This window comes from Quercus suber, unplaced genomic scaffold, assembly GCF_002906115.3.
Source record: "Quercus suber isolate HL8 unplaced genomic scaffold, Cork oak 2.0 scaffold_527, whole genome shotgun sequence".
Classification (NCBI taxonomy): Eukaryota; Viridiplantae; Streptophyta; class Magnoliopsida; order Fagales; family Fagaceae; genus Quercus; species Quercus suber.
In genome coordinates this window covers 1-72,089 of record NW_027069976.1, presented here as the reverse complement: position 1 = coordinate 72,089, position 72,089 = coordinate 1, and the positions used below count along the sequence as shown (strand labels likewise).

Here is a 72,089-nt window from a genome sequence, read left to right as displayed (position 1 = left end):
CATCATCAATTATGAAGATGGATTAGACGACGGAACAGATGAAGAAGAAAGAAATTCAAGTTGGCTTTCCAACATGTTTGAATATGGGTTTGTTAGGCTAATCAAGCTAACACGTCATGACCAAATCATCCAGTTCCCCCAGATCATACAACAAGTTGTCAGAAAGATCAGAAGTCCATTTGTATCCATTAGATGCTAGAGCACACTCCCACAATGGGATGGTAACAACTGGATGACTATCATTCCTTCAAGACACCTTGTACTCATTAATGGTTACACCTACCAAGGTCCTTGGTATGAAGGGGACTCTTATTTATCCTACAGAGAAACTTATAACCTTGCAGATTGTTGGTGTAACTACTTCAACAATGAAATCCTTACAGTTGCTTAAGAATTATGGGCAAATTATCATTTTGTTGGTAGCACTGGAAGAATTTCAGTATTCACCACCAAGCCATATTCCGAAGCAGCCGTGGATCTCCAGTGGATTAACTACAATAATGATCCAAGAAGATTCATCACTAAAGCACCAGAATATGAAGCCCTGAATTGGTGTGGGGTTTGTAATCAGTTCGCCACTTTTCATGAGCATGATTACCATCATAGTCCTCCTTCGGATTATTATGGTACAGATTAGCATCCATCCAACAATAAGGACTGCAAACCCAAAGGTTGATCCAGAGATTCTTCACCAGTTAAGGGTTTCACTCCTCCAGTCCAGAAAGCCATTGCTTATAGTACAAGATTCAGTCAAGCCTAGACTCCATCCAGATCGCCAAAAAATCTAGCAAGGAATTAAAAGATCTTGCCCAGCAATTGCAAATCCAAGCAGAAAAGCTAGAATCAGCAGAAAAGGCTTCTCCTGCCTCTTCAGCAGCTTCAGTCATCAAATATCCCTTTGACCCATTCCAGGATTCTTAAGATCCTTATGATGGCTACAATTTGGATGAAGACTAGATCCTCCAGATAGCACTAGTCACTATTTGGAATAGTGCTCAGACCCGGTTACTATTCAAGATTCCTGACATGAAGCACTCTCCGACAATTCACTATTCCTCCAATAGTACCAATGAACGGTGAATCAAAAAAGTAAGGGGACAAAGCACTATTCATGTACAGTGACCATTACTGTTCACTCTACAGTGTTCGACAAAAATCGTGGAGTTACTATTTGCTTTCGGCTGAAATAATTATTCACCAGAGTTAAAGCATTTTACTCCTCCGGATTTTTAGCAGTCTTCAGTAGGATCCGATGCTCCCTTCCTCTATAAAAGGCAGCCCCTCCTCCAGTTTGAAGCAGGTCCTAATTTTAGCTACCTCAAAAGTCTTTTAGCTTAGATCTGTAAAACACTTCACAGCCCTCTCCTTTACAATTTTGTAATCAGATGGCACTAGTTTATATCCCAGCTTACACTTGTATCTACAAGTTTAACCTGTATCTTTTATATTTCTGCAATCAGATGGCATCCCCCCATCACTTGTAACTTTCCCCCCTTTTTGGTATCAGAGCCAAGTTTTGGCCAATCGTAGTGTTGTAAGTTACATTTTATTTTGAATTAATCAAGTTGGCGGCATTGCCGCCATAGTTATCCATTATTTTCTGCATTATTATTATTATTTTGAATATGTTATCTCCTGACAGTATTATTTTGTTTCACATCTATTTTCTGATAGCACTTCCATTACCATATATTGCTTTCTACTTCTATTATCTCTTGTTCAGTATTATTCTTCTGTTGGAAGGCTGAGCCTCCTTCTTTACCTATCTGTTTATTACTCTGTGATTCTTTGTTCTTTTTTCTCAGTTATATCCCAGTTATCTGCTTCTTCTTCTTGTTTCTGTGTTTATCCATCCAGTTTGTTACAGATGTGTTCTGTTGAGACGCGTAAGACCAAGATCTGTGCCGTTGTCAACCCATTAAGACCAGTAAATCCCAGACTGAGTGTGTGTCCCGTACCAAACAATAAGTCCTGACAGTAGGGCGTGAGTGGAAGGGAGTTATCTCAGAGTAAGGATCGTGGCGGTAAGAGGTTGAGTTTGCACGAGATTAGGCAATAGTCTTGTTGTACCCCTGTTTCAGATCTAAGGATAGATTCAGAGGTTTGAGGTTAAAGATAATTAGGTTGTGATTGTTTAACTAGGCTTTTAATCTAGAACAATGAATAGGTTGTTTAGAAGTAACTCTTCTACCAGCATTAGGTCATCCAGTACATCCCTCCCAGAGATACCGCAATCAAGTGGAATTCTCAATTCTGAGAGTTATGAGTTATCAGATCTTGATCTAAAACTAGGAGATTGGGACATCCCTAAGGTTCCCACAAACAAGATTTACAAATCTTCATGGACCTTTAAGAATGCCTTTAAGACAAGTTACCATGTTCGAACCATAGAACAAGTCTACAGTATCAACAAGGAGTACGAGACGTGCTACTTGTTACCTGAAGCAGCCTTGTTAGCACATATGAATGAAGGACATAATTTCATCCACATAGGTTTTGTCCAGGTTGGAGTTAAACCATTGATCAGAGAAGGATTGAATGCTTCTGTCCTTATGGCCCTTAGAGACACCCATCATATAAGATTTAATGACAGCCTCTTAGGAACCATAGAAACTTAACTGGTTGGCCAAAAGGATGGGTAGTGATTCCTTCACTATTCGTGGTGAAAGGGTACAACAGACACATAAAGGGATTTCCTAATATCACTCTATCTGTCATGTTTTTAACAAGGACAAATGTGGTTTTGAAGCATGTGTTGTTAGACACACATGAGCTTTGGGTATTTTGAATTCAATCTGCATTTTACCACCACTTGCAGAAGTCAACCTTTCTCTGGTTTTTTTGAAGTACTTAGTGGGAATAATTCCTTCCTGAATGCAGTTGAGGTCAGCACCTGAATCCATTAAGGCTATGACCTTAAATTCAAAATCTTTGCTAATGACAATCCTGACTTTGGAGTGCCATTTCTGGAAGTTAATCCTACTAATGGTTACTAAGAACTTGTCATTGGATGGGACAGGGTCTTGTTCTTGAACCATATCAGTAGTTGGATTAACTATTTCTTCATCATTAGAAGGGTTCTGAAATGAGGTTCCTTCCTCATTGCCTTGACGAGAAGTACTTTCCAGATTTTTTTTTATCTTTGATCAAGGAAATCGTGATCAATTCTAAGGATGGTTAGTTCTTGCTTAAGGGTTCTAACCTCAGACTTGGTTTCCTTGATTTCCTTTTGAAGGTCATTGACTGTAACTTCCTTCTTGGATTTGGTAGATCTCTTGTAGATTTGTTCCAAATCAACTTTGGGTTCCTGAAGCTTAGGTTCGACCCTTCCTAGGTTACCAGTCGTGCTCTGATACCAAAAAGGGGGAAAGTTACAAGTGATAGGGGGATGCGATCTGATTGCGGAAATATAAAAGATACAGGTTAAACTTGTGGATACAAGTGTAAGCTAGGATATAAACTAGTGCCATATGACTAAAAAATTGTAAAGGAGAGGGCTGTGAAGTGTTTTGCTGATCTAAGCCAAAAGACTTCTGAGGTAGCTAAAATTAGGACCTGCTTCAGACTGGAGGAAAGGCTGCTTTTTATAGAAGAAGGGAGCATCGGATCCTGTTGAAGATTGCTGAAAATCTGGAGGAGTAAAATGCTTTAACCCGGGTGAATAATCATATCAGCCGAAAGCAAATAGTAACTCTATGATTTTTTTCGGGCACTGTAGAGTGAACAGTAACGGTTACTGTACATGAATAGTGCTTTGTCCCCTTACTTTTCTGATTCACTGTTCATCGGTACTGTTGGAGGAATAGTGAATTGTCGGAGAGTGCTGGTGCTGTTCATGTTAGGAATCTTGAATAGTAACTGGGTTTGAACACTGTTCCAAATAGTGACTGGTGCTATCTAGAGGATTTAGTCTTCATCCAAATTGTAGCCATCATAAGGATCTTGAGAATCTTGGAATGGGTCAAATGGATATCTGTTGACAGATGCTGCAGAGGAGGCAGGATAAACTCTTTCTACTGACTCTAGCTTTTCTACTTGAATTTGCAATTGCTGTGCAAGATCCTTTAATTCTATGCTAGATTTTTCGGCGATCTGGACAGAGTCTAGGCTGGACTGTGATCTTGTATTATAAGCAATGGCTTTCTGAACTGGAGGAGGGAAGTCTTTCTCAATCTATCTGATGACTTGTGAGAATCTGAATTTGTCCCACCATTTTACTAAAAATTCTCTGTTTAATAGATTGGAGTTAATTGCATAATTCCACATGCTAATCCAATGGATTCTGTATTTGACTGTTATATGCAGAATTGCTGGAAACTGGGGATCATGTGCTGTAACTTGATATTTAGAACTGAAATACCTGATGGCGCCTTGTAGGGGTTCTGGGAAGATCTGGGGAACTGGACCAACATTTCCCACCACTTTAAGAACCATGAGGGTATCTGGCTGGAGAATTTCTTATCAAACATTATGAACCAAGAGTGGTCATAATTTATGTTTTGGTAGAAAAGGACTTTCTTAAAGGCGTCCACATAGTCGTAATAACTGTAATGGAGTTCTGAACCTGTGAGACTTTTAAGATCCTTGAGAACTTTCAACAAAGAGGGATGCTGGCCCCAATCTTTGCAGCTAACAAAACTCGTGATAATGAATTTGTGGTAGAGAACCTGGGAAGGGTCTCCTTTGTTCATGATGTTTTCTATTCGAGCAAACTTTTCGTAAATAAGGATGCTCTTGTAGAATCTGATGTTTTTCTCTGGGTTTTTTTGGGAGGAAATGCCATCCATTGGGTAAAACTTCCATGGCCAGTGCTAGGGATTTGTTATATGGACTAAGTGAGGCTTAATATAAGAGATATGTTGGACAAACTGTTTTCTGAAATGGGGAGAGCTTGATTTTCTAGATTGGTAAGAAGGCTTTTGGGGTACTATGGGGCCAAAAGGGTCTTCTATAGTGTATGGGGTGACTGCCCTAGAAGGAGGGGATGCTAAGGCTGAACTATAACTGGGTTGGCCTTGGGTTGGTCTTTGGTAGTTGGGTCTTGGGATTGTTGAGATGACATATCTGTTAGCTATAGTAGAGGTAGGGATGGGAACTAACTGGCGACCAGGAGGGTTCTTTGCCTGACTGGTATTAGAGCTAGTTTTCTGTTTAGGGAGTCATGGGGGTTGGGGTTGTACGAGTTTTTTCTCGGACATCTTGGGTTGGAGTCTGCAAAAATTCACGGGTTAGGAAGTCAGGGATACTGTTTTGAGTTCCTTTGATGAATTCAATGTCAAAATCAAAAACTGAAAGGATGGCTTGCCATCTTGCAAAAATCTGTTTTGATGCAATGTTTTGAACATCTTTTTCTAAAACATGTTTTGCCGATTTACAATCAATCCTTAGCAAAAACTTTTGATTCAAAAGATCACTTTGAAATTTTGAAATGCATAGTACTATAGTTAAAATTTCTTTTTTAATAGTACTATAATTAAGTTGTGTGGGAGTTAAAATTCCTAAATGAAAACAGACAATCTGTTCAGGGGAAGTGGGACTAGCACGCTGGAGGAGAATGCCACCATAACCAATGTTAGAGGCATCAGTCTGGACAATCTTGAAGGAGTAATCTGATGGAATTCCTAAACAAGGGAGAGACTTGACATATTTTTTGGTTGCTTGGACAATTGCAGTATGATTTGGAGTCCAAGGGGGAGGATTTGCACGAAGTCTATCAAAAAGAGGTTTGCATTGCTTCATGAGGTTCTGATAGAAATCTGCTATGTAGTTAAGAGATCCTAGAAACCTTTGAAGCTGAGTTTTGTCTAGGATTTCATCTGGAAACTTATCAGCAAACTGAATAACTCTATCTATGGCTTTGATGACGCCATGGTGGATATCAAAGCCTAAGAATCGAACTTTAGTTTGAAAAAGTTTGATTTTTGGAGCTGAAACAACAAGACCATTGAACTTGATGGTATTAAGAAATGCTCTCAAGTATTTCCAGTGTTGGTTCAGGGATTCTGAGAAAATGAGTACATCATCAATGTACACAATAATGTGACTGGAGAATGGATTAAAAATCTCATTCATGATGTTTTGGAATTCAGAAGGTGCATTTTTTAGTCTGAAGGGCATTACATTCCATTCGTAATGGCCAAAGGGTGTGGTGAAGACTGTTTTGTATCTATCAGACTCTTTGATTTGGATTTGCCAAAAACCACTTTTCATGTCAAACTTACTGAAAACCATTGTTTTGCTAAGCCTGTTAACTAAGTCCTTTTTGTTTGGAATTGGATATCTTATCCATTCTAAGACCTTGTTAAGAGGTTTATAGTTTATGACTAACCTTGGAACACCTCTTTCTATTTTAACATTTTTCTGAACATAAAAGGTTGAACAGGACCAAGGGGACCTAGATTTTCTGATGATTCCCTTTTTAAGGAGATCCCCAATTTCTGCTTTACAAGTATCCATAAGTTCTTGGTTCATTTGGATAGGTCGAGCTTTGGTTGGGATGTCCTTTTCGTGGAAATCTTTGACATAAGGGAGAGCAACCTCGTGTCTCTTCCTATGCGAGAAGGCTGTTGGTTGATCAGAACAGACTTCCTGTCTAAGTTTTTCTTCAAACTTCCTGATCTCTTCTTGGGTATCTTTACAAGCTAGATGTTCCTCAATCTTTTTGTATTTCAAATCATTTTGGAGGTGACTAAGATGGTGAGTTTTGGCGTGGATAAGGTTAAGGGTCTTAGAGACAGCTACTTCCTGGAGAGTGCTAATATCTCTAGGTTCAGGGCTCCTGAGAAACTTAAACTTAACAGGTTCGCCAAAAGGATGGGTAGTGATTCCTTCACTATCCGTGGTGAAAGGGTACAACAGACACATAAAGGGATTTCCTAATATCACTCTATCTGTCATGTTTTTAACAAGGACAAATGTGGTTTTGAAGCATGTGTTGTCCTGACACACATGAGCTTTGGGTATTTTGAATTCAATCTACATTTTACCACCACTTGCAGAAGTCAACATTTCTTTGGTTTTTCTGAAGTACTTAGTAGAAATGATTCCTTCCTGAATGCAGTTGAGGTCAGCACCTGAATCCATTAAGGCTATGGCCTCGAATTCAAAATCTTTGCTAATGACAATCCTGACTTTGGAGTGCCATTTCTGGAAGTTAATCCTACTAATGGTTACTAAGAACTTGTCATTGGATGGGACAGGGTCTTGTTCTTGAACCATATCAGCAGTTGGATTAACTGTTTCTTTATCATCAAAAAGGTTCTGAAATGAGGTTCCTTCCTCATTGCCTTGATGAGAAGTACTTTCCAGATTTTTTAATCTTTGATCAAGGAAATTGTGATCAACTTTAAGGATGGTTAGTTCTTACTTAAGGGTTCTAACCTCAGACTTGGTTTCCTTGATTTCCTTTTGAAGATCGTTGACTGTAACTTCCTTCTTGGATTTGGTAAATCTCTTGTAAATTTGTTCCAAATCAACTTTAGGTTCCTGAAGCTTAGGTTCGAGTTTACTGGTTTCCTTAACTAAGGTTTTCTTGAATTCTGTAAGCTTCTGAGCTTTGATGACTGGGTCTTCGATCTGTTCTATGAGATCTAAGAGGAGCTCTTCTTGCTTAGAAAGAACATTGATAGTTTTGCTCCTACAACCATTATCCATGCAAGGTATGGGTTCATCTGGTCCACTAGAAGTGCTAGAAGAAACTCTAAAGGGTTTAGAGGATGACTGGTAAATCTGACGAATCTCACTGCTAGAGGGCTCACTTTCAGAGTGATTAAGTTCTAGGAGCTTAAAGATTTCATCTTTACTGGCTTGGTCAGTAATGAGGGTATTGATAAGGGATTTGGCCTTAGCTTTACACTCTTTCCTTAAATGACCTCTCTTTCCACAGTTAAAGCATTTTCCTGATGCTTTGGGTATGAACTTTCCTGTGAATTTGGATTTACCTTTCTTATAGAAATCGTCTTTGTTGTACTTCTGTTTTCTATAATACTTGGCTGAAGTTTTCTTCCTATGAGAATGCTCAGAGGATTCCTTGCCTCTGTATTTGGATTTTCTCTTAGGAATGATAGAGGGTAAGCCATACTGTGTACAAAAGTTTCCTACTTCGTACTTGACTTTTCCTTTGTTAGCTTTGCTCTGGATTTTGAGATCTCTGCACATCTTCATTCATTCACTTCGAATGGTGCTAGAGATGTCTCCATAGGTTAGGTTATCATAATCTATGACACCTAAGGGGTTACATAGGGTTTCTTTAACCTTTTCTCCAAAAAGGGTAGGTAAACTATTGATGAACTTCTCCTTCCAAAATGGAGAGTTGCAAACACTTTTGTGCATGACTCTGGTAGTAAACACATCTTCATACCACCTAAAGTCACCAAGGGTTTTACATCTAAGGTTACTCAACTAATCGTAAATCTTAGATGTGATGTTGCTGGGTTTTCCTATGAAGTGTTTCATGATCGTATATACCAGGGTATTGACTCCATCAGGGATACCTCTACCTATGTTGTCGTCAAAGATAGGGAGTCCTTCCTCATCTTTTTGAACAGCATGCTTGATGTCTTCCTTAGATTCTTCTGTAAGGCAATTGTTCCACCATTGGAGGAGTTTACCTGTGAATCCTAAGGATATGAGTTCTATGACCTCAGTATGGGGATGTCCTTCACTGATGTAGTTGTTGGCTACCATGGTCATATGCTGGAGTTTATTTAGGATTTCCTGTTCAGACAAACCATCTATGTTCTATTCATAGAGTTTACCTGAAGAGACTAAGAATTGGCTACTAACATTCCTTTCCTCGAACTGCAGGTCCAGGGGTGTAGGTCTGGGATACCAATTCCTGGTTAGGCCAGTAGGGGTTACCTTTTGATTGGTAAGCCTTTTTACCTCTAAGTTCCTGAACTGATTTTCCAGGTGTTCTATCTCCTTTTCATTGTCTGAGGAGGTTCTGCTAGAACTGCTAGAAGCTGTGTGGACGTCTAAAACCTGTAATCTAGTTTCTAGACGGGGATCAACACTGGTTGAAGTGCTAACTGGTGGAGGGGTAACTGGTTCCTTCTTCACTAGTTCTTCAAGCTTTTGGTTGACTATTTCTAAGGCTGTTTTATCCTTAGATCTAAGGTTGGGTTGCTTAGATGTGGGAATTTTGACTAAAGGTTTTTCTAGGGTCTTGACAGGTTTGCTAGGGTTTCCGGGTTGGGGAATGGCCTTGCTATCTATTCTGTCTTCTATTCTATCAAGCTATTTTCCTATGACACCTAAACACTGGTTGGTGTAGTTGTTTTGCTCTATGACCTTCTTTACTACCGTTTCTTCTTGAGTGGTAGGGGTTTTGAAGGGTAAGGCAATTAAATCACTTCCATGGTGGTTGAAGACTATGGCTTCCTGAGGTGGATGGTGAGATCTAACAACTTCTGGGGGTTTGGGTTTGCCACTAGCGTCTTTACTACGGGGTTTGGTCCAATTGGTTTTGGTGAGAACACAAGACTTCTTGTGCCACTCAAAGTGGTTCTCAAAATATTCAAAGAAAGGGACATTACTGGATATCTCTTTCATGAATGTTTTCCAACTTTCGAGAACTTCTTTCTTTTGTTCAAGGGTATGGTTGGCTTTATAGGCTTCTCTTTTGAGTCTGTTTTCTTCTGACTCAAACTCCTTGCCTAGGGCATCCATATCAGGGGTGAACTTTCTCCTGATAACCTTGAGTTCATAATCTATTTCAGGTTCTAGCTGAAAAGGATCTTGAGGTTCATGTTGATATGGATTCATCATATCACTAACTGATGGTGATAGAGGTTTCTGACTTTTTTGACTTTTGTTGTCTTCTTCCTCATCAACAACTGAATCTTGTTTGGCTGTGTAACAGGGTATGCTAACCTTGGATTTGGTCTAGACACCTTGGAGCTCTAGATCTAAGTCTCTCCTAGACTTAGGAAAGGGTGCTAGAGGTCTAGACATACTACACTGGGATGCAGGTCTATCTCTTAAGAGATTAGTTGGCTGCCTAAAGGATTGGTGTAGATCTACTGGGGATCTAAACCTAAGTTCATCATATCCTGATGGGGAATAGAAAGGTGAACCTATGGGTGGTCTAAGCCTAGAATGGTCAAAACTAAGTCTAACCGAACTGTCGGCTAGCTGTTGGACAAAATCTAAATCTGGATTCTGGGCTAGGTTTTGGATCTGATGAGTGAAATTTTCATTCTCAATAGTCCAATTTCTAGGAAACATAACCTTTGACCATTTCAGGGTTTTGGGTACCTGAATGTTAGATCTGGTGTCTGTGGTTTGGATGAGGGTCGTTTCTCCTTTTACTCTTTTGTCAAGTGCTTGAACATTGAAGTTTGTTCTCATGCACTTATAATAAACTCTGTATATCAAGGCCAACTGCTTAACTCTGGGCAACATGAGGGTGCCATGGGTCTTGATATTGAGGGTGAAGGTCTTCATAACATGTGGGTCATTAAGAGCCATTGAAAAATTGGGAAAGTAGTCAAAATGGACAGGTCCATTGCTAAGACTGGTTTCTATGGTTCCTAAGAGGCCGTCATCAAATCTTATATGACGGGTGTCTCTAAGGGCCATAAGGACAGAAACATTTAATCCTTCTCTGATCAACGGTTTAATTCCAACCTGGACTAAACCTATATGGATGAAATTATGTCTTCATTCATATGTGCTAACAAGGCTGCTTCAGGTAACAAGTAGCACGTCTCGTACTCCTTGTTGATACTGTAGACTTGTTCTATGGTTCGGACATGGTAACTTGTCTTAAAGGCATTCTTAAGGGTCCATTGCACATATATTTTCTTTCACGTTTTCACACATATTTTATAAGAGCCTGGTAAGGCACCTTAACTAATGGTTCATATGCACTATTTACCATGTTATAAGCTCATGAATGTTAAACACAATTTAATGTTTTATACATTATAAAATAAATTGAAACTAAATGAAATTCACTAGCATTTAATTTTTCACACTAAAAAATCACATCTACATCAGCAACTACAGTTGGCTTTAATTGCTCAAATAGCCTTAATAGCCACTTGGACATCATTCCAAAATGCACTACAAATGGCTAATTACTTACAAACGGGAAGAACAATATAATTAATTCATGTAGGTACTACTTTAAATATATCATAACACTATAACTTTGAATTCAGAAATATTTTTTGAGAGAAAAACCTTAGAAACCAAAAGTACACATCCTACTAATATTAAATCATGCACAATAAATATGCATATTGTGGTAAACTTATATAATCTCTCAAATAAACCCTCCAAAATATAGACATCTTGCTATTCCACAATTAAACTGCTCTCCAAATACCCAACAAACACCTACTGCTTGACAAAAGTAGCCACTCTTTGCATTCAAGATTCAATCTTTAACTTACATTTAGCTAGATCCTAGATTAATGTTCTTCTCAAAACTTGAACCTGATTGGTGGCAGAGTTTATAGTTGGTTTAGCATAGAGAAGAAAGATCGTGCCTTCTTCAAACATGAATTTATTTATTTATTATTTAATCAAAAAAAGAAGAAGAAACATATCATCATGATGTTATTTGGCGCAATGTCATACGATAAATCTGCACAAAACAATCACATTATGAATCAATCATTAATGGCCATATGTCTCCAATTTGTGTCACCAACAATAGAGCAAAACAATATACAGAACAACAAATCTAATGTTGACAAATAAGTTGTGCTAATTTGTTCCCTTTGCAATCACTTATCACATATCTCTTTAATTAAGCTTTTTATGTTTTTCATTTGCTAGAATAGTTTAAAAAGAGTAATTGTTGGAGTTTCACTGCAATTCTACTAAAAAAAAAAAAAAAACAACAGCTACAGCCCAACTGAGAACATAAAATTTCTTCCTACAATCAGAGATAGACCAAAACGAAAAAGACATGAACTTGTATAGAAGAGGTAGAAAGTTTAAAAAAAAGGGGGGGGGGGATTGAGTGGAGAAAAAGAAAGATGGTGTGAAAGAAGTACGGCCTCTCTCTCTCTCTCTCTCTCTCTCTCTCTCTCTCTCTCTATATATATATATATATTTGTTTTTTTAAACCAAAGTTTAGAGAAAATTTAATTAGAATCAAAATTAGATTTTGCTTTTTTAACTTTCCATACAAATTAAATTGTTTATATTTTTGTTGTTATTTTTTCTCTAAACTAATAAGCATATATATATTTTTTTTCTGTTTCTATTAAGATATTTTGTATGCCAGATATTTAATGTAACAAACTGTTATTGAATTGATCAATCCCATGCACCTATCCCTATTCAATTTAGGAGATACTATTTGTCCAATTTATTATTTTATTTTGTATTATATTTAGTAGAATTTCATGTAAAATAATTGTGAATTGATATTATATATGTAGTATCCAATAATGATTTTTAAAATTATATATGTAATAACAATGTAATGAGAAACTTAATGTAAATCAAAATTAAAAGAAAAAACTATTTTAGTACTTTTAAATGTCCTGATCGAACTCATGCATAAGCACAGATTATATACTAGTTTCTATAATATGAGGCAGTATAGATTTTACCATTTTAAAATGTACTTATTGAAGCAAAACTCTTAATTGAAAACATGCACTGTGTGAAAGAAACACGGCTCATTTCTATAACATGCAGCAGTATAAACTTTGCCATTTTGGAATGTGGACTTGTTGAGGTGAAGCTCTTAATTAAAAATGTGAATTTAACTTACGTTTTCAGTTACAAAAACACATTGTGTGAAAGAAGCACCGTTTATTGTTATAACAAGCGCCCTGCATTTGGAATGTGGACTTATTGAAGCGAGTTGCATGCAAGATTGAGCATATAGAAAAATGAAAAGGGAGTGATAATTAAAGGGGCATGGAGATAGGTTGTTTGAGCATGTTCATGTGATCGAGCAAACGGCGCCGAGGATGGAGTACTTGGAGGACTAAACTTAACTCCGACCTAGTTGGCAGTTGGTAATCCAAACCCACTCTCGTTTAAACAAATAAGTCAATGGGGGAAAAAAAAAAAAAAAGTCGGCAGCCGGGTTGGTCAAATAGTTAGTTCTTTCCTTTATGATGGCAACTGTAGAGCATGTTTTTCCCCCATATATTACTAAGGTGTAACGGTGCTAATAATAGTTCTATTTGTTGAGTAACTTTGGTCAAAGATTTGTTAATTACTTTGAGAACACTCCAAAAGCAAGTAAGATAAAGTCCAGACGCTCATGAAACTGCTTGAACAGCACCTAAACTGATCAAAACCACCTGTAAAATGGAGTAATCGCACACACTGTAAGTGGATGTGAAAAAAACCGCACCACACTACACAGTGCGGTGCAATTTGTGGTTCAATGTTAAGATCAAAACCACATTACATATATATGTGTGTGTTATTTTATATTAATTATATATTATATAAACAATGTGTTTCAGACAGATTAAAATATTTATTATATATGAAAACTGACTAAACCACATTGCATGGTGACCGATCTATTAAAGTGTGGTGTTAAATACGGCCCAAAACCGCACCAAACTATACCAAGAATCTTGCAACTTAACTGATTAGCACCTGCTAGTGTATTTAACGGAAACATTGAAGGTTCAAATAATCCCTCCCAATCATAGGTGCTCATGGAACTACTTGGACCGCACCTAAACCAATCAAAACCACTCGCAAAATGGAGTAATTGCACACACTATTGGAGGTGAAAAAAGAAAGAGAGAGACCATGTGTGGTGGGAGTGGGTAGGTGAAATAATAAAAGGGTCATGTTAATGGGTGCGTGCCCTTAAGGCAATTGTTAATAAATCATATTAGGAAAATTTTAACACAAATTTTATGGGGAAAAAAAAACTGTCAACAACATTAATTGCTTTATCATTTTTCCCTTAAAAACATTTTTAAAAATATTTCATAAACCAATGACCTTAGGACATTCGTTAACATTTCCCATAATAAAATACTAATAATAAAAAATGATTATTTTTTTTAAAAAATAGTGTATAATAGATGATCTGATATGGGTGTTTTTACAAATTGCTTGTGTATAATAAATAAAAAATATGTTCTTAGCATGGTTGTCAAAATCGCGATCTGGATCGTAGGATCGCATGATTTTACGATCCCACCCCACCAAAACGTTTAGAATCGCACTAGGATCATAAAAATGGTAGGATCGTATGTAGGATCGTATATGATCGTAGGATCGTATGGGATCCTACCGATTCTACCGATCCTACCAAAACATTAGTTTTTGGTTTTTTTTTTTTTTTTTAGAGGATAAATTTTTAGTTTTGATGAAGTTTTAAAGGTTTTTTTTTTTCTTATGTTGTGATGGGATGGCTTTTTATTTATTTTATTTTATAAAATTATGTTAACCTAAGCAAATAGTTTCTAGTTTTTAGTTCACTTGTAATAAAAATGAAGGAATGCTTCACTATTTCTAAATGAAGAATTTATATTGGCTTCACTACATTTTAAGCTATAATGTTGTTAAATTTGTTTGATCACTATACTAATTTGTGTTATAATATTACTAAAATGTTTTTCTTATATATAATTGTATTAGTATGCTCCTATTTGTATATTGATTAATTGATTTTTTTGAGCAGACTCTGTAATTGTTGCTAGTATAACTTGAATAGTTGAGTGTGAAGTTGTATTTTGATCTCTTTTGCAGCTCTAGTATACAAATATACAATGTCTACATAGATGATAAAATGGTTGATGATGATTAGGACGGTGGTCATAAGAACCCTATAATAAGAATAATTAAATGTTCACTTCACCTTAATATTAATCTTGCTTTTGGATGTCATATTTTAGTTAGCTAGTTTCCATTTGATAAGTTATTTTGGATTTTAAACTTGGAACTTAGAATTTGAAAAATATTTCCATATTGTTGATAAATATTTTGGTATTTGGTTGCTAATTAAACACTTATTGAACTTTTTAGATACATTGGGTCAAAACATAAATATATTTGTTTCGTTAGTATAGACGTAGTGATATCAGACATGCAAATTACATCATATAATGCAAATCTTTATTTTTTTAAGGATAAATTCACAACTTACGTGATTATTCAACATATAAAGTCATTATTAATGTGTTTTTTACTTTAAATATGAAAATATGTGGAATCTTACGATCTACAATTTGATCCTACGATCCATGATCTCACCTACCATTCTCAATTTTATGTAAGATCTCGATTTTGACAACCTTGGTTCTTAGTATAAAATAGATAAAAAATTTTAAACATACTGATGTGAATGCTCTTAAAATATTAGTTTAGTAGCTATTTTTAGAAATATTTTATTGGAAGAATGATAAAATAATAAATATTGTTGACAATTTTTATATTTCACATGAAAGTGGTGTCAAAATTTTTCTATATGATTTATTCACAATTGTCCTATAATACGACCCTTTACAATTGCATATTATACACTTAACTTCTTTGTAGTTCATAGAGAATTAGAATCTCCTCGTGGAAAGTCATTATAAAAGATTGGAAACATGGTGCGCTAGCTGCTGGTTCTTGGGCTTGATGACATTTGCGCTGTCGTAGAGTATCTGTCTTGGTAGTTAATTTAGACCTTAAACTTTAACTACTTCGACCTGAATCTAACTCATTGTTATTGACAAAAATCCAGCAAAACTCAACTTTAAGAAACCATTGTTTAATGCTTTCTGGTACAATATTTTAAATAATAATTTTTAATTTTTAAACAAAATTATACGTATTTTTATATAACTTTTTTATTTACACATATTTTTACACATATTTTTAAACAACAAAATACATATTTTAAGTACATACACCCAATGTCACATTAATTTTAATTTGAAATAGTCAACTGACCAAAACAAGAAAAATTTATTATTGGGTGAAGGGTATATTTTGTCCCTTTCTACCTCGGAAAAATGATTAGCTTTGACTGTGTTGTTCGATTATTGGCATGTGATTTACAGCTTTGCAAATGAACCACATATTACATTTTTTATTTTTTTATTTTAATTACACAGTACAATTTTTGTTGACAGTTCTTGGAATGTGGACTGGAGTAGGTTGATATGGATTATCTAATATTAATCCATGTCCATTAATCAGACATAGCCCACAAGTATGTATTGACTTTCTTATCACCCCAAATCCAAATTTACATTAAAAATGAATAGAAAATAGCGGTGGCCTGTGCTATATGCTTAAAATAAAATAAAACAAAATAAAAAAGTTCTTGGGGAATTTAAGTAAGGGTGATTCAAGGGAGTCTAAATTTTCTGTCTCATCAATTGTGCACCACTTTATACTCCACTAATAAAACTTGAACAACTAGTCTCTTTCATTGAATGAGATAACTCTGACTTTAATGAAAGAGGTTAGTTGTCTCATTTAATGAGATATCTCATTTAATGAAAAATGCTAGTTATCCAAATTTTATTCGTGAAGCACAATTGATGAGACAGAAGATTTGGACTCGGTCCAAGGAGCCTTCTTTCTGTTTTAAGTTTTGTGGTTTTGTTTTACATTCTTTATTCAATTATTTTTATTTTAAAGGCTGATAGTTCCTTTTATTTTTTATTTTTGGATAATTTGACAATTAGAAAATAAGGGATTTGAATTTTATATATATATATATATATATTAAAAATACCAAAAAGTGTGAGCACTAGCAAAATTACAAAGTTCTTAGCCACTCTTACTTATAATTGTTACTTCATGAACTTATTATTGGATAAAATAAATGATAATAATAATTTCATATAAGAGGTGGGGTTTCAGACCTTTTGGTGATTGTTAATTTAAATTTGCAAAGAGTATATTTATATTATGAGTTTACTCATATTGTTGGTAAATATTGATAAATAGATTAGTATGATGTGACTCTTTCTTGTTGATGATGGAGCATTGAGAAGTTTTGGCCTCCATCTTTGAACATTCTATTGGTGTCTCCACCTCTACAACCAATTATCCTTAATGGCTTGTTTGGAAGTTTAGAGAGGGAGGAGAGTAGAGGGGAGTAGAGGGGAGGGGAGTAGTGGGGAGGAGAGTAGAGGAAAATGATTCCCCTCTACCTTGTTTGGATGTTTTTAAAATTAGTAAGGGGGAAGGGAGTAATTAGCCCTTCCCCTTGTGTAATTTTGTTAATATAATAAGGGTAAATTAGGTAATTTACTTGGTCAATAGTTTATGTACTCTACTCTCCCTCCAAATCTCTCTAATTTTGGGGAATTAAAAATGGGGGGCTAGAGGGAGTTGAAACCCCTCCAAACCCCTCCCACTCCTTCCTTAAAAAACTTCCAAACAAGGTAATTAGATTACTCTCCCTCCCTCTACTCTACTCCCCCTCCTTTTTTAAACATCCAAACAGGCCATAAGGAGTCAATGGGATGCCCTTTATGAGGCTCTTGTTTTCATCTTCCTCACACTCTTCTTTCTTTCTCAAAGGGAGAAAACCCATCTGAGAGTGGAGGGTATAGTGTTTTGATTAGGTCAATTGATTGGGCTAGGGGATTTTTGAATGGCATGGGGTTCTAAACATTTTAGGACACCTCAAATACAAAATAAAATCATGGAAATAAGTTTCAGTGGAAATTTGACAAAATTCATCATTAACTTTGAATGACATAATCATATAAAAAACCATATTGGACAACAAGGATCCAAGCAAGTGGAATAGAGTCAAAGATTGAAACATATTGAAAATTTTAGCAAGGATGAAATAAGAGCTAAACATTGTAATTTGCTTACTAACACAAAATATTACTAGAATGGAACAAAATTAAAAACAGTACGTGTGAGTTTGGCATGATTATTTTTGCCAACTTATTTTAGTGTTTGTTTAAATATTACTTATTTTGTTGAAAATTGAAAACTTATTCTTGAAAATATTATAGCGAAATAATTTTTAAATCTGAAAACATTGTATATAACACTTGCTGTGTTTTCCCTAGGCTACTAGTCCATGAACAGTGCATGGGACTTAGGCTCCAAAATGCCAAACGCAGCATTTACTCTACAAACGCCTAATCCAAACGCCCACTTACTATTTAACTTATTTTTGTTACTATTCATTTTGCTACTATTCATAGGTCACATTATACTATTTTAGCTAATTTTTACCTTTATCTACAATACTTTTAGTAAAAGTTTTCAGTTTCAACAAAATAAGCGAATTTCAAACAAAACCTACCTGTCAATGTTTAGTTTTAGTAAGTAGTAAGTAACCATAATTATACAATATTGAGCTTTCGTTTGATTTTTATTTGTATTTAAAAAAAAAAAAAAGTCTGGGTCAAGCTAAAATGCATAAATAAATAAAAAGGTTAAATTTAATTTTAGTAAAAAATTAGAAACTACGGTAACCGTTAATATTGCCAGATGGTTTGCATTTGCAATATGTCACTGAGATGTGCAGTTATTCTCACGCTACGCGGACCTGACGCTTATTTGTACATTTTCGTGGTATTATTCTGTCACTGTAAAAAGAAGCTTCTGTCGCTGTAATAAAGCCGCTTTTTTTACTACCGAGTGCTTCAATTTCGCTACCATTTTAATCACAATGATTTAGCTGCATACGAGTACGACATCCCACCTGCTACCGGAGGCATTTAAGGATTAAAAAAGTAACAATTATCAGTTACACGCAATATTTTTACAGGTAAAAACTTGAATTCAGAGTGACCAGTAATAATATCTCATGTTCACTTTTAACTGCGTATCATCAACGTTTTTCAATATGTTCAATGTAACTAAGTCAAGTCTATGGTTATAATCCTCACCGTCCCAAACCAGTTGCCCAACAACTCACTTTTTTTTCTTATATGTATTTTCCTGGTGCTTCTACAGTTTCTTCCACTTGGCACTTGCAACAGGATAATAGTGCTTGCCTACTCGATCGTAGTCCTATCAAAGTCAAATAACATGACTCCCACTCTCTCACTTATCTCTTCTTTCTCTCTCTCATCAATGAATGCTGAGTAGGACCCGCTCTCCTCAAAAAGTCCTTCCCATAACTCATAACAAACGCACACCTCCACTCCGCATCACTCTCCCCTCCTCTCTCCTCTTTTCCAAAATAATAAAAAAATTTCCACTCTTTTTTGTCTCTCTCTCTCTCTCTCTCTCTACAATCAACCCATGGAAAACTACTCCTTCACTTCGTACCCTGACTCCGGCGACTCCTCGCCGCGCTCGCGCGAAATCGATTTCGAGAATCCGCCGCCGTGGGACGATCAGCCTCAGCAGAACTACAAAGCGAAGTTCATGTGTAGCTATGGCGGCAAGATCCACCCTCGTCCTCACGACAATCAGCTGTCTTACATCGGCGGCGAGACTAAGATTCTCGCCGTCGATCGTACCGTCAAGTTCAACTCCTTCATTTCCAAGCTCTCCGGTATCTGCGCCGGCGGCGCCGATTGCGAAGTGTCGTTCAAGTACCAGCTCCCCGGCGAAGACCTCGATGCTTTGATTTCTGTCACCAACGACGATGACCTGGAGCACATGATGCACGAGTACGACCGTCTCTACCGTGCTTCTGCTAAGCCCGCGCGAATGAGGCTCTTTCTGTTTCAGGGTCCGAGTCAATCGGGTTCCGGACCCGAAACTCCGAAATCGGACCGTGAACGCTTCGTGGATGCTTTGAATTCGGGTCCGACTGAGCCTCCGAAGGCTCCGACGCCTAACAACGTCGATTTCTTGTTCGGTTTGGACAAAGGAGTCCCTCCGCCGCCACAAGCGGCTGTGAAGTTCCAAGATTCTGTTCCGGAACCCGTGATCCCGCCGGTTCCTGAATTTCCCACCCGTGTCGTCGGGTCGGATCCGGTTATGAACCCGGTTGAGATCCACAGGCAATTGCAGGAATTCCAGAGGTTACAAATCAATGAACACGAAGCGGCTATGTATAGAAGAAAAAGCGACGAAAACGTCGTCGGGCCTTACGCCGGAGATTACTACGTTCACAAGGTACCGGAAAAAGCTCCTCCGGTAACCGGACCTCCTAACGCCGGGTTTTGGCCAGAAAAACAATTCGCCGGTGGCGGTTTCCAAACGAGTGCACCGGAACAACAGATGTACATGATTCCAACTCCTGGTACAGTTTACCACGCTGCACCAATGGTCCGACCGGCAACCGGACCAACCACTCAAGGGTACTACCACAACATGCAGCGTGTTCCCAACGACGTTTACCGGGAGCAGCCGGTTTACAATATGGTCCCACAACAACAACACTCCCAGCCGCCGCCGCCGCCGCAGCAGCAGCAGCAGCTGCCACCGATGTCAGCTTCGCCACAACCCGTTTTGCCGCCACAGCCGCCGAAAATGGTGGCTTACACGGAGGGGTTCGGAGTCATGCGACCGGGTGGCGGTGGTGGAATGGGGGCCGTGGAAGCGGGTGGAGGCTACGCGCCGATGGTGACGGCAGCATACGACGGTGCAGTGGGGAGGCAAGTTTATTATACGCCGTATCAGGGTGTCGGCACGGCGGTTAGTGGTGATATGAGGGCAGCTGGGGCGTTGGGTCAAGACGGTAATAAGGTAGTTAACAAGGTTTCACAAGCTTCCGTGTGAGTATGATAATAATATAGTTTACAATCAAAAATTGGAGTATATATAATTACTATAATTTCAATATTTAAGTTAATTCTGTGTTTATTTGTTTTGGGTATTTAATATATGATGATTTGTATACACTAATGGAGATGGGAATGAGTTTTTTAGTGTATTATTATTGGCCTCTTTCTTTCTCTTTGAATGATAATTAGTCATTATTTGTTGGGATAATAATGGCGAAACTAAGATTTGTTGAAAATTCGAAAGAATTAGCATTAGGTTGCATTTTTACAACTTAATATTAATTCCGGAATAAAAAATGGTTACAAAAACTATTTTCCACTAAGAATTGATATGGGTGTTTTAGTCTGACAATGAAGAACATAATTATCAAAAATTGATGTCATAGATTAAAATTCTGTTATTTAAACTTTCGAGTATAATGATTTTCTTGTGTATGTATATTCTATAATTTTGGTGCCCATTTTTCTGGTTTACTAATAGGTTTTGGAATTGCAAACCATGTGGACCTAAGAGTTTGTATGGTGGGTGCGGCCATGATTTTGGAATTGTATGTATATCTGCTAGTAATTATTTATAAATATAGGTTGCCAACAAAAAGAAAATTATAAATATGTATAAGAGACATTTCTGTAATTATCCGTCTAAAAAAAAAATAAAGAAAAAGAAGAAGAAGACATTTGTGTCATTATCCAATATATTCATTACAACCTACCCGGCTTTCTCTGGCCCGGTTCTTACTTATATTCTGTACTGAATCCGCCGTTCCACAGAATTTAGTATTAGATTAATATCTTTGGACTTGACTGCTAGAACCTTTTTAAAGTTTTAACTTTTAAGGCACTTATATCCTGAGTGGAATGCCTACTAATACTTGTGGAAAAAAAAAAAAAAAATTAATAAAAAGTTTGCTATTATTAACAACAATGGAGAATATATCGATATCGAGATCTAACTGTTGCTGCTTATTCTTTTGTTTGAATTCCATATTCATATTCTTCATCTTCCTTTTCAAATGAATGAATGTCTGTTAGAATTTTGTTAAGAATCTTTAACTTAATTGATATTTTAACGTGTTTTCAACAATATATCTATTCAACTATTAAATTACTAAGAAAATCAATATTATTAACAAAAAAATGGAGTTTGTCACCCTTTCTAGAAAGACCAAATAAGCTGTAAAGTCTATTAATAAAGCACAACAATGAAAAAGCTTTAAATTTATCCGATATATCACAAACTTCCAATTATTTTTTTCATCACTTACCTATCCCTTCTTAACAAAAATGGGGTTCCCAAACTTTTTTTGGTTTGTTTTTTTTTTTTTTTGGTTGTTTTCAGCTTGGAACGTGGTCATATAAATAAGTGCTTGTGTCAATAATAGTTGCAGAGCTTGAAATGTACGATGCCAAGCAATGAGTATTACGTTGCATGTTACATGTCCTCTAGTGTTCCTCTCTAGTATTTCGAGGAGATTGACTTGAAAAGAATCAGATGACTTTTCGCAGTGTATGAGAAAATTAAAAAAGTTTCAATCTTCTCACAATTTTGTGATGACCTAATGAATATAATTAATGGATTTTAACAAATTATTTTTTTTTTAGAAACAAGATTTCAATGATTTTTTTTTTAGAGGATTCAATCTATGACATTTGCTCTTGATGATATTTTTTTATCATTAAACTAACATATTAATTAGTTTTTGAGTTTCAATTACCTTAATTAGTAAAATCTCTGATGGTTGAGTAAGAGATTTAGGATTTAATGACTTATCAAATGAAAGTTTGTGTTTTTATTTATTTATATTTATTTATGATTTTTGTCACGTTTATTTATAAATTCTAGACAAAAATGCAAAATTTATCCTCTATGTTTCACCAAAATTCATTTAAGTCCTTTAATTTTCAAGTTTATTAAATTAAGGTTTTTTCATCAACTTTTTTCATATGTTGTGATTAATTTTTCAATTTTTTTAATTTTTTCTTCAAATTTTTCAATTAAAAAAAAAATTGAATTAATGATTGAAGAATATTTTTCAATTTTTTTTTTCAAATAATTTTAACAAAAATTGCCGGAAAGTCTTTAATTAAATAAATTTAAAATTTAGAGGACTAAAATGAATAAATCCAAAGTTAAAAGACTGAAATAAATTCTGAATAAACTTACCGTGTGAGTTTTGTATTTTAACTTAAATTTTATATAATAAAATTTGTAATATTCACAATATCATGCTACGATGTTATGTTGACTAAAGTGGCTTTATATAAAACAAAAGAAAAGTATACTAAGCTGGGTTCTTATTATCATATTTATTGTTTTCAGAAAAAAGAAAAAGAAAAAAAGACTAAAAAAAAAAAAAAAAAAAAATCGTATTTATTTTTCTGTTTATTGGAAAAGAGTTTCCAGCACTATTAGTATCTTTAAAAAAAAGTATTATCAATCCTATCTGTTTAAGATCCAACTCAAATGGAATCGAGGATAAATTAATTGAAAAGACGTGTGAATAAAATTCGAAGATTTACTAGAAATCTAGGGTATCAACTAACAATTTTTGTAAAACCTTTGGAGTAACAATTAATCTGCAGGATTCGACAGAACTTGGATGAAAAAAACACTCATTCATTAAAACTTACGAAATTAGTACAAAGTCACATGGTGGCCAAAAGTTTCTTCATTTCTTGTTTAGTTAATTTGTTAAAAATTGACAAAAAAAAAAAAAAAGAGGACTATCGTATTTATTTTTCTGTTTATTGGAAAAGAGTTTCCAGCACTATTAGTATCTTAAAAAAAAAAGCATTATCAATCCTATCTGTTTAAGATCCAACTCAAATGGAATCGATGATAAATTAATTGAAAAGACGTGTGAATAAAATTGGAAGATTTACTAGAAATCTAGGGTATCAACTAACAATTTTTGTAAAACCTTTGGAGTAACAATTAATCTGCAGGATTCGACAGAACTTGGATGAAAAAAACACTCATTCATTAAAACTTACGAAATTAGTACAAAGTCACATGGTGGCCAAAAGTTTCTTCATTTCTTGTTTAGTTAATTTGTTAAAAATTGACAATATTTAATTATTTACACCAAAAGAAGATCAGAAGAAGAAGATAATATGTCTGCTGTCAATTCAAAATCTTAAATTGCAATTTGCAACGAAAAGCACATATAAAAACAAAAAAGGTAACAATCACAGTTTGATATGTATCATTTCGATTAATATTTCTTCGTCCACTTTCGTTTGTGGTTGACAAGTGTGAAAGGTTTACTTAGCTCTATTTTTATCAATATCTAAATGAGAGTCTAAGTTGAAAAAAATGAAAGAGACAATCATAACAGCTGGAATTTTCACAGACAGATGTGCATTTTTTCTCATGAATCAAGCACCAATAATATCCTCACGATCGAGACCTTTTTCTTGTGATTCAAGTATAAGAGATTAAGAGTGATATATGGATGGTGGGTCTCTTTTCTACTCTTATTTTGCTTTGCCTCTTCATGATCATGATCATGATAGCTCCACGATATATCAGAGATTGTCACGGATTGTTTCTTTTTTTTAAACATATATTAAGATGGCGTGGCGCCACCAATTTGTTCTGAAAATGTTGGGTCTTTTTTGAGTAAAGTATTTTGGCTGCTAATGTACACTATTAACTTTATGTAATGTTAACTTTTTTTCAATGCAAAACGGGAATTTTGTTTGTTTACAATGGGAAGTCGCACACACGCATTGGGAATTTAGAAGCATTTGATTCACAATAAATTTCTACAAAAGATCCCACTCTATATTTTTATATATAAAAATGGAGGACAACTAGAATAAAGGAGCTCCATCTTGTTTGGTCATTTTGGCTTAGGTTTCAATCTCATTCCTTGGGTGCAAAATGACTATTCAGGTATATTCACCTGATGCTAAGAGCTTTATTGTTTAATTGGTAACTTTTGTCTTATAGTATTTTTAATGAAAATGTTTTAAGATTCAAATCCCTCTCTTATCGTAACTATTATCAAATTAAAAATATATATAAATTTACTTAATCATTAGGTCATTGATACAGAGGAGCAGCCTTGTATCGTTTGTCGCTCCAATGGCAATTACATCAACATATATATCTTTCTTTAAGTTCTTGGGACATTCTTTATCCATAGATTGAACTGTATAAGGGTTTTGAAGTACTCACTCATACGAGATATGATGGTATTATAGTCAAGTAGAGTTCAGTAATTCAATGACACTAATAAGCTAAGAAGTATGGATGTGGACATGACATACACATGCCAACATGACAATTCTTTAAAAAAATTAAGAAATGATACAATTAACTAATATATATATATATATATATATGTCTGGCTATATTTTATTATTTATAGGGATAATCTATTTTTATTTTTTTTAAGTTTTTAAAATAGTTAAAGACTATCAAAATCTTTAGAATATATCAAAAAGGCGTAAATGCACTTTTAGTCCCTACATTTTGACGTTTTTCCATTTTAGTCCCTACATTTTATTTTTTCCATTTTTAGTCCCTAAACCAATTAACGCATTCCATTTTAGTCATTTCCTTTAGTCAACCGACGGAAATAGCTGAGGTGACAGCCGGAGCAATTAAAGTATTATAAAAAATGCCACATCACCATGACACATCAGCATATAAATTTAAAAAATTAATTTATTAATTTTAACTAAATAAAAAAATAAAAACATAATTAAAAACAATAAAATCAAACCCAAACCCAGAAAATCGTACCAAGAACACGAATTCAGAATTAAAAACAATAAAATCAAATACCTATGAACACAAGAACAAAAACCTAGAAAATCAAACCCAAGAACAAAACCCAGTTTATTTCAAACAATTAAACTCAAAATAACCCAAAAACCTCAAACAAAACCCAACCAAACTCAGCTCATTGAATCAAACCCAGCCAAACCTCAAACTCAAACTCAAAATCTCAAACACTCTAAAACCCAGAAACCCAAAAACTCCAACCTGGCCAACTCGGCTCATTGAATCAAACAAACACACAAACCCAAAAAAACCCAGCCAAACTCAGCTCATTGAATCAAACTCGACTCTTTGATTTTTTTTTTTTTTTTCTGGTTTCATTTTTTGGGTTTGGGTATTTGATTTTCGGGTTTGATTTTCTGGGTTTGGGTATTCGTTCTGGGTTTTTTATACTCGGCTTCGGATCTAGCTAGCGTTTCCAGCGCTTCTTTCAACCGAGCTTGAAAATTGCCGGCGTCAGATTCTTCTTCATTTTGGTGGGTTCGAAGCACGGTCTCTAAGGATGAGAGTTGAGCTATCTCACTTGATGGCGAAGCTTGAAGGCAACGGCAGAGCTTGAAGATGACAGCGATAGTGGCAAAGCTTGAAGACAATGGCAGTGCTTGAATGCGATGGTGGCGATGGTAGATCTTGAAGGCGATGACGGCGATGACAGAGTTTGAAGAAAACCTTTTACTCGCTTGGTTTTGTTGTTGTCAATTGTGGCTTTTGCTCACTGGGGTTTACTTGTTGTGGGTTGTGGCTTTTGATCGCCGGAGTCTTCCACCGTGGGTTGAATCGGTTTTGAGGCTTGGGTTTGAATGGGTTGTGGGTCTGAATAGGCTGTGGTTCTTAGGTTGGTTTTGAAGTTTCAATGATGTGTGGTATTGTTTCGGTGGTGAGTATAAATTTCCGTGGCTGTGGGTTGCTATTGGTGGGTATAAATTTCATGTTCTTGGATATGATTTTCTGGGTTTGAGTTTGATTTTATTGTTTTTAATTATGTTTTTATTTTTTTATTTAGTTAAAATTAATAAATTAATTTTTTAAATTTATATGCTGATGTGGCATTTTTTATAATACTTTAATTACTCTGGCTGCCACCTCAGCTATTTCCATCAGTTGACTGACGGAAAGGACTAAAATGGAATGCGTTAATTGGTTTAGGGACTAAAAATGGTAAAAATAAAATGTAGGGACTAAAATGAAAAAACGTAAAAATGTAGGGACTAAAAGTGTATTTACACCTATAAAAAATGAAAGAGACTTTTTAAAATGAGTTTTTTTTTTTTTTTTTTTTTTTTTTTTTTTTTCTCTCAACACTTGTAAGGGCGTCTTCGACATGTCTGACACAACACATTGAGTTTTTTTTTTTTTTTTTGGGAGAAAGAAACCACTAAGAATTCAACAGTGATATGAATTACGTTTCAATTAGGACCATGGTCCCTGAATGAAGCCCACAGTTTAACCCCACTCGGAGACATGGAGTACTTATGGCAGAAGGGCCAATTAATATAAATGGTCTTTCACAGAGATTGATAGATGACAAAATTTTATCATATAACCTCCCTGAAAAGATGCGCCGTGAATGAATTGTCACTTTCTCATGCTATATGTCCAAACTTCACTTTTTACCTAATGAAAAACTTTACTTAAAAAAAAATAATAATAATAATAATAAAAATAAAATAAAAAAACCTAATGGGAAACTCATGAAAGATGCATTAATTGGCATTGTCCTAAATAAAGTATGATTAATATATAAATTACACCCTTTGGAATTTGGGATAATTTATTTTTTTATTTTTATTCTTAATGTTCTAAAATTTGGATTTTTAACTATAATGTTCCTTAGTGTTTTGAATATAATCATTTCATCCATATTTGCTATTGAGTTGGTAGTTAAATGTCAACTTTGTCTATAGTCTATACAATATGTGCCACTTGGTACAATTAAAACATACCATGTGTGGAAAAGATGTGCACCAATTGGCTTCCTATTTTTCATTTAGTTAGTACCCTTATTAATCCTAACTCTAAAACTGACCAGACTTTTCTCCCCACAAGAGGTACAATTGATCAAGAGGTTACCCTCTAGATAGATTGGTTTGGCCTTATGTTCAGTCTGGTATTTATTTTGCTGCGAAGTTTGGCTATAATTAATTTTCTTTCACATGAAATTTCTATGGTCGATTCGGCCCCAAGGAGCTCACCTCAAAACCATGGAGCACGGAAGAAAATTAGGGGTTTTACAGTTCCGAATAATGTAAAAAAAAAAATTGCTTTGGCGAGCTTGTAAAAATTCCATTCCTACCAAAACTATTTTGGTTCGCAGGAAAGTTTTAATGGATGATGTGTGCGAGCATTGTAAACAACTCCTTGAAGATGCAATTCATGTCTTGTGGTTGTGTCCATGCATTTCGGTGGTGTAGGGTTCAGACCAAATGTAGATTTTTCGCAGTCTTAAGCACAAGGTTTGTTGATGTGGTGCAGCAGGTTATTGAGGATGAAAAAAAAAATCTCGAAGTCTTTGCCATGTTTGTTTGGACTCTTTGGTATCATAAGAATGAACTAGTGACTAGCAACAAAATCTACCCCATCACTCATGTAATCCGAAACTGCTAGAGGTTTCAATGTCCAAGGGGTTAGTTCTTCCCCATTCAGTTGTTGATGTAGAAGCAATTGAGGTTGTGCGAACGCTTGCTTTTGCTAGTGAAATTAGGCTTTCCTCCATTAACCTTGAGGGTTTCAAAAGTGGTAATCAAAGCTCTAAGAAGTGATGATGCTAAGTCCTTTACAGATGCCTTCAGTGGTGTTAGTTTTTCTCATATCCGAAGATAAGGTAAATATGCAATTCACAACCTTACTAGACATGCAAGATATGTTAACAATTTATTGGTGTAGATGGAAGATGTTTCTCCACATACAAAATTTACATTTGTATCTTTAAATTCTTGTTTATTTTTTTGTTAAACTATAGATTTTTTTATTAAACTTTTTTTTTTTTAGATTGATAGATAGAGAGAAAATAATAGGTGAGATTTCAACTACAAACACGAGTTACTGCAAAAGATATTACTAGTTATTACCATCGGGCCATCACTTGAACTCCATTATTTAACTTATCTTTAAAATTAAATAAATTAATAAATTTAAGTTAATCTCAATCAGACTCCAAACTCTACCTTCAAAGGCAGGACTAAAATGTCAAAGTTCTATGGCTAAAAAGTAAAAGGGCAGTAAGACGTCAATTTGAGTGTAAAGGATAGGGTTGGAATGCAATTGGGGTATTTTCATTGTGTAGGAATTCGTGATTGATTAGTATTACTTTTGACTTAATTCTAACGAATCATAAATCTAATTTTGTAAGAATCGAGATATTTATTATGATAAATAAATATCTCAATTCTTACAAAACACTCTCACCTTTTATTCTAGAAATATTTGAGGGATCCAATTCGAGCATTTGTAGGCATGTTTAGAGGTATTTCTTTTCGATCTGTACCTAGAGCTTGTAATAAAATAGCAAAAAAAATTTGCAGTCACTGTTAAGGAGATGGAGGAACCCACAACATAGTTTGAGGATCCCACTGCCCTTCTCCTTCCCATATGGCCATATTCAGTTTAGAGTCTTTAGATACACATGTGATATTTACAAAACTGGAGAATTTACAACTTACTTACCTGTGGTTTAGCCGAAATTTAAGTTGTCTATCTGTAATTTGAAATTTGACACTTTACTTACCTAAGGTTAGCTCAATTCGTGCTTCATAACTTAGCTTTGTTAAAACATGGCTAAATATGTAATTTTGCTCTACTTTTATGTTTTTCTCCTCCCAAAAAAAAAAAAAAACATAAAAATACAATATCAAATAAGATTAAAAAGAATCCAGCGTAACATTTGCAACAAGAGATTTTAAACCACAGATACGTAACTTAAATTTCAGTTAAATCTTAAGTGGGTAAAGTGTCAAATTTCAAACTACAAGTATGAAACTTAAATTTCAGTCAAACCATAAGCGAGTAAATTGTAATTTGCCCAAAAAAATTAAAAGAAAAGAGAACTACATTTAAAAAAAAAAAAAAAATCACATAATTGTATCCTTGAAAAGAATTAATAAACCTCAAACTTTAAAATGAAACACTTTCAGACATTAAATAAAAAAAAACCTCAATCAAATGCTCTGTGTGTGTGTGTGTGGTTTTGTTTTGGTTCTACCATTAATGGTGTGATGGAGAGGGTTTGTTTAGTTTTAGTTTTAGTTTTTAGTACATTTATTATGAAAATTTAGGGTTTAAAGTGTCTCATTTAAATGTGTAGGATATAATATATCCCAATTCCCAAATATAAAAAACTCTCCTATTTTAGAAATGCTCATTCTAACGTAGTCACGTTTTCATGAGAATACTAATGTAACAATAACACTTATATTTAACTCTTTATCAAAAAAAAAAAAGTAACTGCATATAGTTAGCTTATAAAAAAAATGTTTATATTTCACTTAAAAATATATCAATGCTCGAGAACATTTTTCCCCCCCACTTTTGATGTGGATGCTCGAGGACATTGTTATTGTTTTGTCATTAAGGAAAACAGAAAAACAAAAAACAAAAAACAAAACAAAAAACAAAAAACAAAAAAACAAAACAAAACAAAACAAAAGGATAAAAAAAAATGTATTACTAGCCACTAAATTAGTAAATGAGATTTTTATTTTTATTTTTATTTTTTTATAGTACTATCAATTTTATAATTTTAAATTTAATGTTATCAAATATACACTGCGAATTAAATTCTAAGTATTACAACAACAACAATATCAATTTTAAAACATTATAGTTATTTTGGGTTTAAGCTCTCAATAATAACTGTATAGATTTGAAAATTCTCTATAGAAAATTTATTGACCAACCATAGACAAACCTTTAATTGAGATTGAGATTGGGATTGGGATTTACTGGTGAAAATAAACCAGGGCCCAAGTGTTATTTAAAAGATAAAACTAAATGAAATTGAAGATTTTTTTTTTTTTTTAAGAGAAAGCAAATTAATATAATTATGCTCTTTTTTGGGTTTTTTTTCAAAGGGGTAATTTTTTTTTTTTTTTTTTTTGAGAGATATTTTCAAACTATGATGTTTGGTCTTGATGATTGTCCTTTATCATCAGATGGTTTTTGGTTTAAGTGAGAATTGAATCCATATATCTTATTTGATGATAAGAGACTTTATAAATTAAACTAATTAGAACCCACAAAGAGATAATTAAACTGAAAGATAGGCAAAAATGTGCTGCATATAATTTTAAAAAATTAGAGGTTTTTTTTTTTTTTTTTTTTTTTTGGTTTAAGATCTCAAGAACTAATAACTCTAAAGATTTGAAATTTTTAATGACCAACCATCGAACAAACCTTTAATTGAGAATGGGATTGAGATTTACTAGCTAGTGAAAATAAACCAAGCCCCAAGGGTCTATGTTTATTTAAAAGATAAGACGAAATGAAATTGTAGCAATTTATTTATTTATTTATAGGGAAAGCAAATTAATATAATAATGCTTCTGTTTTATAGGTTGTTGTTTTTTTTTTTTTTTTTTTTTTTTTTTTTTTTTTTTTTTTTTTTCTTTTCAAAGGGATAAGTATTGTGAAAGATGGACTTTTTTTTCTTTCTTTAGAGAAAGCAAATTAATATAATAATGCTTATGCTTTTTTGGTTCTTTTTTTTTTAATGGATAATTGACGTGAAAGATGGGCAAGATTGCTATGCATAGATGGCTCTTTTTTTCACATATATAGGTCCCATAGAAATTTAAACTTATGGAGTTCGTCCAATGATAATTTCTCTTTGTTACTAGGACAAGACATCAATTAATTTTTGGTATAAGTGGAGTTCAAACCCTAAATATCTTATTTGACAATAAAATATTTTACTAATTAAGTTAACTGAAACTCACACTTAAATGTCTCTAAGTTCTTATGATTTTGCTTACTAGTTCACTCGAGATTGCTACCCTTTTTTTAAAAATTTTAAAAAATTATAATAATAAAAAATAAATAAAAAGAAAAAATAAGGAAGGAAGGATTGCTACCCACAAGAATCATCACGCTCTCTTTCAAATTGGATGCCTTTAATAAATTCAATGAAAATAAATTAATAGCATAGGTTAACTATTGATACCAATGAATGCCCTGGCCCATGCATAATCATGTACCTCGCCTTAGTTTTGGTGAGACTATTACTTTACGTCTTTAAGTTAGCATGATTAAAGGATTTCAAAACCTACTAACTGTAGTTTGTTTAATCCAAATAGATTGAAAACAACACCTAACCTAACCCTGGACTAGGGGTGATCATACAGCTAACAACGATTAGATATATATATATATATATATATAGATGGGTTCAAGTTACGTCCAGTGTAATTCCTTAAGGGTGTGTTTGTTTAGAGGTGAAATAGGGTGGATGAAAAACTTTGGAGAGAAAATGGGAAGGAAAACTTTTTTGGAATGTGTTTGGGTGGAGAGGAAGGAAAATAAATAATAGGGCTTAGATGTTTTCTCCCTAGACCCATCAAAAAGTTTACTTCCCAAAATAGAGAGAAAACTAAAGAGAGAAAATAGGGTTGCTTAATGAACAAAAATGCCCTTGTACACTTGCACATGGGCTTTGTCTGTACATTGCTCTTCTGCACCTCTTTTTTTTTCTTCCCTCATTGCCTCTTCTTTCCCTTTTTCTTTTGATTTAAGTGTATGTTGCTCATATTCTTTTTTTTTTTTTTTTTCTTTCTTTTGTTTTTTTGTTTTTTCGTTTTTTTTTTTTTTTTTTTGTCTGTCACTTTTTTTGTTTTAATTGGGCATCACTTTTAACAAGAGTACATGAGTAAATTTATACAAACTCACTTTTTCCATCCCTCCACTTTTTCACTCCAACTAAACGAAAATGGGGGAAATTAAAATCTTTTCTATCCTCTCACCATTTTCTATCCTTCCACTTTTCCACCCTTCCAACCAAACGAATCCTAAGAGTTACACATTTTTTGTACTGTAGATTTCTAACAGATCCAACGGTTGAAAAAATAATTTTAAATGATTATTACTTTCCACCTTATTTACCTAAATAATAACAATTTTTCTCTATCCTCATTAATTATTTTCCATAGACCTCGTTGGGTATTGTTTAATGGTGTCCCTTTCTTCTTAAAATTGCCGGATATTTTTTTTGTTGGGTGTTGTTTGACAATGTTTCTTCCTCGTTGTTAGACTTGTTCTGTGTTTCAAATGGTTTTTGGGTTTTTAGTTTTCCTAATCTCCTAATTCACGTACTCTTTTAAAAAAAAATTTTGATAGAAAACTTTATAGATATAAAATGATTATGACGGGACCAACGAATCCGTCTCCCAACAACGATCTCATCAATCAAAACAAGGACATCGTCTGACGAGCCAAATGAATACTCGCGTTATTGACAAGGACAACTCTACCATTCAATATGGCCAATTATACCCAGAGCGGTTACAGAACCAGCTATATGAGCCGTTGGAGTACATTGAAGCAAAGGAGTCAATACCGTACCGGAGGCTGTACCGGTTTGGCCAACGGTACGATATATTTCGGATACCGGTCAATACCGGTGTACCGTTTCGAGTTTACCGCTATTTTATATATATATATATATATAACCAAAATTCATATAATTTATTTTATATATATATATATATATTAATGAGATAACCATTTTATCTCATTTAAAATGTTAATCTCTAGTTAAAATTTTAACTATGTAATATTAATAATATTAGGGAATTGATGTTCCTACTTCTTTAATAATAATAATAATAATAATATCACAATTAGTAAAGCTTGACAATGTTAACCCAAAAAAAAATAAAAAGTTTGACAGTACAAAAACATTTTTCACTTATTAAAAATGAAAATGCCGTTTGAAACTTCTTTGGGTTAGAAAAAAAAAAAAAAAATCAAATTTGAAATCTCATTGATAACCATTCACGTGGGTGTGTCAGAAGGCATACTGCAAGTTACAAACAAAAAGGACACTCCATTTACTTTTTGCTTTTTACTATTAAAAGTTACAACAAAACAAACAACTAAAGCCTTTAGAAACAAAAACTTAAAAACTGAGAGAGACAGACGGATGGAGGGACGGGCGTGAAGAAGAAGAAGAAGAATGGCTGGTTACTTTCGGAACAATGTCGGCGATGGCAGTATTATGGGTTACATGGTATTTTCTTTTACCGTTAAACATTTTTTTCTTGTTTTTCATTTACCGTCCGGTATTCTTTTTCCGACCGGTATCCGATTTTTTTCCCGGTTTTTCCGGTACAATCCGGTAAGCTCCGGTACAAAAAGCAGTACGAAATGGCTGTGTTTCTGTACCGGCCAAGGTGCCGGAACGAAAAATTCCGGCTGTACCGGCCGGAACGGTACAGTATTGACTCCACTACATTGAAGCCACATAACAAGGCATAAAACGTTACTAAAGAGAGCATTAAGGCCACCATAACTACTCCAATGGCTAGGAGTTGCAAAAGCGTATATAAGGCCCTTACAGTATCAACACAAGGTACAGAAAATATACTCAGACAATTTCACTACTATACTGCAACTTTGTTTTATACTTACAAAAAGATTTCTTGGTATTGACTTTGGCATCGAAGACGTTGTGACAGGCACCACACCGGTGACCATCTTTGAGGATCCATTTACATAGGCTGGGGATTGGTTCCATCCGCCCGATCTGACTGATGAACTTCGCTTCACCAGTTTGGCGCCGTCTGTGGGGAAGCATTTTTCATTTCCATATTTGAAAATACTGTTTCCATCAACTTCTATATTCGAATGGAATCCAATCAAGATTCTACAGCCTTGGCCCAGCAAGTCCAAGCTCTTGCGGCCACTGTTGAAGAGCTTACTAGGCAAAATCAGGAAATGAAGCTACGACTTCAACAGGAGGAGAATAGATCCAAAGACAATATGGAGGACGAGGGAAATAGTCATAGAAGAAGTGACCATCGAAGACTTACCCCTCCAGACGAACAGAATTCAGATCTTCTTCGGGAGATGAGGAAACAGATGGACGAATTGAGGAATGCCATCAAGGAGAAAACATAGCAAAGCGTTGATAGGCTAGTAATAGCCACGAACTCGCCTTTCACTACAACAGTCCTAGAGTGTCCAGTGCCAACAAAGTTTCGTCTGCCTCAATTTGAGCCATTCGACGAACTTAAAGACCCCCAAGACCACCTTAATACCTTCAAAACAACGTTGGGGCTTCAACAGCCCCCCAACGAGATACTTTGTCGTTCCTTCCCTACCACTCTCAAGGAAGCTACAAGGGAGTGGTTCACAAAGTTGCCAATATCGTCCATCGATAACTTCGAGCAGTTAAGCAACACCTTCTTACGTCACTTCATTGGGGGGCAACGCCTTAAAAGGCCAGCTGACCACTTACTCACTATCAAGCAGGGAGAAAAGGAAACCCTGAGATCATACGTAAAATGCTTCACTCGGGAGACCTTGGAGGTAGACGAAGCTGACGATAAGGTGCAATTGATGACTTTCAAAGCAGGGTTGAGGTCCAGAGACCTCATGGCTTCACTCACGAAGAATCCTCCAAAAACAGTGGCAAAGATGCTCCTAAAAGCACAGAAATACATTAATGCTAAAGACGCAATAGCAACCATAAAAGATGTAGAGAAGCCAGGAGACAAAGGAAGGGATAACGACGAACATAGAGGACAAAAGCAGGATCGTCCAAATCATCGAATCAGTGACGGGAGCCGAAGGAAAGATGAGAAGAATCCTTGAACAGTAAAATTTACCCCTTTAGTTATGCCTGTTGACAAAATTTTAATGTAGATTAAAGACGAGCACTACCTCAAATGGCCAAGACCATTGCATTCATCCCCCCATGTCCGTGATAAAAATAAGTACTGCTGGTTTCACAAAGATCATGGTCACTACACAAAAGATTGTCGGGACTTAAAGGAGAAAATAAAGGAATTGATATGAAAAGGAAAATTACAAAAATATGTGAAGAAGGGGGAATATAGTAAGTTCAGAGATGACAATAAAAGTCAGCGTGAATCCTCACCCAAGAATGATGATCATTCATTCCAACCTCCACAAGATGTGATTAGAGTGATAAAGACGATTACAGGAAGGCCCTTCATAGGAGGGTCATTCAGGTCCCTTAAGAAAGCATGCTAGAGATAGGTAAACAATGTTCACATGATACCTCCGTTTAAGCAAAGACGGACGGACCAGGACATGTCCTTCAATGATCCTCTAGTTATAATGCTGACTATAAACAAATTCAACACCAAAGGAATAGTGACGTTAACAGTAACAGTGGGGACCTACCCGACTTAATTGACTCATCAATTAGATTTCTTAGTAGTAGACTGCCCCTCATCATACAATGTAATTATTGGGAGGCCTACACTCAACGCCTAGAAGGTATCCATGTCATTTTTTTTTTTTTTTTTGGTGCTTGGTGTTTGGCTACTGAGAAAATGTGGGAAAGCAAAGGAAAATAAGTTTTTTTTTTTTCTTTGATCTATTTGGTTTCTAAGAAATTGGAAGCAACCGAAAGCCAACCGAACCGAACCGATTGAAATCCAGTCAGTTTGGTGTCGATAGCAAATTTGGTAAAATCGAAAATTTTAGTTCGATAGAAAAATCACACTTAAAACCAACCGATTACACCCCTAGATGCTATATTAACTAGGTTAGTTGAGGTGGCTAATATGTTTTTTTAACTGTTAGATTTCTTACAAATTTACTGTGTAAAAAATGTGTAACATTTACAGAGTTATACCTGATATAACTTGAACCCATCTATATATATATATATATATAAGTTGAACAATTATTTTGAAGAACATTAACATAATTTTCTCCTTTTACGCAAGTTTGGCCCAACCAAAAAAAAAAAAATGAAATGGGCTGGAGCATGCTCTCTCACAAAAAGAAGTTTATTCATCCAAATAAACTCTTAAAAATATTTTTTTAAGATAAATTAATAAGACAATATCTGAAATCAGTAAGAAAATAAATCAATCACGCTTGTGGTTCATTTGGCTCTGCTTGGATGCGAGTTGTAGATGATAAAGTCCAGCTTATTTGTGGGTCTTTTAAGCCACTTAGATTTGCGGGTCATTTAGCACTAATCTCTGAGGATTTTTTTTGGACTTAAGGTCCCAAAAAAAAAAGGTGGGAAAAAAATTTGGGTATAACATAAAGCCCACTTTGTAGTTGGGTCAATTGCCATTTGCTCTTTCCCTTGGGCTTTTATTTTTAGGCCCTTCGGCCTCTCTTTTTCTTTACATATTCAGCCCACCCATTTAGCCATGCCCCAAAATAGTTAATGTGGGGAGGCTTAGGAATTGGCCGGTGGCCAGAAAAATGAGGCCCAAATTATTATTATTTTTTTCCCCATCAATATAGTGCAACAAAAGAATACAGTACAGTTTTAATTTTGGGTTCTCACTTTTCTGCTTCTTTATTATTCTAAGAAATTTGGAATTCCTAGCCAAAAAAAACAAATTTGGAATTTAGGAACCAATATGTCAATGATGTGGGCAAAAAGGCATGGTTTAACCGAATGAACTGATTGCTTTTCCTGTTGCAAAAACAGAAAGAGCTTTTGGTGGGAAAAGATTGTGTGAAATGAAAAAACTTTTTTGTAAGGTTGGGAGACAAAGGTAATGGTTTCACACGTCTTTCTCACAAGTATTGAGAATATATGAAAATTTGCTTAGAACCATGAGATAGAAAGGAAGCATACTTGTAAGTTTTAGTTAACTCAATTAGTAAAAAATTTTATGATTGAATAAGAGATCTAAGGTTCAATCCCCGCTTATACCAAAAACCGATTAGTGTCTTGGTTTAAGAATAAATAACTATTATTAGGAGCGGACGTCATAAGTTAAAACTCTTAAAAAAAATAAAAAATAAAATAAAAGCATACTTGGGAGACATCTAGATAATAAAAAATAATAATAAATAAATAATAATAAAAAGGTAATATTAAAAGGAGAAGAATTTAGAAGATAAAAGAGAAAAAAGGGGTGGGGCATGTACAAGGAAGAAAGAAAAGGTATTGTAGAGAACTTGAGAAATGATGAAAGAATAATTTGAGAGAATCACTTAAGCGAACAGAAAACTATAATCTTTACCAAAGTTCCTATAGGTACTCACTCAAAGAATAAGATAAAAACTGGTAATTTCTTAATTACTCAAAAAAATAATTAAGATTTTGGTTTATCATCTACTCCTCTCCTCCTTAAAATGAAAAAGACATTTGACTATTAGATAGAGAAGAGAAATATGGAGAGAGAGAGAGAGAGAGAGAGAGAGAGAGAGAGATGAATGATATTTGCTAGAATTGTGAGCAAATTATTGTGATTACAAAACCAAAGAAAGCATTTCTATTGGCACCGCCAAGGAAAACTCATAACCACAATATTTCTCTTGATACCATTTCTTAAAGAAAAATGAAATTGGAGATTATTTTTATATAAGGGGTTGAACGAATTACAGATTTGAATAATCAAGGATTCTTATTTATTTATTTTTCTTGTTTTGAATATGCTTTTTGTTGAGTAATTTGCTCACTTCTTGTTGTTCGGTCTAGTTTTGTTTTTGTTTGGGTTACTTTTGTTGTGATTTGGGCTAATTTTTATTGTTATTATTTAAGCCTTTTTTCTTTTTGGTTTATAGGGTTAAGGATTATGTCTTGGGGTCAAAATTAATTTTGGAGTAATGTTAATTTTAACAATAAATTTTATGCGACAAACTGTTATTGGTGGGCAAAAAAGTTATGTCAGTATTGGGCCAAAATTAAAATCAATAACAACTTACCACAAAAGATTTGTTATGAAATAATTATGAAAATGTTGTGGATGTAGCATTACTGTTTTTTTTTTTTTTTAATACCCAAATTCTTATGATTCCTAAGTCAAGGTGTTTAACATTTTTTATTAGGGAGGTCAAAATAGATTATTTATTAGTTTTTTTTTTTTTTTTTGCATGTATATATATATATATATATATTTGGCAAGCTAGGTTGGTCCTGTGACCACCTTGACAAAAACGTGGAGCCACCCTTGCTTGTAACTCAAATTAGTACTTCCTAGCATTTCCAATGAAAATGTCAAGTGTTCAAATCCCACCATTTTCAACTATTGAATTATCAAAATAATAATAATAATAATAAAAGAAGGGGGAAAAAACTATGAATGTATATATGTATATGTAGTAATAAATGAATAAAAATCATTCAATTATTCTTCTTTACTTTTTCTACAAAATAACCAAAGTTAAAAAAATAAATAAAATAATCAGACACATGGCATACACTAATTGATGGCTATAAAATAAAACACAAAAATTGAGACATTGTTATAAATATGAAATAAAATGCCTAGTCGCTCATTTTATTGTAATAAAAGCACATTTTATATCGTGACAAAAAAATAAATTCACACCAGTGAAATTCTAATTTCAATGGAATTTATCTTGATTTCTTAAGTGGAGATATTATTAGATACTGGTGTGTGTTTATGTTTTTATTTTTTTTGGATAATTGGATAGTAAGTTAGTAATAATAGGGGATGGAGGATTTTTGAACTCCTTTGTTTGAAATACTAGGGAGTCCATTTGGTTGGAGGGATTTTAGAGGGGATGGAAAAAAGGGAGAGAAAATTATTTTTTTGAGTGTTTAGTTTGAGTGATTTTAGAAAAGAAAATTGGTGGGGTTCGGATGTTTTCTCTCCGGCCCACCAAAACTCAATCTCCCCAAATTGGGGAGAAAATACTGACAAAAAACAAGGAGCTTGCTCCTTTCCGTTTTGGACAAAACTATCACCACAACGTCAACATTCATTTTTTGAACTCATCTTTTCTTTCTTTTTCTTTTTTTTTATTCTTTTTCTTTTTTTTCGTTTTTTNAGTTTCCTTTTTTTTTTTTTTTTTTTTTGGTGCTCATCCTAGTCATGTGTTTCTTTTCTCACCAGTTTTGGGTTCTTGAATTTTTTTTTTTTTTTTTTGCTATTTTTTTTTAAGAAAAATAAAGTGTCCATCTATACACAATTTTTTTAAATTAAAAATATAATGTGTTACTTTTTATTATTATTTATCTAGTAAGGATATGGTGGTAAATTTATACAAATTATATTTTTTATTCTCTCATTTTTCTTCTCAACCAAATAAAGAGTTTTCTATTATTCCACTTTTCATCCCCATCAAAAACTATGAGAGAAAATAAAAATCCTTCTGTACTCACAGTTTTTCATCTTCTCTTCATTTTCTATTATCTCATTCTCCAACCAAACGGACCCTAGGAGCTAGAGCTCTCTCTCTCTCTCTCTCTCTCAAGACATGAGAACCTTCCAGCAAAACAAAGATTCTAAGCCTAACGAAATATCATCTACAACGGAAGCCATAGGCCAATGGGGCTTCAAGGTAGAACAAGAGATAGGTTTAATACTAAAAGAAAGAACAAGAGTAATAGGCCTTATATTTGACATCTCTTGCAACTAACGTACTGGATCAACAGGGATAGGATCTAACCTCAATTTGTTGTGCAGGATGATAACAGCAGCACACGATCAAGAAGAAGTTCTGCTCCTGATCCAATGAGATTTTGAGTTTTCTATGACCATTCTGACACAGAGTACCCCAAATTCTTGGAACTTTATAGGCCATTCTGACAATGAACATACAATTCGAGCCACAGCCACTGGACAGTAAATAAACAAATGCTCCACAGATTCTAGAGCCTCCTAACCTAACACAGAATGAAATAAACATCCTCTATCTCCAATCTTTTTATTGATTACCTCATGAGTTGGGATCACATTCCAAGCAATTTTTCCACACGGAAAATGCCTTGAGCTTTTCTTGCATTTTTGAGTTCCATACGTCATACTGGTTTGATTGAAAATATGTAAAGGGTTAAAAATAGTGTTAGCGATGTCATTGGGCATTTGGGCTATGACCTTACCAAATGAGAACTAAACAAACTCATATTTCTCAAGTCGGAGCTTTGTAAACCCAAATACGTCCAGTAGCTAGATTTTCATTCTAAAGGTGCAGGGTAACAATTTTACATGGTATAGTAACCCCCACAAACACATACTAGAAAAAACCTCAATTCAATCTTCCTTACGTGTGTGAGTGTGTGTCTATTAGCCAAAGGAAAAAAAAAATTCCTTCCGCATCAATTTTTTTTATCATTGAATGAATAAATAAAATTAGAATATGAGCCATCCAAATTCTTCTAGATTTGTGTGCATTACAAAAAAATTTAGAGAAAACTCAAAACCAAATTGTCTTTCTCCTTGGATTATCTCCCAAACAAAAATTCATATATTTTTTCTATCTTGATTTCACGCTATAAAGTCTAGCAGGCATCTTTTAAAACAGCACCCTCACCCCCCTTCCCAAAAAAAAAAAAAAACCGTAAATAGGATAACTAGAATAAAAGGATAACTTTTCTCTTAAAAGAAGGATATAACTAGAATAAATAACCAAATCAGGATAGAAATTCGAGAAAATCTTGCAACAAGGGACCATTACCGGCCCCTCCCACCCCTTTTTATAAATCATATTAAATTTTAATTTATGATGTTTGCTTCATGATAATTGCTCTTTATTATTAGGCCTAAGTCATCAATTAATTCGAATTCGAAATCTCTTATTTAACAATAAGAGATTTAATCATTTGAGTTAACTTGAAACTTATAATAAACCACCACCCTTTATATGCTTAGGAAGGTGAAAACCTTCATAAAAATTCTTCAATTAAAGTGTTCAATTTAGGGCAATATCTAAAGTAATATTGAGATCATTTCCATTATAAATTCATTCATTTTATGATCCACATTATATATCACAAATCTAAACTTGTATTTAACGTCACACCAATAAAAATATTAAAATGATTTGACACAATAAAGAATAAAAATTAAAAAGAATTAAAGAATATTAAGCTACGACGAAACAAACTATACGTCTGTATCAGTTGACCAAAATAGTATTGTATGAAGTTTCCTTTTTTATAATGTAAATAGAATAGATTCTGGGGTTTTCGGCGGTGGCCAATACACCAAATTGTTAGATCAAGAACAATAATATCTTATTATAGGCTAAAGGAATCCTCACTTTTAATGTGAGCTTGAAACTCAAGCTTCGGCTCACATGGTTCCCAAGTGTTTCAATATCCAACCCTTTAACAGTGAAACTTCAAAATGAATCAAAGTTCCAAAAAAAAAAGTACCTGCTTTGCCATCTTGCCATGTGATGAAAGGGAGACTAGTCCCAAGTCCCAACGTCTATATTGATTTTTTTTTTTTATGAAAAGACAATAATCTTGTTAAGAAGAAGATAAAAGCAGTACATCTTGAGCCAAAACAGGCTCAACAAAAGTTGAATTTTCCTTTATCCAAATTACATAGTTGTCAATAGTGTCTCTCTCTACCTCTAGAATTCACCAACTAATAAATTAATTTTTCTTACCTATTAAGTAATTACCTTAAATATAACATAGTATTATTTTTGTTGGATAGACCTGTCAGGAATATTAACTCTCTCATAATTAAGGCAGAAGAAATGTCATCATGATGGCAGAAACTAGAAATTCTATATTTTAGTTGAATTGTGGTTCTGGACCTTTCTTTATTCTTTCCACACATTATATTCTCAAACTTTCTCCTCCAGGACTCCAAGTATATAGATGCCAGCCTATAACACCTCAAAAACTAAACAATACCTACCTTCCAATACCCTCTAAGTGACTATCTCTCTCTGGTGTTGTATTTTTGGTTTGCATTTCAGAGATGAATGATCCCAAATATGGCTATCCATATGCCAATCAAGGTAACTTCATCCTCTTTCTTGTCCTTACTAGCTTCCTTGCTTTTATTTTCTCTGTTATGTTTTATATGTGGCCAGGGAAGGCCGCTATAGCTAGATTAAACATTTTTTAAAATTTCATTTCAATTATTAACTTAAATGAATACCCCTTTAAAAATCTATATCTCCAATGAAAATCTTGCCGAATCATTGGATTATTTCTCAACTTTCACTTTGTTATTGTTAATTATCACTATAGAGGGGATGTTATATTTTGGTAAAAGAAGAAAAGCAATAATGGAACATGTTCTTATTATTTCAATATGCAATTTTGAACACAGGCCCTTATCAAGGACCACCAGTGGCGGCACCTCCTCAGTATTATGCAGCTCCACCACCACCCAGGCGAGAACCAAGTTTTCTTGAGGGATGGTATGTACTACAAACTAGTTCTGTATCATAATTGCTTCTTTGTTATATATATAGTGTATTTACCAAGTGTCTCTTTTATTCACAAGAATATATATGTAATATATATAAATAGGATATCCTGATGATCGTGACAAATTCTAACTTTTTTGTTTTTTGATTTGTGTGATTTTCCAGCCTTGCAGCTTTATGTTGTTGTTGCCTCTTAGATGAGTGTTGCTGTGACCCATCCATTATATTTGTTACCTAATACTTTGTACACTACACGTAGAACTATATTACCTTGTATATGTGAAAGGGTATATTATATATATATATATATATACCTCTGTAATATACTGATATCCATATTCTGGTCAGTTCTAATGCCCTTCTTGTTGATTTCCATCATATTCAGGACATTCTTTGGATAATGATAACTTATTTTTATTGGTTTTTTTAGTTTAAATAATAAGTTATTATGTACAAATACAGTTATACCTTTAAAAAAATGTCATGTTCATATTTAGCATCTCTAAGTTGATAAAAGGAAAATTCTATTTCCCTTCTTTAAGACTTGAGAGAGAGAGAGAGAGAAGCACAAACGATTTCAACGGAGTCCTGTGTGCATATATGTATGTGACAAAAAGTGGGGAGCATTACGCATATTAATATTATATACCTAATTCTTTAAAGAAGGTCTCAATAAGAGTGCATAGATAAAGAGGATTCTCCACCTATAAAAATATTTCCTTTCTCTAATTCTCTTTAATTCTCCATCTATAAAAATATTTCCTCTCTATTTAATTTGGCAAATGGAAGATGATATGGGCAGAGGGAATCTCAACTGAAGGGCCAGATGTCATAGCTTTGCAAACTTCATGACCACCTCTTTTTTCTGTTTCTTTTTCTTTTCTTTTTTTCCTTTCTATTTTAAGTGTAATTATATTAAGAAATAATTTTTTTTAGCACAAAAGAGTCTTGGAAACTAAACGCCCGGCCCATGCATCAGCCAATAATTATCATACAATATAATTAGGAAGGTTCAAGTAGAACACAAAAGCAGGATTATAAATGAAATGGATTGTTTATGTACCATTTGAACTCAATCCGAGAAAAAAAAAAATTGTCTATATTTGTTTATTTAATAAATGAGCCAAGTTCAAGTCTAAGTTTAGGATCGATTATTAAATAAGTCAAGTTCAAATATAATAACGTGCTTTTGAATAAGCTCATGAATACAAGACTCTATTTAAATAGCTATAATATTATATGTTTATATGTATATACAAGTATAGAAATATACTTATACACAAACTTGAGATTTGATTTTATAAAATTGTAAATAAGTTCATAAATTATCAAATTATTAGTTGTAATTTATTAATAATATGAATAGTCCATATGTAGTAAAATTTGTATAATTTTTAATAAAATAAGATTGGTAAATCTAATTAATTTTCAAAAGTTCATAAACGAAAATTTTCTATCTAATTAAATCAAACAATATACTTTTAGCTATTATTTAGTTATTAAGTATTAGCATAAATTTGTGAATAGCTAAAAAAAATTTAGTTGTAATTATTATTAGATATGAAAAAAGTAAAAACCTGTAATATAGTTTAGTAATGAGCTCGAGCTTGATTCATTTTTTAAATAAAATTAGATGACAATTTGGAACTTTTATTACTTGGCTTGAGTTAGTTCATTTATAACTTTACACAAAAGGGTCTCTTGGTGTGCATGGAGTTTTGGGCTTGTTTGGTAGCAAAGTTAAACTATAATTTTGAATACTTAAGTGTTGAAAATTGGGGGCTATAAAATAAACACATGTTTAGTAACAATGTTTAACAAAAAGCATTTACATCACAATATTCAATTTAGAATGTTTAAACATTGTATTTTGAGAACACCTTGGATGATGTTTTCATTTTTCAAATAACAATTTTAAGTAGTATTGTTGTAATTATTTTGAAAATTGTGAGACCTGCATAAAACAGCACCCTCACCCCCCTTCCCAAAAAAAAAAAAAAACCGTAAATAGGATAACTAGAATAAAAGGATAACTTTTCTCTTAAAAGAAGGATATAACTAGAATAAATAACCAAATCAGGATAGAAATTCGAGAAAATCTTGCAACAAGGGACCATTACCGGCCCCTCCCACCCCTTTTTATAAATCATATTAAATTTTAATTTATGATGTTTGCTTCATGATAATTGCTCTTTATTATTAGGCCTAAGTCATCAATTAATTCGAATTCGAAATCTCTTATTTAACAATAAGAGATTTAATCATTTGAGTTAACTTGAAACTTATAATAAACCACCACCCTTTATATGCTTAGGAAGGTGAAAACCTTCATAAAAATTCTTCAATTAAAGTGTTCAATTTAGGGCAATATCTAAAGTAATATTGAGATCATTTCCATTATAAATTCATTCATTTTATGATCCACATTATATATCACAAATCTAAACTTGTATTTAACGTCACACCAATAAAAATATTAAAATGATTTGACACAATAAAGAATAAAAATTAAAAAGAATTAAAGAATATTAAGCTACGACGAAACAAACTATACGTCTGTATCAGTTGACCAAAATAGTATTGTATGAAGTTTCCTTTTTTATAATGTAAATAGAATAGATTCTGGGGTTTTCGGCGGTGGCCAATACACCAAATTGTTAGATCAAGAACAATAATATCTTATTATAGGCTAAAGGAATCCTCACTTTTAATGTGAGCTTGAAACTCAAGCTTCGGCTCACATGGTTCCCAAGTGTTTCAATATCCAACCCTTTAACAGTGAAACTTCAAAATGAATCAAAGTTCCAAAAAAAAAAGTACCTGCTTTGCCATCTTGCCATGTGATGAAAGGGAGACTAGTCCCAAGTCCCAACGTCTATATTGATTTTTTTTTTTTATGAAAAGACAATAATCTTGTTAAGAAGAAGATAAAAGCAGTACATCTTGAGCCAAAACAGGCTCAACAAAAGTTGAATTTTCCTTTATCCAAATTACATAGTTGTCAATAGTGTCTCTCTCTACCTCTAGAATTCACCAACTAATAAATTAATTTTTCTTACCTATTAAGTAATTACCTTAAATATAACATAGTATTATTTTTGTTGGATAGACCTGTCAGGAATATTAACTCTCTCATAATTAAGGCAGAAGAAATGTCATCATGATGGCAGAAACTAGAAATTCTATATTTTAGTTGAATTGTGGTTCTGGACCTTTCTTTATTCTTTCCACACATTATATTCTCAAACTTTCTCCTCCAGGACTCCAAGTATATAGATGCCAGCCTATAACACCTCAAAAACTAAACAATACCTACCTTCCAATACCCTCTAAGTGACTATCTCTCTCTGGTGTTGTATTTTTGGTTTGCATTTCAGAGATGAATGATCCCAAATATGGCTATCCATATGCCAATCAAGGTAACTTCATCCTCTTTCTTGTCCTTACTAGCTTCCTTGCTTTTATTTTCTCTGTTATGTTTTATATGTGGCCAGGGAAGGCCGCTATAGCTAGATTAAACATTTTTTAAAATTTCATTTCAATTATTAACTTAAATGAATACCCCTTTAAAAATCTATATCTCCAATGAAAATCTTGCCGAATCATTGGATTATTTCTCAACTTTCACTTTGTTATTGTTAATTATCACTATAGAGGGGATGTTATATTTTGGTAAAAGAAGAAAAGCAATAATGGAACATGTTCTTATTATTTCAATATGCAATTTTGAACACAGGCCCTTATCAAGGACCACCAGTGGCGGCACCTCCTCAGTATTATGCAGCTCCACCACCACCCAGGCGAGAACCAAGTTTTCTTGAGGGATGGTATGTACTACAAACTAGTTCTGTATCATAATTGCTTCTTTGTTATATATATAGTGTATTTACCAAGTGTCTCTTTTATTCACAAGAATATATATGTAATATATATAAATAGGATATCCTGATGATCGTGACAAATTCTAACTTTTTTGTTTTTTGATTTGTGTGATTTTCCAGCCTTGCAGCTTTATGTTGTTGTTGCCTCTTAGATGAGTGTTGCTGTGACCCATCCATTATATTTGTTACCTAATACTTTGTACACTACACGTAGAACTATATTACCTTGTATATGTGAAAGGGTATATTATATATATATATATATATACCTCTGTAATATACTGATATCCATATTCTGGTCAGTTCTAATGCCCTTCTTGTTGATTTCCATCATATTCAGGACATTCTTTGGATAATGATAACTTATTTTTATTGGTTTTTTTAGTTTAAATAATAAGTTATTATGTACAAATACAGTTATACCTTTAAAAAAATGTCATGTTCATATTTAGCATCTCTAAGTTGATAAAAGGAAAATTCTATTTCCCTTCTTTAAGACTTGAGAGAGAGAGAGAGAGAAGCACAAACGATTTCAACGGAGTCCTGTGTGCATATATGTATGTGACAAAAAGTGGGGAGCATTACGCATATTAATATTATATACCTAATTCTTTAAAGAAGGTCTCAATAAGAGTGCATAGATAAAGAGGATTCTCCACCTATAAAAATATTTCCTTTCTCTAATTCTCTTTAATTCTCCATCTATAAAAATATTTCCTCTCTATTTAATTTGGCAAATGGAAGATGATATGGGCAGAGGGAATCTCAACTGAAGGGCCAGATGTCATAGCTTTGCAAACTTCATGACCACCTCTTTTTTCTGTTTCTTTTTCTTTTCTTTTTTTCCTTTCTATTTTAAGTGTAATTATATTAAGAAATAATTTTTTTTAGCACAAAAGAGTCTTGGAAACTAAACGCCCGGCCCATGCATCAGCCAATAATTATCATACAATATAATTAGGAAGGTTCAAGTAGAACACAAAAGCAGGATTATAAATGAAATGGATTGTTTATGTACCATTTGAACTCAATCCGAGAAAAAAAAAATTGTCTATATTTGTTTATTTAATAAATGAGCCAAGTTCAAGTCTAAGTTTAGGATCGACTATTAAATAAGTCAAGTTCAAATATAATAACGTGCTTTTGAATAAGCTCATGAATACAAGACTCTATTTAAATAGCTATAATATTATATGTTTATATGTATATACAAGTATAGAAATATACTTATACACAAACTTGAGATTTGATTTTATAAAATTGTAAATAAGTTCATAAATTATCAAATTATTAGTTGTAATTTATTAATAATATGAATAGTCCATATGTAGTAAAATTTGTATAATTTTTAATAAAATAAGATTGGTAAATCTAATTAATTTTCAAAAGTTCATAAACGAAAATTTTCTATCTAATTAAATCAAACAATATACTTTTAGCTATTATTTAGTTATTAAGTATTAGCATAAATTTGTGAATAGCTAAAAAAAATTTAGTTGTAATTATTATTAGATATGAAAAAAGTAAAAACCTGTAATATAGTTTAGTAATGAGCTCGAGCTTGATTCATTTTTTAAATAAAATTAGATGACAATTTGGAACTTTTATTACTTGGCTTGAGTTAGTTCATTTATAACTTTACACAAAAGGGTCTCTTGGTGTGCATGGAGTTTTGGGCTTGTTTGGTAGCAAAGTTAAACTATAATTTTGAATACTTAAGTGTTGAAAATTGGGGGCTATAAAATAAACACATGTTTAGTAACAATGTTTAACAAAAAGCATTTACATCACAATATTCAATTTAGAATGTTTAAACATTGTATTTTGAGAACACCTTGGATGATGTTTTCATTTTTCAAATAACAATTTTAAGTAGTATTGTTGTAATTATTTTGAAAATTGTGAGACCTGCATGATGCTCACAACACATAAAATACACTTCTTCTTCTTTTTTTTTTCCTTGAAAACACATATTCATACTAAATATTCAATTGTGTTTTCAATTTTAGCAAAAAAATATTATAGAAATATGGTACCAACAAAATACACTTTCATTACAGAATGTAGAGTTTTTGAAAAACGATACTACCAACCGGCCCAAATGTGTCATACGTTTGATGAAGGCACCTGGCAACCTGCAGTCAGAAATCATTCCAATGCATGAGAGTTAAAAACAGAGTTAGAACAATTGTGAGAATGTCTACAAGAGGTCTAGCATCTACTTCTGCGATGATTTTGCGAATGTTCAAACAATGAGACGAATTGAATCTCTTAGGGGGCATTTGGTTCACCATGATGTATTTTTAATGTAATGTACATTACGATGATGTAACATTAAATTTTTTTGTTTATTTTATTATTTTTAACATTACCATAATTTAAAATTACAAAATATATCACATCACTTTAATCTCATTACCTTTCTAAATAATATAATGATATATTCTTATATTGAGATTACATTAATGTAATACTACTATGTAACGTAACATCACGGGAACCAAATGCTCCCTTAAGGGCCAAGAGTTCTACAATCACAGTATTTGAATTTGTCAATGTTTTTGGAGAATTTTTTTATTCAAGTACACCTTCCTCCACTTGCCTTGAGTTTACCCATCACTAATCCAGTGTTAGGTTCGAAGAAATCCTTTATGGTTTCTTGCCATTAACAGTCCGTTTGGTTAAGGAGATTTGGAGTTTGGAAAAATGGAAGGGACAATTGGTGGGGTCTAGGAATTTTCTTCCCGGGTCCACCAAAATACAATCTCTCCAAATTGGGAAGAAATGTGAAGAGAAAATAAGAGTACAAAAATGATTAGCCTTCTGGACAAAACTATCCTAGTGCAACAAGGTTCTTTTTTCTTCTTCCACGGTTCAATCTTTCTCTTTTCTTTTCTTTTTTCGTTCAGTTCTTACTTCTCACTTGTTTGGTTTTTCTTTTTTCTTTTCTTTTCCTTATCCATTTTTTCCCTTCTTTCGTTTTGTCATTTTATGTTACTTTTCCTTCGTTCTTTTTTCTAATTTGTTTTTTTTTTTTCATCAAATTATCTGTTTTTTTTTTTCCTCTCATATCTTTTGGGTTTTTGTAAAAATAGAGGGGTATGAGAGTAAATTTATACAAACTACATTTTCCATTTTCTCATTTTTATTCTCAATTAAACAAAAAAAATTTCCATCACTCTACATTTCCATCTTCTTAACCAAATTGAAGTTACATTAAATATTGAAGAAAACAAACATAAAAATGTTTGCAAACTTCAATTTGGAGAGAGCCTGGATTTGCCCAAAGAGCCTGAATTTGACAATAATTTATGGAAAACACACATTTCAGAAGAATTTGTGGAGATTGATTCTAGTTTATATTAACCAACACACACTTCAGCCACACTTTTTATCTTCTGATTTATATGAGGCTGTTAAGGTCTTATTGGGTAGGGGCCTATTCTGGCTCGTATAGGTGCTTCCATTTGTGTGCACATCCTTAAGAGTTACATTAAATATTGCATTAGATTAATTACATTAAATAAAAGAGACAGCACGTACTTATTTAATTCAACTGGGAATTCAAATATGGTATAGTCACTTTCTTGGATCATGGGATTCAAATATTTGGTACAGAAATCACATATCAGATCCAAACTAAGATCAACCTATGTTTTTCTTTCGGTATATTAATTTCTTTGACTACTTTGGGCTCTCAATTTACTTGGATTCCACCAATAAAAGGGCCAGAAGGATGATGTTGTGTTCCTCATGAGTACAATGTTATTTTGAACACTAGGCCTACCTCAATGGTTAATGAACTTAATAAGTAAACCCAAAAGTGTTAGTTGTGAGTTTGAATTAACTCATTTAGTAAAGTATCTTGTCGTCAAATAAAAAAAACCTAGGGTTCAATCTTTACTTACACCAAAAGGGTCAGAAGGATGATGTTGTGTTCCTCATGAGGACAATGTTATTTTGGACACTAGGCCTACCTCAATGGTTAATGAACTTAATAAGTAAACCTAGAAGTGTTAGTTGTGAGTTTGAATTAACTCATTTAGTAAAGTATCTTGTCGTCAAATAAAAAAAAAAAACCTAGGGTTCAATCTTTACTTACACCAAAAACCAATTAATATTTTTGTTTGATAATAAAAACAATGCTAAAATGAAAAACTCATTTTCTAAGTTTTACCATAATTCATTTTAGTCCTCTGAGTTTCAATTTTATTTAATTAAGAACTTCCTGTCAACTTCCATTAATTTTTTTTTAACTATGGAAAATAATTTTCAACCATTGATTTTTTTTTTTAATTTAAAAAATTTTGAATAAAAAAAAATTAATCAATTGGACAATTAATTGCAACATATAACAAAGGATGATGAAGAAACCTTGATTGAATCAATTTGAAACTTAGAAGATTGAAAAGAACGAAAATTAAGTTAGAGGATTGAAGTGAATCACATAAGTTGAATTTTGCATTTTAGCCTAAAAATAATCATCATGGACGAACACTATAGGTTTAAAATACTATCCTATTCAGGGCTAGCTCTACAATAGAAGCGAATAAGGCAGTGGCCTACGGCCCCTAAATTTTAACCAATAGAGTAGTTTTTTTTTATTGTAATAGTATTTGTAGGGGCAGGGTTTGGATCTTGAGCCTAAAAGGTAGAGGGATCCAAGCCCAAAGAGCCCAACATAATGAATTTGAAGAGAGTGGGCTTAAAGACTAGGCTTCAATGGATCGAACAACACGCATAATGGATTAAAGATAGTAAGAAAGTAAAAAAAAACAAACTATTTGCAAAGAAAGCCTTCCTTGGCAAAGTCCGAGGAGAGTGGTCCTTAAGTATATTTCTTTTAAACTTGGATACAATTTCAATTATTTTTGCTACAGTATTTTCTCTACAGATTTCCTAATTCCCCATCCCTGGAGGATCCCTCACATTATATATCATTTTTGGCTAATTCTGGCCCTCCATTTGTTAACTATGCAGGGCACTACTCAAATGCTTGTCCCATTAGACGCCCTCCCCAATCTTCTGTAAGTTGCGGCAACCAAAACAGCACTGTTCAGAGATCTTCTCCACATAAATGCAACCAGGAGGTTTGGTGAGGCGCACTAAAAGTGGTGGCAGCCTCCATGCCTCCAATCACATCAGGGCTAACCCCTTCTCTAAAGCTCTTCCTCCCTAGTGTGGTCCCCTTCCAATTTTACTGTCCGAGTGTATGGACTCCTTGACACGGTAATGGCCTCCTCAGCCATGGTTATAACACGTGGCACTATTACCTTATTTAAATTTATGTACCCCACAATATTAATTAAGCCCAAATATTAGCCAATAAATAAAATAATATTTTTTATCAAATGAAAAACAAGAAAGAAAAAAAAATGCTATGTTCACAAAAATTTTCACAACAAATCTGAAATGGTAGGTTGTTACTGGTTGTTATTGGTGAGCAAAAAAGTAATTTCAGTAGTGGATTCAAATTAGAATCAATAACAACTTAATACTTAAGATTTGTTATGAAAAAATTATGAATATAACACTTTTCGCAAAAAAAAAAAAAAAAAAAAAAAAAGAAGAAGTTTAGATTCATAAATCTACATGTAAAGGCACTTGACACAAAATGAGAGACGGAATGATGTACAACAAATTGAATACCATTTAAAATAATGAGAAATTTGGTATCAAATTAATTCACAATGAGAAGGGCACACATAGCACAAAATTAGAATTCATTTAGAATATAATTTGGACTCTTGATTGAAAATTTTCTCAACTTCCACTTTAATGTAATATATTTGGAACAAGGATTTTTGATGTTCCCTACTTTGTACTCTCCAAAATATCACAATAACATATTTAACATTAGCTTTAACTAAAAAAGAAATCAGAAAAAATAAGAATTAGCACACGTCGTTTTTTCTAAAAATTAGCACAATACCTCTATGGGGAATGATACACCCTACAAACAATTTTTGCCCGCAATTAATCAATGAGTACTTATCATCTTTCTCAATTATTTTCTCTCTGTATTGCAAATTTTACTATTTTTTTTTGGTTATTTTATTCTTTCAAAGAGAGAGAGAGAGAGAGAGAGAGATTAATAAAAATAAATAAAGAATTATAAAATAAAGAAACAAAAGTAATCAAGTCATAACTAATAACAAAAAATTCAAGAGGTTAATCTAATTCATAAAGTTAATATATGTTATTTGATTAGTCAAAATTTATCAATGTAAAAGGGTTAAAAGTATACAATATACATCAAAAGTTGTATACCAATTTACTCCCCTGATTGCTTTTAGAAAAAATATATATAGAGAAAGAATTCAACTCTCTTTATTTGTTCTAATTATTTAAAACTTGAGTTTATAGTGAAAACTCAAATTTTGAAACTATGCAAAAGTCAACATATTAAAGGAATATATATATATATATATATATAAAACAGAGGGATGAGAAGGTATTTGGTATATGTCATAAGAAAATAAGACATAAGTAAATTAAAAAAAAAAAAAAAGTTTAAAATATGTACACGTTGCTTTGAGTTGGTGTGCATGAATTTGTTTTGAACGATATGAGAAAATTGAATTTTAGTTGTTGTGAAAAACCAAGTATTGTGATTAGTTTTTATATTATCTCTCTCTCTCTCTCTCTCTCTCTCTCTCTCTCTCTCTCTATATATATATATATATATATAAAACATGGTATAATTAAATGTGTTATGCCTTCATTAAAAAATAAATGCTACACTTAAGGATGTTTTGGGGAGGTTGGAGGGAGGAGGGGTATAATTGGCTGCCTATGCTTATATAAAAATAAAATATGATTAACTTGCTAAACATATTTAGTAAAATAAAAAATAATTGCAACATAAATATTATCGAAAAATAATAATAAAAAAAAGCTTGCAAAATAACTTCACTACTCTTTGTCTATCGAAATATAATTTGCTATTAATTAATTAGAATAGAATTAACTTAGCTGTGCCCCATTTTCCTTGAAGATTCTATAAAATAAACATATGTAGATTGTGATTGAGAACTCGGAAGATATTGGGAAAAAAATATATGTAGCTTTGGAATTTTAAATTGGAAAGTTTCGACTCTTTCGAGTTTCATTTCAAAAAAAGAAAAGAATTTTAAATTGTAAGATTGACCTGTCGTAGATTAGATTTTTAAAATTGTCAAGAGGCACTGTTCCCATGTTGCCAGGAATGAATCTACAGGTGTATGATGGTTTTGGGCCATTTGGACCCCTTCTACAACCTACATCTTATCATGTACCACGTTCACTTGGGCTGAAGATAAGCCTGCCAAATGTTTTTTACCGTCTTATCACAAAAATAAGAAACTAGTGAATCGAAATAATCTTGTAGTTGAACTAACAATTTTTTTTTTCAGATTTTTTTATAAATAGGATCAGCAGCGGCTTGATGCACTTGGAGGCCTTAGAGCACTCACAACAGTGGTGCTCTATTGGTATATTGCTATATTTTAGCTCCTCAAACACCAAAATCATGCTCCAGCAATGGAGTTAAATCTTTTTTTTTTTAGCTCCATTGCTATAGTGTACAGCTATAGATAGATGTACATTGTTCATGAAAGCTAAACAAATTTTTTTTTTTTTTTTACTCTCGGGCCCGATTAAAATAATAAAAAATTGGTTCTCTCTCTCTCTCTCTCTCTCTCTCTCAGTCACTCTCACCTCACACCTTGCCTCTCTCTCTCTCTTAGTCACTCTCACCTCTCTGTCTCAACGTCTCCAACCCACGCTTCCGTCGGCCTCAAAGTCACTGGCCCAAGTCGACCCAAGCCCCAAGCCGCCGATCCACGCCTTCGACCCACGCCTTTGCCTAATCCTCCATCTTAATGCTCACCCAACGCTAACAAGCCTGAGTTTTTCTAGATTTCGTGGGTTTCATCGTTGATCCAAGCTCTGGGTTTCTCTAGGTTTTATCGTTGAAGCTGCCATTGCCTTCCTCTCTTATTGCTTTGGTTTTTCGCCGATCAGACCCATCCACCTCAGACCCACTTTTCTTCCGCCAATCAGACCCACGCTGACACTATCCTCCTCATCGAAGCCCAGTATTTTTTATTTTGTTTGTGATTGGTGGTTTTGTTTGGTCTGGGTTGAGGAAAAAGATTGGAGATTTCGGTTGGTTTTTTTTTTTTTTGTGTGTGTTGCTGTGGACTGGTGGTGGTGGTGGTTGTGGCTGTGGCTGATGATAGAGGTGGTTGTAGTTGGTGTTGTGGATGTTNTTATTCCACACTATTTTATTTAAATAATATTTTTTATTCTTTTGTTTATTATTATTTTATTAACATTACCCCATCTCTCTTTCTTTCATGTCTCTCCATCTCCTTCCTCAACTCTCTGCCTCTCTCATGTCCCAAACCCACATACTCACACATGGAGGCGAGGAGATCCGATGAAAACGGCGGCAATGATTACGGCGGTGGATCCAACTATTATGACGACAAATTTGAGGTATATCGGCGGCAACTCCGACGATCCTGTTGGGTTTTTGTAATGGGTTTTCGTTGGGTTTGGTTTTGATTTGTTTTTGGTTTGGATTGATTTTGAGTTGAGTTTGAGATTGATTTTCGATGGTTAGGTTGATTTTGGGTCGATTTTGTGTTTGGATTTTCATCCGTTGAAGTGAGTTGTGGTGGTGGAGGTTGGTAGTGCTGGATTGCGATGTGGTGGTGGTGGTTGGTGGTGGTGGTGTTGTTGGTGATTGGCCCAACTCAATTGGTCGAACCCAAATTTGGCTAATGTGTTGGCTCGCCCGTTCCAAGCAAAGAGTTGAGTCGTTGGGCTTGGTCGAAATCTCTGGGTCCAGTGGTTCCTAAAGTGGGTCTTCATCTTCTTCTTCACGTTGAAGAGACTGGGGAAAGTGAGAGAGAGACTGATGAGGGCAAAGGTGGGAGAAAAAATTAATAAAATAAGAATATACACAGCTATAGTAACCGTGCAAATATGCACGGTTACGGTAGCAAATGTGTATATTTTCACGACAATAGAAGGACTGATGCAGAGCAAATTTAAGAGATATTGTGTAAATTTTGCATCTTTTCCTATTTGCACAACTACACTCATTGATGTGAATGCTCTTAGGCAAAAATTGATTTGAGGCTTTTTATATATTTAAATATAAAATTTTTGAGAATTTTTTTTAATATTACTTAAATTCTATTGTCTTGTTTTAGATGCAAACTTACTAATTAATCATATAATTTTTTTTTCCTTTAGAAAATCTATAATCACAAAAAGATTAACAAAACTTTTCACAGCTGTTGATGTAGCAGATTATTAGTGGTAAGTAAAAAGTGATGTTAGTGGTAGACCTAGATGAAAGAGAATTGCTACGTCCACAACATTTTCATAACAAATCATAGGTGGTTAGTTGTTATTGGTTTAAATTTGAACCTACCACTGAGATTACTTTTTTACCTCAACAATAACAACCAGTAACAACTTGCCACCTATAATTTGTTGTAAAAATATTGTGGACATATAATTTCTCTAGATGAAAACTAGTAAAAGTTTGTCAACTCAATGTTGTGAAAAATGCTGTGAAATTCTTTGTGTATTGCTCTTTTTTTTTTTTTTTTTTTTTTTTTTTCTTTTTTTTTTCTTTTTTTTTTTTTTTGATATCTTTATGAATCTTAACTTAAAAATATAAAAAGGCTCAAATAAAAAATTTATTATACTTCTATGTATAACTTTGAATGTGTAATACTTCCAACTTATTTAAAACTATTTTAAGTCCATCTAAAATTACTTCTAACCCATTCTATTTAGATCCCATTTGAAACCAGTTCTATCTATTTAAAAGCAATCCAAGATTTCTTACAAAAACTTATTAGTAGTTCAAATTTGATGCAAACTATCTCTATATTTTAAATGAACTTCAATTTGTTTCAAATGTCATTCCATCTCTCATTTTGTGTCGAGTGTCTATACATGTAGATCCATAAATCTAAACTTAAAAAATATTAAGACTTAAATCAAAATTTATTATACCTCTATCTAAAACTTTGAATGTATAATACTTCCAACATATTTATAAAACTACATCTATCCCATTCGATTTAGATACCATTTGAAACCAGTTTTAATCTATTTAAAACTAATCCATGTTTTCTTTAAAAAAACTTATTATTAGTTCAAACATAAATTTAAATGAATAAGTATACCATGATCTAAAATTTGGTTGTTAATATCTTATTTGAAAATGCACACATGAAATAAATTTACTTCACCACAATAACAAAAATTAAGTTAAGAGGTAACAAAATATTTCTCTCTTCTTCTTTTTTTTCTAAAGTAAAATACACAACTAACAATTTGCATATTTTATCAAATAATATTCTTATAAGGTTCTTTTTTTAAAAGAGTTGTCAAGATATAAGAATGACCATTGTAAGGGCACAATGTGAGTCCTAAGCTCAAAAGGTAAAATGATCTAGGCCCAAAGAACCCAATACAATGAATTTGTAAAAAATAAGTTGGAAAACTAGGCTCTAATAAGTTGGGTAGCAATTACAGTGGATCCAAATGACAACAAAGTAAAAATAGACTGGTTTTATCTAATGAAAATCGTTCTTGGCACAGTCCAAGAAGATCAGTTCCTGTATATAATTCTTGAAGTTGGTTACAAGTACAGTTCTTATTGCTACAGTATCTCTCTCAATTCTTCAATCCCCTTCCCTAAGAGTCTCATCTCTATTTTATACTATCTACTTCCTTTCATTTCCACCCTCCACGTGTAAATTAGATTGTTGGTCTTGATCCTTGTCCCATCAGCACCTTCTTGAAGTCTTTGAAGAGTAGCTGTAAAGCTGAAAATTACTGTTCAAGTAATACTTCCTCATTAATGCGGCCAGAGAGTTAGCTACAGAGCATTCAATGCGGTGGTAGCAGTTTTCTCTTAAATATTTCATAGCTCCCATGCCTCCATGATGTGCATCCTTATCAATAAAAACTCCTAGAATGTTGCTCTGGATGACAAGCCGCACTTTCTGACCTCTGCTTTACTTATCCAAGAAAGCATCCCTCCTTGAACTACCTTCCTGGACCATCATGCCCAGATCTCTTCCTTTATTCATTAATGCGACCTCTATAACAACGTTTATCCGTCCTCGGACCGGGCCCCTGGCCCAGTATATACTACTGGGCCTATCATCCCTACAACCATCAATAGTATTTTACTTATATAGAAATTTTAAAGTGCATCTAATTTTGTTTATTTTTAAATGTATGAGGTTACAAACTAGTAATATATATATATATATATATATATAACTTCAACAATGATAAAAGGCCTCCATTTCTAGTCCAACGTATGAGAAGATACTTTGAATTTTTTTTTTTTTTTTTTTTTTTTTGAGAGAGTTTCAACTTATGATGTCTACTTCTGATAATAGTTCTTTATCATCAGACCAAAACACCAATCAGTTTTTGGTGTAGGCGGGGATTGAACCTCAGATCTCTTATACAACCATCAGATACTTTAAATACTTTAATAACTTTAACTTGATTTTTCTACCAAAATTGAGAAAAAAAAAAATTTTAACTTGATTTGGTTCCCGAAAATATATATTAATGAGCATAACTTGAAATTTCTTCTCTCTAATCTTTAATTTTTTTGCAATTACTTCTTATTAATTGATTTGCCATAACTTCTTATATATTGAGAATAATTTGTAAGAGTCTTGTAACTCAATAACATAACCTACTCTCCAACCTACTCTCCTTTATTAAAAATATCATGGATTAAATTCTTATTTCTCTATTGTCATAATTATTGAATGATAAAAAGAAGAAAAAAAATCAACCAAATCCTAGGATTTGTAGCTTCAAAATCAACTTCGATGGCGTAGCGTTCAAAGAAGAAGATCAAGCCCGTATTGGGGTTATGATCAAAGACAATAGAGGATTGATTATTGCTTTGATGTTCCAAAAAATAGATCTTCCACATTCGATTGGAGAAGTAGAAGCTATGGTAGCTATAAGAACCTTTAAATTTTCTTTGGAAGTTGGAATAGATACAACTATCCTAGAAGGTGATTATGAGATCATAATCAACTCTCTTAAAGATGAGAATGCTTCTCTGTCCTCCTTTGGTCATCTGATACTTGATGCAAAGTTGTTTGTAGATATCTTTAGAAAAATTAGCTTTTCTCAAGTTCATCACCAAGGTAACTTTGTTGCCCATAATCTTGCTAAACATGTATCTATGTCACATATTTATCAATGTGGATAGAAGATAGCCCTCCCCGCCTTACAACTGAAATTCAAAGGCAATGTAGCTTCTGTTTCTTAATAAAATTCACAGTTTTCTTAAAAATGGTATGGTCATGTCAAATTTGACGGTCTCTCCACTTTCAAAGTTTATCTTCCCTAAAATTTTCATCATTTCTCTCAAGCAACACAAATTTCCTCTTCAATCATTTTCAACTCTTTCTTGAAAGATGATGTCTTCAATATTTAATTCTTTGTGTCATTTGTTCATCCTCTCAAAATTATAGCTCTCTTGTTGTAAAGTTTCGTTGAGCAGCTTCAAATTGTGGCTGTACATCTTCGACCTTCATATTGAAATCTTCTTTCATGGTTGCCTATAAAACTAATCATGTCGATTAAAGTAAAAGTTCATAATTGTAGATAAGTTAAAGAATGTTCCACCCTAATCGTAAAGGAAAATTTGTTTTGAAAACGATAATCTCTTTCTTGCCCATAAACAAATTTTAGAATACCATATCTCGTTCCACCAATTTGCATTATATCTATCAAATTCATAATGCATGTTTAACCTTTTTCTATTCAAGAATCTTTGCATTACCAACAAAAGAAAATCAAAATCAAAATCAAACAACCAATATTTAAAAAATCATCTCTACGAGATCTATCAAAGTATGAAATCTCATTGTGATCAAGGACAAAGTTCTATCGAAGTATAAAATCTCATCGTAAATCGTAATCGAGGTCAGGTAGATCAATAGGTTGATTTATGCCTATAACCAGGGATTGTGGGTTGGTGGGGTTGAGATCTTGCACATTCTATCTAAAGACCGTGCCCTTCAATATTCAATATTGGAATGCCTTTGTACTTCTTCCCTAGTCAACTTCATGAAATGACGAGGGTGTGCTTGACGGTTCCGAGTCTCTTTGGACAAGCACACTTGAACGAGAACGAGTAATGTCCATCAATCCCTCGAGTTATCATGATCATTGTACCAAAATTTTGAAATTTTATTTTAGAATAAAACAGTTATGCCATATAGATTTTTTAAAAATTTCCAAGTTGCTACGTTTTCCCGTCTTTTGCATATTGTGCAAACAAATTTTTTTCTCTAAAAAAATTCATAACCCAATCAAATGTAAAGGGAAATACTAGAATTCAACCAAGGCCAATGTACAGAAAGGAATGTGGCCTATGAATTGACCATTGGGTTGTGCAAAACAAATGAACAGAAAACAAAGGATTAGGAGAGAAACATTGGCTTTTCAAGCAGGGAGAAGAATGATATCATTGAACAACTGGCTAAAGTACGGCAAAAGAAACAAGATGCCTAGGCTATAGTATAGAAACCAACGTCTTAACCCATTCTCTCAATCTAGCTTGTGTTGACCTCTTGTTTTTAAGACATACTATATACTAGCGGTCAAATCAATATTCAACTAGCAACTCGAATTGGTGCATATATCTTTTTCATCGTCATCCTCAATATTTGGTGTAATGTAATTCATGAAAATAAATTTTGGGCACATGAGCTTGATTGACCCCACAGAAGAATAACACTACAAAATGGGCAAGAAACATAAAATGACTCTTTTACCAAAATGTTTCATCTCCTTCAATATTGAATTTTCTTTTTTTTTTTTCAAAATCACTTATCAAAAAAGATTAATTTTCTGAAAATTCCAATTCAAATTTTCTTAATCCCCCTCTATTGTAATCTCAGTGGCTTTAGACTTCATATTTGGCAAGAAATCTTAAAAGTGAAAGATTAAAATTTTACAACATGAGTTTACAATTTAATTTAGAAATTCATTTATTATGTTTTTAAATTTAACCAATTGTATTTATTATCACAGGTAAAATTTGTAGTCATTTTAACGTTTTTCTTATCCAATAAGATTTTTGTTTTTTCATCGTGGAATTTAATGATTCAAGTTTCGAGAACTAGAAGTCCTTTTTATTTGGATTTTTATGCGAAGCGGTTCTAATTCCTAGTGATGGTCAAAAAAAAAAAAAAAAAATTTAAAACTCTTGTCCATTTAATGTCCGAAAGAGGGTAATATAGTAATTTCGGCAAGAAGAACAAGTCCATGAACCCAAAACGGGAGCATCGAGTCCCAAATTACACCCCCAATAATCCACACAAATTTACCAAAATACCCTTCAACACATCACATAAAAAAAGTGATCGCCACGCGCTCTGACCATCATCAACCCTTAATGCGCGTTTGCGTTTCCTTCTCCCTCACGCCGCAACCACCCAGTTAGTTTCCCGCCACGTCATCACCAATGGGCCCCACAATTTTAAAAAAAAATTTTCAAAAAAAAAAAAAAAACCCCTAAATGCACGACAAATTCAAACCCAAATGAAAGAGATCAGAAACCCCAATTTCCAAAAACGCGCCACGTGTACCACCACTCAGATCCACACCGTCCATGACAGGTCACACGCTCACTGCAGCGGGCAGAAACGAAACACATCACAACCGTCGGATCAAAGATCCAAACCGAATCAACGCACCAAACGCTGCCCAAGAAAAACCCGGTCAGATCTCATCGCCTTTAAGAACCGGCCCTAGCCTCCTCTCCTTCCTCGCTCAGATTTAAGGGTTCGATTTTTGGTCCAAAAATCCCAAACCCTTCTCTTCACATTTTTTCATTTCTCTAAATTTTTTTGTTTTATTTTTCTCTAAATTTTTCTTTTTCTGCAAGTGGAAAAAAAAAAAAAAAAAATTTGGGAATTTGTGTTTGGCTTCTGAGAAATTTTTTTTTTCCCAAGTACATAATCGGCGCGTGGAGATCACGCCCCACTTGATTCATGGTGGCATTGAGGAATTGGGAGGCATCGACTCTTCTATGGCGTCAGCGGTGTTAGCCAGAACCACATCTAACGGTGGAGGAGCTTTCATGGCGAAACTCCCATTTTCAAACCCTAACCCTAACCCTAACCCTAAAAAACGACAACAACAACAGCAACAACAATATCACCACCACCACCATCACCGCGATGAATCTCCGGCCGTGACGCAATCGATAGCCTCCGACGACGCGTCGTCGATCAACCATAGAAGACGACACAACAACAATCACAACAACCACCACAATCACAACAACAATAGTAGCACGACGACTGAATTACAGGGTTCTCAGAATCAAAGCAAGCAATACCTGAGCATCAACATTGCTACGTATTCGAAGAAACAGCTCCGAGACCTAAAGTTTCGGCTCGTGTCGGAACTCGAGCAGATTCGCCAGCTCCAGCTTCAAATCGAACTCCACCGCAACAACGGCGGTGGTGGTGGTGGTGGTGCTAGTACAGCTCCGATTTCGTCGAAGAAATCGAAGGGGAAGAAACGGAGCTTGGCTTTGGAGAATCCGATTTCGAACCCGAATGCGAATTCTTCAACGGCGGTTGCGGGTTTGGGCTCGATGATGAAGGCGTGTAAAGATGTGTTGACGAAGCTGAGGAAGCACAAGAGCGGTTGGGTTTTCAACGAGCCTGTTGACGTGGCAGGTATGGGTCTTCACGATTACTATGATATAATCAAGCAGCCTATGGATTTGGGTACTGTGAAATCGAGGCTCGCTCGGGATTTCTATCGATCGCCGCTGGATTTTGCGGCCGATGTGAGACTCACGTTTACAAACGCCTTGACGTATAATCCAAAGGGTCATCTTGTTCACGGTATGGCTGAGCAATTGTTGGCCAGATTTGAGGAATTGTTTCGACCCATTGGTGAAAAAATCGACCCAATTGAGATCGATCAGCAGCAGCATCATCTTCGGCCGCAGATTGAACAGCAACAGCAGCAGCAACAGCAAAGGCAGGTTTTTGATGTGGAGGAAGAGTTGCAAGCGAGTTCTTGGAACAACAGGAAGAATAGTGTCGATGTTGACGATGATGATGCTGGTGATGACGATCATTTGGTGCGGATTGAGGAGAAATCTGAGCGAATTGATAAGGTTTTGGTGGATCGATCGGAGAGATTGCAGGCTCCTGCTAGCTCATCGAATCCGCCAACAACAACAACGAAAGCAGCGCAGCCAGTGAAGCCCTTGAAGCAGCCGAAGCCTAAGGCTAAGGATCCGAATAAGAGGGAGATGAGTATTGAGGAGAAGCACAAGTTGGGGCTTGGATTACAGAGCTTGCCGCCGGAGAAGATGGAGCAGGTTGTGCAGATTATAAGGAAGAGAAATGGGCATTTGAAGCAGGATGGGGATGAGATCGAGCTTGATATTGAGGCTGTAGATACGGAGACCCTTTGGGAGCTTGATCGGCTTGTTACCAACTGGAAGAAGATGGTTAGCAAGATTAAGCGGCAAGCACTCATGGGCAACAACATGAAAAACAATGTGGTAATTTGGCTTATGTTTCGGTTTAATGGGTATTGTTTAATTTGATTCAAAATTTGAGCTATTTTTACTAACTTTGTTGTGGTAATGGTGATTTGTGTACTATAGGAGTTACCTGTGAGCGAGAAGATTGAAGTAGTGGCGAGTGAGGCAAAGAAGCCCAAGAAAGGAGGAGGGGAAGTTGGAGAGGAAGATGTGGACATTGGCGATGATATGCCGATGTGCAATTTCCCTCCGGTGGAGATTGAGAAAGATGTAGGAGGTCATGCCAGTAGTAGCTCTAGCAGTTCTAGCAGTTCAGACAGTGATTCCTCTTCGTCAAGTGGTATAACCCGAGTCTAAATTTCCATGGTGGGGCTTGAATTCTTTGAAACTTTTGTTGAAGAAAAAATGGCTGATAGTGAGGTTTGTTGCAGATTCGGATTCAGGGAGTTCTTCAGGGAGTGATTCGGATGCAGATAATGCGCAGTCTTGAAGCAGAGCAGCAGCATTGAGTTGTTGAAAGGAGCAGGATAAGCAAAACGCCTTATTTGATGATGCTTTCCATGAGAAGGGATATTTTTGTGTTGGATAAGGTATATAGTTTGCGCTACAATTGCTGCCCATTAAATTATCTATTTTTTTTGTAGTTTGTGTTTTATGCGCTGAATTATGAACTCTTTTGGTACAGGGGATGTTGAAACTCTGGATGTGATTTGTGGACTTTTGTGATTGTTGCAGTGTATTTTGATGATGGAATTTGGAGTGAGCAAGCACTTTTGGCTGTGGCGTGACATAAATGTAAAAAAGCAACCTCTAGTAGGGGATAAAAAGATGGAAAAAAAAAATGTTAGGTTAGATGGTAGAGAAATGTAGTGAAAAAAAAAGGAGTTAGGAATGAGTAGGTGATAGAATTAGAGAAAGATTGAGATACCTATGTATACATTAACCGCATTAAACATGATTTTATAAGAAGCAAGCTATTGTGGTTCAATTCTCCAAATCTTTTGTTGGGTGTTATTCTTTTTAAGCATGGCACAATAGAATAGAAGAGACTTTCCATTGAGCCATTCCCGCCTTGGTAGATATGGGATTCCAAAGTTACACACATATCAATTGTGAATCGAAAGAATCATTGGGGAAGAAAAATATTGAAAGCCGATTAAATCCATAAAGGGTTGTTGCTAAATATAACTTAAAATTGGACATAAATACTTGTAATATCAAAGTCCGCTTAAACCCCAACCAAGGCTTTGGATTCCACAAAAGGAATCATCAGACTACTACTTATATATAAGTCAGTCAGTCTCAAACCCATGTGGATTTTTTCTTATATGGGAACTGAGAAGAATTTTGCTGAACAAATACTGTATCCACGTGGGTCGGCTAAGGTCGATGGGTGGAACTTGGAAGAGTATTGCAAAATGCCAATTGACTATTGTTCCCCTGGAGAGAGAATCATTGTCCCCATCAAATGGTTAGTCCAACTAATCTATACTGAAAAGAAATGATTTCTGGCCCCCAAAAAAGTATTCGTTTGACACCAAACAAACATGTTCTTGGTATATTAAGGATATTGTATAATCTTTGATAGAGATGGGGGACATTGCCTTTCATTCATTCATAAAGAAAGCACAGCGCTCGGGGGAGTGCGGATTTCAAAAGAACAAAGCAATTTAGAATAACACATCATATAAAATTATTACTTCCGTTGATTTTTGAGTTGTAAAGGGAGATTCTTCGTTGTACAAATTAATTGAGCACAGAACAGAAACGGCCTTGAAATTGTATAGCTGACGCAAGGTACCAGCTCCGATTTTAGTCAATACTAGTCGGTGAGAGTGAGAAAGTTGACTTCTGAGATCACATTATCAATACTGTGCGTGCATGCAATTCTTCACTTCAGTTTTACTTCCAAAAGCACATTGAAAGTGTTTAGGAAATACATGAGAATAGTTTTCTGGTTCCATGTAAATGGTGCTCTTAATACAAATGCGTTTATCAACAGATCAAATTCAAAACTTCCTGGTCGTCAATTGTGCTTAACAAAAGATCATACCTTTGGAACTATCAATACAGCCATATTGTTGAATTCAATTGAAGAATCTGAAGTACAACACTAACGAAAATGTACCTAAATTTTCCCTTCGGAGCTAAATTGTGCAATGCTCAATGGATAAATTCAAAGCAGAAGCTGCTAAAGACTCGAGAGAAACACCATCATTAAAAATTTAGCAAAATGTGTGACTGTGTTCAAGAATATATGTCCCACGGATTCTTTAACAAAAAGTTAGGTTCGAGTAAGCTGTAAATTCAAAATTTTCCTGGCTATGACCATAACTCTTCCTATATAAACACTCATGAGACAACAGAAAAAATAAATACTAATGCAGACAAAACTTCAAAATTTCAACATCAGACACTGTCCAACGAAACTGAAGCCTTACAGGTTAAGGAGCTCCAATTAGAGAGCCAGAAAGTGACCACAAGAGTACTCCAAGAAGATTTCTGTTCAATCTCCATCAGAAGAGTTGAAAATTCTGGTTGATATTTTAACATATCACTTTCAGCACTAAATTTCGTGACTGAAAGAATCTTCCTAGGATTGTAGGAATGTAGACAAAAACAAATCTGCTAAGTCTTTTCACCAATATCTTTCGTAATCGCTACCTTTCCACTTTCTTCAAATTAACAAAATTCTCACCAAGTTGAGCTTCGCAAGCAGCATGAGCATCTGAGTCCAAATGTTTAAGAAAAGACCTGTTCAAGTTAAGGTTGGATATAATCTGAAGGACCCTGCCACAAAACTTCCGCACTTCAGCCCGCCTCGATTGCTTTTCTGGCATGCTTGTTACCAAATCCTTTATCAGATCACAGAGTTCACGCAGATGGCTTTTCATAACTTTCTTTGATGCATCTTGGCCGCTTTCATCAGTGGAAACCAGAGATTTCAGTATCTCAGCAACCAAATCTAGTGCTTCCACTCGCCGGAACTCTGACTTAGTGCTACCACATTTCTCCAAAAGGAAGCCAAAGAGATGATGCCCAATCCATGGCCTTCTACGAAATATTTCTTTCAAAAATTCAGATTTTATTTGAGACTTTTTACTTTCAAAGTATCCCACCAAAACACCCTGGAAAATATCAAGAACCCTCTGGAGTTCAGACTCCGAAAACTTTCCAGCATCAATGATCTTCAGGATCCAAAAGGTTGAACTTTGAGCAAGGGAAGTAACCATTTTGTGTCGGTTCCAGGAGGCTGATTGCTTCTTCTTGGATGGACTAACAGCAGATTTCTTCCTCTTAAATGGTTTAGATGCCAGCTTCAAGTTCTTTTCTAACAAAGATTCAAGAGTAGTTAGCTGCACAGCTTCACCCTTTGGATAGTCTTTGGCTTTGAGTACCTTCTTTTGCAGTATTCCCCATATACGCTGTCCAAGCTGTTCAGAACCTTCTGCAATATGTGGGCTAACAAATGCTTGAGATAGGTTTGAATACACTGTTAGAACCTGGGGCTTACCTGTGAATAAAGACAGCCACAACTACAAATAAGCAACCAGGCAGATTATGTATATCAATCATTTCTTAAGAGCAATGATAATGTTAGATCATTCTTGAACTTAAGACACCAATCTTGGGCAACTTCACCTACACTGCTGGCCAAGGTGGCATACTGAACCCCAGTTTTACATGCAAATTTTTTTATTTTTTAGTTCCAATGTTCCAAAAAGCAAATTAAATTTGTCCTACAGGAAATAGTGGGAGTCAAGTCCCATCCATTAAAATTTTTATGCATCAGCTAATATTGATACATGCAACTTGAACTTGCCTGGATTTTCATGCAGGTAAATTTCCAGCAATGACAGGACTCGAAGTTTGAACAGTACAAGCTGGGAATGAGCATTTTCACCCTCAGCCTGATTCTTTCGCTCTTTGAAAATCTGGGCTAGGTAAGTATCCATCCGAAACATTGCATCATCATCCATTCCTCCATCAGAATCATCAGAATCATCAGAAGCATCAAGAGCTTCTTTGCCAACTTCCCCAGACACAGCATTATCATCTGTTCCTCCATTAGAATCATCAGAAGTTGCATCATCATCATCATCATCATCATCATCCTCTCCATCAGAATCCCTGGAAGCTTCAGGATCTCTTTTGCCAACTTCTCCTGAACCAACAACAGCCTCAGAATCATCTGTATGCTCATCAGTCTCAACTGTATTACCTGTTTTAGCTTCATCAATTTCCTCATCTTCCTCAATACCAAGAAAATTTTCATCGTCACTATCATCCTCTTCATCCTCAGCCTCCTGATGTCTAGCTGGTTTAAAAGTTTTCTTAATGACCCGCAACATCCGCAGCAGTCCATCATCCGTGATATTATCACAAAAATATCTGAAAACCTACAAAAAGAAACAGATGCCAAATAAATAATCATATAAACTTTTTGCTTGAAATATCATCGCCAATATTATGTTTGGTTCATTGGTAGAGGAAATAAAAGAGAAGAAAATCTACAAATTCTCCTCTTGTCCAACATGTTTCCTTTGTCAACAGGGAGAGAAAAAAAAAAAAGGAAAGTGTGAGGATAAAATGTCAGCAGTTTCCACTTAGAGCCACCAAAAACAGGTGAGATTTGGAGAGTGTTGAATGCAAAGGAAGAAAAAAAGCATACACTTCATCTTTTTTCCCCCTTTTATTTCTCAACCACTTTCTTTACACTAGACACTATGTAGATGTAAATGTAATATGTGTTTAGAAAGAAAAAATATACACACACAAAACCCTTAAAAAGTTTATGATCTCCCAATTTCACAACACATACACACATACGTACTTTTTCCATGTTCTTTCTCCTCTCTCTCATCCGTTTTCATTCTCCTCCCTATCCATACTTTTTTTTTCCAAAGAGAGCCTCTAGCACATGCATAGAGATATGTTGTATGCTGAGAGGTTAGTTTAATTTGAGAGAGAGAGAGAGAGAGAGAGAGAGAGAGAGAGAGAGAGACAGAGAGGCAGAAAATGTCGAAGCAGTAGAGGTAGCTATTCAAAGCACAACTTCTTACATTTTGCTGTAAAATTAAAGTAACAGATGAATATTTTTATTTTTGATAAGTAATGAAATAGAAAAACAATTATATGGTAGTAATCTGAAAATTTAACAAACTCTTATATAGCTGGAATTTTTTTATTGGCAAGTTACACGCATACAATGGGTCTTGAACCCACAACCTCACCCTCCACCTAGGATTTTTAAGTAAAGCAAGTGCCAGTTGTGGTACAAACACCATAAAGTACTTACCATTCCCCCCATCCCCCAAAAAAAAAAATCATAAAGTATCATGTGATTTCCCTTCTTTTCTGTAGTAATATGTGACCAAAATAGTGTAAGAAATAGAAGAAGTGAAAAACTATTAGTCTAGATACTACCCTCCTTTATTGCAATAAATACATGAACAAATAATTCTTGAAAAAAAGAACTCATAGTCCTTACTTTTTTCTATCAACTATTACTATTTTCTCAGTCATTACCAGTCCCAAGCCCATATAAAAGAAGTTGTGCTAGATTGATAGTAAACTTAAAACTTTTATCACATTTTATGAACATGGATCCTATGGATAATGTACAAGGATCCATGTAGTTGGCTCCAATCAGATGGGATTTAACACTTAGTCGAGTTGTGTTGTGAATTATCTCCTTTTAGAATTATTTCCATTTATTTTCTCAAGTAGACAATTTCATACCTTCCAGAAAGAAATGATGCGTCCTAGAGAACTAATGGTAAGCAGCAGCTACTTTATCAACTCCCAAAGGACCAAAACAAATTTCAACAAAGAAATCCTGTCTCGGCCAATTTACTCAGACAAAGGCTTTGCTTAATGAACATGCAGAATTTGCAGAAACATATTCTAAGAGTATTAAAACTGACAACTTTTTATTTTTATTGGTAAGTTGCACCTGTACCAAGTAGGTCTTGAACCCAGGACCTCATCCTCAATCCCCATTATTATTAGAGGAAGAGTAGTAACAGACAAATAACTGTAAATTAAAGAACAATTTCCTAACTAATATACACTTCACAACATTCTAATACCAAAGAAGTCTAGGAGATATAAAGATGAGGATCGAGGTCTTGAACATATCACAAAAATACCAGTGAAAACCCATAAACTAAACATGCCACTCAACAAACCTGCTCAATAGCAGTCCGCATAGGATTTGATGACTGCGGCAGCAATGAAAGCAATGTATCCACAAGAACATCCATTAACTGAGGTGTCGCATCACCATCTATCTCATCTTCTCCAGAGCATGGAGGAATATCAGAAGCAGCAAAAGCTTTCTTGCAACAGATGATAAGTTCAGAGGCAGCTTCTGAGAATTCCCCCGGTCGAAGGAGTACTTGCAGAAGCAACTGGATGAGCAAGTACCTCAGTACGTGCAATTTATTTGCATCAGTACTAAGCCCACAATTCCTTTCCTGCAATCATTAATAGCATAAAGTTGCATATCATGTCACAAGTTTAAACAAAAAATAAGAAGTGACAGACAAGGATGTAAAAAACTAGAAGTTAAAATAAAACCTTGCACTTTAAACTCAAAGCTGAATAGCAAGGATTTCAAGCAAATTATTGATATTCCAGTGATGCAAATTTATTGGCCTAGTAAGCAACATAAATTGGGCTCATAGGCCTTGCCCCAGATGGCTAATGGCCAGGCGACACTGATTTTAGAAACAAAGTTTTGTTATTGAGAAAAGGATAAATCATAAATGGACCTTATTAAGTTACAGTCCATATCAAGATCCAAAATCTTTAAAATATAAACTTAACACTATCATACGAAACGTCATAGTCAACCACAAGTCATACCAACCTTTCATTTGTAAGACAAATGTTGTAACATGAGTAGTAAGAATGAATGTATATATATATATATATATATGAGCTGGGTTCAATGTTACACCACTCAGTATTTTTTAATTGGATGCGAATATTGACAAATCCACTGTTAGATTACATTATCTTTTTATATTCTTTATACTTGCAAAATTTCAAGGTGATAAAAAATTAATATCCATGTCATTAATCAATTGTTAAAATTCAAATTTGTGTAGTTTAAAATAATGCATAAAATATGAGTTTATGGATTAAATGGTAAATAGCATCCGATTGATATAGAAATTGACATGTATGTTAAGAACATATTGAACATGTAATTCAACGGTTGGATTTTCAAAATATTAATTCAATAACAAGTTATTGGATGGTGTAACATTGCTTAGAGTTACACCATATGTAACTTGAACCCAACTCTCTCTCTCTCTCTCTCTCTCTATATATATATATATATATATATCTTTCCTTCTGTTCATGCATATATAATTAAGATCAATGAAGAGGATAAAACACAAGATACCTCTCTATAAAGGCTTTTTTCCATTGCTTCTAATCTTTCGAATGTGTTTTTGTCATCATCACTCAAACTTCGAAAGAGGGAAACAGAAGGAATGTTGTGCAATGTACTAAAGAAGCGCATGAAGTAAGCCCCAAGATCATTTGCCTCAAGGCCATTAGCCAAAGCACGTGGCCCCTCTCCCTTTTGAGCATTTGCCAATAATAACTGGAGCTGCTCAATACACATCCTGCAAAGAGCACTTGATGTGGTTGCTTTTGGCCACCTAAACTTCTCTTGTAATTCAAAAGATGTCACTTCAGTGCCAAGAGATGCAGTGAACAAACCCTGAACAGCCAGAAATTTCATAATTTCTTTTTGCACCCGAAACTTTGCCTCAAGATCCAGCTTCAAATATTTCAAAATACTGGGGAGAGACTCTACAACCCATGTTTTCAAAAAATCAGAATTTCCTGTTGTCCCGACCAAATCCTTATCCTCGATTGAACCTATCTCTGAATTGTCATCTGTTGTTTGACTCTGATCTGAGGGTTCCTCTGAAGCATTACCTTCATCTACAAACAAGTCCGTTAGGTTCTGAATAAACAGCATGCAACCAGATTCTGTTTTGAACCCAGCCATCAAATCTTTAACTGTTTTTATCCTTGTGATGCTATCAAACTTTCCACTGCTGTGTTTCTGTAGGCCAATAATAACTGCAACTCTTCTGACGTCGTCATCTCCAACCCAAGCCACCAACTCTTTAAGAAAATTCTGTGCAACTTTATATAGCCAAGAGTCCTTTGTGGAAAGTACATCCATCAGACACTGAACAAGTTTGCATGACAGAACAATTGGGACAAAAGAAGCAGGCAACCTTGGGAGAGAAAGAAGCAGAACATCAAATGCCAAGTGTTTACGGTCATGAGATGACATGAGAAGGGATCCCTCAATAATAACATCACAGAAGCACTGAAAATTTTTTGCTATTTCTTCTTCAGAAGAGCTACACTTGCGACTCTTCTTGTGTTTCTTTAAAGAATTTGAAACTGATGCCGAATCTTCGACTTGCAAAACCATCTCAGGTAAAAGAATATTTAAAAGAACAGGCCACAAACTGTGAACTCGAGGCTGACAATAGGTGGATTCCTGTCATATTTCACAAACACAAATATCTTAAAAGTTCTTCCACAATTATAATTGCAGCAAAAAAGAAATAAATATACGAATAACACCTTCAAGCAATTAGCAAGAGAGGACAGATGGGCAGCAGTAAAAAGGTTGCTGGCGATAAACGGACTGAGCAAAAGCTTGTTGAATATCGGGCTGTCAACAGCAATTTTTTCTCTAAGTTTCAAAGCTAAGAGTAATGCATCTGGGTTTCCTACTTCGGTAGATCCTTCAAACCACTCATGCAGTCCTGGAGCTTCAAGAACATGATTCAACAACGCTTCCTTGGGCAACTGTAAAACCATAATAATACAGGTCACTAAATATACTAATTCAAAACTGCAGCATTAGAAACACAAACACCCCCCCCCCCCCCCCCCCCCCCCCC

General features: G+C 34.2%; 4 protein-coding genes and 2 long non-coding RNA genes across 7 annotated transcripts; 5 read left to right on the top strand and 1 right to left on the bottom strand.

Annotated features, from left to right (window-relative positions):
• The first annotated feature begins 18,979 nt into the window (after positions 1 to 18,979).
• On the top strand, positions 18,980 to 20,749 carry LOC112034101 (uncharacterized). The gene has a single exon (XM_024066882.2). The coding sequence runs from the start codon at positions 19,162 to 19,164 to the stop codon at positions 20,590 to 20,592; it is 1,431 nt and encodes a 476-aa protein (XP_023922650.1). The 5' UTR covers positions 18,980 to 19,161; the 3' UTR covers positions 20,593 to 20,749.
• Positions 20,750 to 34,221: 13,472 nt separating this feature from the next.
• Positions 34,222 to 35,190, top strand: LOC136063439 (uncharacterized). The gene is made up of 2 exons (XM_065763832.1): positions 34,222 to 34,387; positions 34,547 to 35,190. Exons 1-2 carry the CDS (start codon positions 34,222 to 34,224, stop codon positions 35,188 to 35,190), a joined length of 810 nt encoding a protein of 269 aa, XP_065619904.1.
• Positions 35,191 to 42,050: 6,860 nt separating this feature from the next.
• Positions 42,051 to 43,059, top strand: LOC136063438 (uncharacterized). Its single transcript, XR_010625098.1, has 3 exons — positions 42,051 to 42,264; positions 42,582 to 42,672; positions 42,847 to 43,059. It is a non-coding gene; the product is annotated as an uncharacterized LOC136063438 (long non-coding RNA).
• Positions 43,060 to 45,886: 2,827 nt separating this feature from the next.
• On the top strand, positions 45,887 to 46,895 carry LOC112023498 (uncharacterized). Its single transcript, XR_002884047.2, has 3 exons — positions 45,887 to 46,100; positions 46,418 to 46,508; positions 46,683 to 46,895. It is a non-coding gene; the product is annotated as an uncharacterized LOC112023498 (long non-coding RNA).
• A 14,492-nt stretch (positions 46,896 to 61,387) lies between these two features.
• LOC112023500 (transcription factor GTE2) lies at positions 61,388 to 64,126 on the top strand. 2 transcript variants are annotated; one of them, XM_024056103.2, is made up of 4 exons: positions 61,388 to 63,156; positions 63,262 to 63,478; positions 63,570 to 63,728; positions 63,874 to 64,126. In XM_024056103.2, exons 1-3 carry the CDS (start codon positions 61,657 to 61,659, stop codon positions 63,626 to 63,628), a joined length of 1,776 nt encoding a protein of 591 aa, XP_023911871.1. In that variant the 5' UTR covers positions 61,388 to 61,656; the 3' UTR covers positions 63,629 to 63,728; positions 63,874 to 64,126. The 2 variants fall into 2 exon arrangements, with proteins under 2 accessions (XP_023911871.1, XP_023911870.1); XM_024056102.2 differs by having other exon boundaries at positions 63,824 to 64,126.
• A 1,211-nt stretch (positions 64,127 to 65,337) lies between these two features.
• LOC112023502 (uncharacterized) lies at positions 65,338 to 71,994 on the bottom strand (the record flags this gene model as incomplete). The annotated part of the gene is given in 5 exon segments (XM_065763830.1): positions 65,338 to 66,652; positions 66,962 to 67,538; positions 69,330 to 69,617; positions 70,556 to 71,680; positions 71,767 to 71,994. Coding segments are annotated over 5 exon segments (3,072 nt in total), but the record flags the coding sequence as incomplete, so codon positions are not given.
• Positions 71,995 to 72,089: the final 95 nt, after the last annotated feature.

Excerpts from the sequence above, each read along its gene's own strand:
- LOC136063439 (XM_065763832.1), top strand. The coding sequence starts at position 34,222 with ATGGAATCCAATCAAGATTCTACAGCCTTGGCCCAGCAAGTCCAAGCT. Across the intron at positions 34,388-34,546 it reads GGGAAATAGTCATAGAAGAA|TCCTAGAGTGTCCAGTGCCA; the intron begins GTGACCATCGAA and ends TCACTACAACAG.
- LOC112023500 (XM_024056103.2), top strand. The coding sequence starts at position 61,657 with ATGGCGTCAGCGGTGTTAGCCAGAACCACATCTAACGGTGGAGGAGCT. Across the intron at positions 63,157-63,261 it reads ACAACATGAAAAACAATGTG|GAGTTACCTGTGAGCGAGAA; the intron begins GTAATTTGGCTT and ends TGTGTACTATAG. Across the intron at positions 63,479-63,569 it reads TGATTCCTCTTCGTCAAGTG|ATTCGGATTCAGGGAGTTCT; the intron begins GTATAACCCGAG and ends GGTTTGTTGCAG.
- LOC112034101 (XM_024066882.2), top strand. The coding sequence starts at position 19,162 with ATGGAAAACTACTCCTTCACTTCGTACCCTGACTCCGGCGACTCCTCG.